Source organism: Rosa chinensis, unplaced genomic scaffold (genome assembly GCF_002994745.2).
Source record: "Rosa chinensis cultivar Old Blush unplaced genomic scaffold, RchiOBHm-V2 RchiOBHmChr0c16, whole genome shotgun sequence".
NCBI lineage: Eukaryota > Viridiplantae > Streptophyta > Magnoliopsida > Rosales > Rosaceae > Rosa > Rosa chinensis.
The window spans coordinates 77,130-149,218 of NW_020126829.1; the positions used below are offsets into that span (position 1 = coordinate 77,130).

At 40.6% G+C, this 72,089-nt stretch overlaps 3 protein-coding genes and 1 pseudogene across 3 annotated transcripts; 2 read left to right on the top strand and 2 right to left on the bottom strand.

Annotated features, from left to right (window-relative positions):
- Positions 1–6,026: 6,026 nt before the first annotated feature.
- Positions 6,027–12,350, bottom strand: LOC112181253 (annotated as a pseudogene).
- Positions 12,351–19,946: 7,596 nt separating this feature from the next.
- On the top strand, positions 19,947–20,389 carry LOC112181251 (protein JASON-like). The gene is made up of 2 exons (XM_024319676.2): positions 19,947–20,174; positions 20,260–20,389. The coding sequence occupies exons 1-2, from the start codon at positions 20,061–20,063 to the stop codon at positions 20,368–20,370; spliced, it is 225 nt and encodes a 74-aa protein (XP_024175444.1). The 5' UTR covers positions 19,947–20,060; the 3' UTR covers positions 20,371–20,389.
- Positions 20,390–29,869: 9,480 nt separating this feature from the next.
- LOC112181259 lies at positions 29,870–30,695 on the top strand. Its single transcript, XM_040512297.1, has 3 exons — positions 29,870–30,193; positions 30,310–30,523; positions 30,602–30,695. Exons 1-2 carry the CDS (start codon positions 29,885–29,887, stop codon positions 30,520–30,522), a joined length of 522 nt encoding a protein of 173 aa, XP_040368231.1. The 5' UTR covers positions 29,870–29,884; the 3' UTR covers position 30,523; positions 30,602–30,695.
- Positions 30,696–40,672: 9,977 nt separating this feature from the next.
- LOC112181262 (probable leucine-rich repeat receptor-like protein kinase At1g35710) lies at positions 40,673–44,918 on the bottom strand. The gene is made up of 2 exons (XM_024319684.2): positions 41,412–44,918; positions 40,673–41,270 (listed from the first exon to the last, which is right to left on the bottom strand). Exons 1-2 carry the CDS (start codon positions 44,767–44,769, stop codon positions 40,915–40,917), a joined length of 3,714 nt encoding a protein of 1,237 aa, XP_024175452.1. The 5' UTR covers positions 44,770–44,918; the 3' UTR covers positions 40,673–40,914.
- Between the last annotated feature and the right edge of the window lie 27,171 nt (positions 44,919–72,089).

Below are 72,089 nucleotides of genomic sequence, written 5' to 3' on the forward strand. Positions count from 1 at the left end.
AATTAGTATATGTATTCACCAAAAAACTAGAAACCAGAGGAAATGCAAGAGTCTTTCAATTTTGGTGTAGGATTTAGTTGTTAAACTTCTCTCTTTTTTTTCAGCCGCTTTAGTAATGAGAACTTGCCAACTTATTAATCGTTATGGTACCGAACAGCTCAGAAAGGCAAGTCCAGGTCCTGGCTGTTGATAGTTCTTTTGCCACAAAATGCATGGTGGGTCGTGAGTCGTGACTCCGAATTAGTGCTGGTGCAGGCCAAGGCCATTGTAACTAAGGAAACCACTTGCACTGCTAATTGACTTGAATAAGGAGACCAAAGTCGATGGTCAAGCAAATCCTTCAAAAGCAATTCTCCATTTTCCGATAGAGAAGTCAGTAGCTCCCCTGGATGCCTTCCCATCATACACCGGAGGACCACACCGCCCACCGACAACAAACGCTGGAGTCCGGCACTGGCTCGGGCATCGGGAATCCAGATGTTTGTGATCGATGGATACAATCTGACAAGGAGGTTGGCTTGGGTAAACCGATGAAGCAGAAGAATCAAGAAAGTTTCTCTAACCCTTAGAAGATTGCATTTGCAACTTCTTGATGATAAGCTAATAACCCAAACAACATAATGATGACCATTGCTCCTTTCTTCTCTTTTTGAGAATGACTACCATTGCTCCTAAACCCCCAGTTCACGAATCAAAATATTAGTCCATATAGTATCCCTACGCTCTCTTCGAAAAAGAAAAAAAGAAAAAATATAGCAAAGGAATATAATTTTTGGAGAACAATCTTTACGCTCTGGATTCTCTATAATTTAGCATTGCACAATTTCTTTATTTCAGTGGCCAATTGTTCAATTAAGTCCAAACTTATCTCTACATCCTTCTATTTGAAATCCATACCGACTAAGCAAAGCGAGTTCAATGTACCCATGCCAGATGGGCATGTATCTGCTTCAGCCTATCATTCTGCAAAAGAAGAAGAGATAAATGAAAAACTGTCTTCTCAAAGACAAAATCAGTTTCATCCACAACTATTTTAGAAGAAATGCAACTTGTGCTTCCATTAATTTCACTCGAAATATATATATATATATATATATATATTTTTTATCAGAAATAAAAGAATGCATAGATTGTGATTTTGTGCTCACGATCCTTGCACATAGGGATAATTAGGTGGTGTAGTACTAGTGCATGACCGGCCATTATACAATTACATGATCGAAAGATGCAGCTAGAAACTCCTATAAAACCCCACCCCAATCCCAATCCCAATCCCAAATCCAAATTCATATACTGATCCATCGTTTCATCTGTGTATTGCATGCGTAGAGAACGATGGCACAAAAGACTTGCAAGCCTAATATGGCTTTTGTCGTCACTGCTCTGGCTTTGGTCTTCAGTCTGACGTCTGCTCCGGCTGTGGTCTTCAGTCTGACGTCATCATATACACTCTACCAAGGTCACGTACCGAGTACTCTAGCTTTTTTTTTTTTTTTTGTTGAAATTTAAAATAGAGGATTAGGCGATATTAGCCCCTCGTTAGCGGTCATTGCGCAAGGCGCCTACCCTCCCTATAGTAGAGAGGGGACCACTACACCCGGGAACCCACCATTTTTTTTTTTTAATGGCTGTTCTTTGAGAAAAAGATGGCTTCTGCTTATTTCTGAGAATAAGTGGCTGAAAAGCAAAGCTGCTGAGTGTTTGGTAAACTGGCTTTTTAGAAGTGCTGTCAGTGGCAAAAGCAGTGACAAAGTGTTTGGTAAACTAATCTGGCTTGTGCTTTTTATTTGTGGAATGACCAAATTGGACATTATAGATTATTTTGCATTAATTATTTGGTAAATGATTAATATTTGTATAAATTTCATTAGAGCAATCCTGGCCGTCCATTTCCTCCTCCATTTGATCAGGGTCGTCCATTGTTAATTGCACCAATATATATATATATATATATGAGCCTTCATCAATGGGAACACCAGAAGGATCGAGAGAGGGAGAGAACCAGAGTTCTCTGGCCCGAGACGCACCGCGACCCGGCTGGCTCTCCACCGTCAGGTCACCTCCTGCCGGCGCTCATACACCATCGTCTTCGTCTCGCCGTCGCCAGCAGCCCTCTGTCCTTAGATCGTCCATGCATTGAACGGAGACGGAGAATCGACGACGAGAAGCCCCGAACTTTCTCCGGCCACCACTGCAACTTCCGGCGACCGATTAGGCTGAATTTGGTATGGAAACCCACCTTCTCGTCATGCTTAACTCCCCAGTATGATTAGTTTTCCGATTTAATCAACTTTTGACGAATTTGTTTCTGGGTTGCAGAGGGAGATGGGAGATGGGAGATCGAGCAGAGGGAGATGGGAGATGGGATCGAGCAGAGGGAGATGGGAGTGGGAGAGAGATCAGAGGGAGATGGGAGATGGGATCGAGAGACTGATAGAGGGTGGGTGGCAGATGGCTGTAATTGTTTCAGCCAACGGAGGATACAAAACGGGATTTTCAAAAATTCATTAATAAACAGTATTACCGCTACAATACCAACCGAGCTTCTGGCTTTTAAAAGCTGGGGGGAGCCAGCTTCTGCTTTTAGACAGAAGCTGGGAAGACAGAAGCTGGGGCAGCTTTTTTTAAAGCCTGAGAATAAGCTCAGTTACCAAACGCATGATGCTCTTGTGCTTATAAGCAGGGGAGAAAAAAGCCCCCCCAAACATAGCCAATATAGAATCGGGACCCGTAGGGCAACTTGTTTTAGATTTACAATCAACAACGTTATTTCTGTAGTAATAACGCTAGAGCAGATTACTACTTCTTTCAACAGGTCAGATTAATCTTCCGAACTTTGGGCATAGGCAGAGCAGTGACGACAAAAGCCATATGCAAGTCTTTTGTGACATCGTTCTCTACGCAAGCAATACACAGATGAACAAAGATTATTTACAAACACAAGCTCTTAAAATTGGGCCACAAGTGCTGGCCTATTAGTCATGAGCCTGTTATTTTTTGCTTAAACAAATGTGTACCGAAACAGAAAGATAGAGCCATAAACCGCGGGTGTCCAAAACAATTTCATTCTAATTAAATTACTACTAACATTATTCTCATGTGTGTTTTAATTAAACTATAAAATTATTATATTTAAAAGAAAATTAAGAGTATAAATATCAGTTCAAAAAAAAAAAAAAACATTTTATTGATAGAACAAAAAAAAATTTGAGGTACGTGCTTCGCAAGTTTTTTAGCTTCTTCACAACAAAGGCATGATAGTGTTGTACTCAACTGCTAGTGCCGTATGGCGAGGTTCGTGTACATTTCATACCAATACAAACCAACACATTATCAACCAATTCCACAGTTTCCAAATGCGAAAAGCTTAATGATACAGTAAAAGGCTTCTAATGGATCTGCAATCTTAAAATGCTAGTCTTAAGGGCGAGTTTGGCCCCAAGGTGATTAATTTAAAATCAGCTTTAGCTGTGCTGTGAGAATAATCAGCTGTGAAATTAAGTAGCTGGGTGTTTGGTAAATTGTGCTTTTAAAAGTGCTGTGAGTACAAAAGCAGTGTTTAAGTGTTTGGTAAACTTTAGTATAAAAGTGCTGTGAGTTTAGAAAATGACCAAAAAGGACATAATATTAAAATGGTGTTACTTATATATATATTTTTAGAAATAATAACATTTATTGTGTTTATAAGTTATACTCTACTCATTCATTTATCGTGACTTTATGAAGTTCTGGGAAATTTTCGGAAAATTTTTCAAATACCCGGACCATTTATCATGACTTTCCGAAGTTCTGGAGTTTTGAAAATTTATTTAAGGAAATAGAAATCAAGTGGCGCAATCTCAGCCGTCAATTTCCTCCACCATCCAATCTGGTCCGTTGATTTGGATTTAAAAGGAAAGGAAACAGACCAGATTGGGCCACAAAGCTCGAGAGAGGGAGCTTGTTCTGACCCGAATGGAGGTCGTCGACCCCGAAGAGAAGCCAGACCGGAACTTTCACCTCCGCCCACCCCACGACGGCGCACGGGCACCATCTTCTTCGTCTCCTTGTACCCATCACGTCTATGGTCTTTGATCGTCCATGCACCGGACGACGAAGAAGAATCGATGGTGAGAAGGTCCGACTGCTCCGGCGAGTGTCAGCGAATTTTGGCGACTCCAGCCACCGATTGGCTTGCATGTGGTATGAAACCTCATCTTCTCGTCATGGTCTACATGCCTGTGTGATTAGTTTCAGAATTCGATTAGGTTCTGATGATTTTCGTTTTTGGGAATTCTCGGCTCCGTCGCGGTTCCTCGACTCCGGCGACTTTTCCGGCTCTTCTCAGCTTAGTCCTGGCTTCGTTGCATCTGTAGAAGAAAGCTGACCATGATTGGAGTTGGAAGTCACGAACTTGCTGGGTTGTAGGCATTGAATCCTCTGTCCATCTTCAAACCAGTTTCGGCAGTGTTGGGAAACTGAGTTCGGGGCTGGAATATGGATGAGGGCAATATAGGTAAATGATCTCAACTTCTGAAATCTCTTAATCTAAAGCATCACTTTTGCAACTTGTGGATTATAACATTGGGAAGTGGGAGATTGAATTATAATCCATAATCTCTTGTTTTACCAAACACCTCATCCAGCTTAAATTACTGAATAAGCAGCTTAAACTGCTTAGACCTCGGGGCCAAACTGGGCCTTAGTAATCTTCCAATCATAGACCTAGTGATTTCTCTGTGATTGTTAATTTGTCATTACCTGTTTGCGCCTCATGTCTATTATAATTGTTTCAGTGTGAAGCTTGCTACTTCATTTTTTTGGTTTGACGAACCCAACAGGCCTAGATTTATTTATTTATTGAAAGAGGCCCTAGATTTTCTATCAAGACTGAAAGATTCCACAGTCTACACTTACAGAAAGTTTTCTAGTGGGTTTGCAGTCCTAAACACAAACTGAAAGCCAGAGCTAGTCCTAACTTCTAACGTACCTTTTATTTGGCTATATATGTATTCATGATATATAGTATTTCAACGACACACTGGCGTAGCAAGAGGGTAGCCTATAATGTAATCATGATCTGTATAAACAAACTCACATAACTTGATAACCTTCTACATTTCTATGTTAGTCTAACAACAGATCCTTTCCTTCTCATTTCTCTGTAAATCAAGGTTCTAGCACTTATATCAAACATACTATCATTCAAACAAAAACATGCATATTGCATTCCCACTACCCTTAATTCTCATTTAGCACACGAGAATGATTGAATGAATCTCTAAAAAAAAAAAATCAAAATAATAAAAAGAAAGTTCAGTATATAGCTGATACTTATACAAAAAAGAAAAGGAAACAACAGAAAAATATTCCAACCAACCTGGTCTTGCATTTCGTACGGAATGAGGCATCACCACTGTTATCCTCAAATTTGAAATCATCAATTCGTTTTGTTTTATGGACTTCAGTAAGAAGGAAATTGAGCACTACGTTACCAGTCTCTCTAAATGCAAGTGCCTGAACACAACTTCTGGACTTTTAGTTAATAATGGATAAGCATAATCTTCTTCTAGGCAATATTTCAACACTAGTTCTTTTCCGCCACAGCATCCTCTTGCATCACCCACATATCAAACTTTTCATAAGCACTTTGCCAAATATCAAATCTCTTATGAAAGGCAAGGGATTCATCTTATTCTGAAATAAAGCAAATATCTCTGTCCCTCAAAACTTACCAAATATTTCACTGGACATATCAATCGACACCATGAAACAGTCCTCACTAGATTGAGACCAATGTAAATATGTAATACACCATTGACTAGAGCATGTGTAAGTAATTGTTCGAGCACATAAATGTAAGAAACACAAAAATGCAAAAGGCATAGTGAGCATCCAGACTAACTTATAGTTTATTGTGCATTAGTGACTCTGTACACCCTACATTTTCAATACCACAAGACATGATCAGCCTCCAAATAAACTAATAGTCTACACTGAAACTATACAATCTGTTTTAGTTCTATTACAGAAAGACTATATCTTTATTATACCTTACATTGTTCGAGGTAGAGTAAGAAATAATACTTACTGATTTATTCACTGGAAAAGTAGAATGTAGAAAGTATAGGACATGCAAAACTCTTTCAACTGTGAAGTAGGATTTGGTTGTTAAGATCCCATTTTATTTCAGTCACTTCTAGTTTCGAAACCTGCCAACTTGTTAATAGTTATCATGTCTAACGGCTCAGAGAGGCAATTCTGGATCCTGGCTGATGACAATTCTTTTGCCACAAACTGCATAGTGGGCCGTGAACTGGGATCGGTGCTGGTGCAGGCCAAGGCCATTGTTACATTGGAAACCACTCCCTCTGCTAACCCACTTGATGGAGACCCCAGTCGTTGGTCTAGCAAATCCTTCAAAAGAAATCCTCTGTTTTCTGATTGAGAAGCCAGTAGCTCCCCTGGATGCCTTCCCATCATGATTTCTAATGCCACCACCCCAAAGCTATACATCACACTTATCTGTCACTCGCATTGTGAATGCGAGCTCTTCATGCACATTACAATACCAAAATCAACCAAGATTCTTCCATCATATATATACACAGATAGAACAACAATGCTAAATTAACAAAGTTCTTTTTATTACTATTGTGTCGGTAGAAACGTCTGTATAGTTGAAATACATATAAGTTTACTAAATGAATGATTACCTGGAGCCATGTAACCATAAGACCCCGCTACAGAGTCCAGTTTGAGGAATCCGAGCTCAATAGTCTTGCTGTGCCAAAGTCTGATAGCCATGGCACGATATCCCGCTGTAGTAATATGTTGTTCAGAGTTATGTCCCGGTGAACAATGAGCTCGGAGCAGTCATTGTGCAAGTGAGAAATTGCATGTGCTACATCTTGCACAATTTTCACCCGGGTGTCCCAGCCAAGTATCTCTGATTCACCCTCCAACCCATACAATACCCCAAACTACCTCTCTCTGCATATTCATACACCAAGTACGAGCACCCCCATCCAGGAACAGGACCCATAAAGTTTTATTACATTTCTGTGCCTCACTTCTGTCAAACATATTATCTCATTCTCGAAACTCTGGCGAATCAATTCTAGAATGTTGTCACTAGAATCTACTGACATATTCATTTTCTTAACTGCCACGACTTTGCCTCTGTCCAACACAGCCTTGTAGACACTAACAAATCCTCCTCTTCCAATGAGGTACTTCTCATCAAAGTTCTCAGTGGCGGTGATGATTTCAGAAAATGTAAATTTTTCTTCTCTTCCCTTTATTGTTGAATCAAAACTTTCAGCCAGCTCAGGACTATCGCTTTCCCCCAGCTTTGATCTCTTGCAGAAATTAAGGGTCACAGAAATTATGGTCACAATCATCAATAGACCACAAATGGGAACAAGGACACCAAGAAGAATTTTCTTATTGGACTTTTTGGGATCTGAAGTGCATGGAGTTAGTCCCTCTGTTTCTCCACACAAACCACCATTTCCAACAAAAGCATTATCTGGAAGTTTCTTTTGGAAAATGCCGCCGGTTGGGATTGGACCTGTCAAGTTGTTGTAAGAAAAATCAATGCCGATAAGACTAACCATTCTGGAAAATGTTGATGGGAAATTCCCGGAGAGTTGGTTATGCGAGACATTAAGGCTATGTTTGGGGGGGCTTTTTAGCTCCCCTGCTTATAAGCACAAGAGGACTATGCGTTTGGTTAGCTGACTTATGCTCAGCTTATTCTAAAAGCCACTGCGGCTTCTCTCAAAAAGGAGAAGCTGCCTGACCCCAGCTTTCAAAAGCCAGAAGCCAGCAGCTTACTGTAGCGGTACTTACTGTAGCTAAATGAATGTTTCAAAATGACAGATTCTATCCTCCCTTGGGAGAGGCAATTACGGATTGCCATCAAGCCTTCGAGATGAGATCAGAGGCCGCACAGCATTTTCATCTCTATCCCATCTCCACTTTCCCTCTAACGCCGCCGGGCTCTTATCACAGACGCCGCCTCACTCTTCCTCTGACGCTGCCTCCCTCTCCCTCTGACGCCGCCTCAGCCTCTCATCACGAAAACCCCAAGCACAGAGCAATCGAGCCAAACACCATCACATCATGACCTGAACCCACATCCTCCCCCAATTTCAGATCGGGAAGCCAGCTTTTCTTCATCCTCTCTTCACTACAGAACGCATCCTGGTGAGGAAAAGCTAGTTTGTCTCTCTTGATTTTCGATCTCCCAAATCAATTTTTCTTTCAGCTTGGTTGAATAAAATTTCAAAAACCTGTTTGGGTTATAGTATTCATTTCAATTTCAAGATTGTGTGTGTGATTTACAAACTTGGGTTTGATTTCATGGTTAATAACCGAAAATGATTAATTATACCCCTTTTCTTATTTGGTTCTATGGTTGGGTAATAATAATGAGCTTAGTGTTTGCATTTTTCTTCTGAATACATAATCCAAGCTAGACAATTTTTCTTCTATTTGGTGCAAGTATTAATAGTAAATTGTTGATATGCATGTAGGTTTCCCAGCACAGGAAGCTAGCTAGCAGGTAGCAGAAAAAGAGATCAGATCATAAAAGTGGTGCAGGTCTCATATCATAAAAGTGGTGCAATAACTTGAGGTACTGTTTCTTTAATCCTTGAGGAGATGAATGCTTCTAATATATGTGGTTAATTAGAGAGAGATTGATACTTCTTGATTTGTTAAAGAGTTGTATTATGATATCTTTTTTTTGGTCTGAATAATACTTCATTAAACAAAGCAAAGAGAACAAACAAAAGGAACCCAGAAAACATCTTAAACAAAACAAATTGATTTGTTATATGACTGGAGGGTTAATCTCATGCATATGCACATTAGCTAGTTGCAATAGCTTATTATTAAAAGCAAATTCAAGAGATTCCTTATTCAAAGGTTTGCTAATGTATGAGCTGAGATTGAGCAATATTTTCCTTCTCTGGCTAAGCTCCTATTGATCTTATCAGCTTGTCTAGTTTAATTAGGAGAACACATGGAATTAAGGCAATACCGTCTATGTCTATATGTTACTTTTGTTAATGAACTCAAGGTTGTTTATGATCTTTCAACCGCATATATTTATTTTATTTTTATTTTTAAATAGCTGGGTCAGCCTAACCGTAAGCATATTTCTCGTAGGTGCTCAAATGGTGATGAAGAAGAAGACAAGGAAGTTGGTTGGAAATACCTTCATGGTGATGTTTTCAGACAACCTTCAAACATACCATTGTTTTGTGCCGTCTTGTTCAAGATCCAAAGACACCGATCTGGAAAACCTCGGAAAGGATGTTATTCATCATTCTTGAATTATTGATATGGATTTTGAAATACCAAAGTTTTGTACAGATACTTGATTAGATTCAAGCAGATCCTATTTTTTTCATTAGTCCATTTGATCAGAGAGAACTAATCTGCATTTTTTGATATGGTTGTTTGGTTGTTCTCTGGTGACTTCTCTTTGCACTTGATTTGGTTGGATGACAAAATTTTCGCAGTTGGTTTGTTTGCTAATTTGTTTAGGCTCTTTATATTTGTAACATATTTGCTTACTTGATGCGAATCAAAAACCAATTGTTGTTAATGTTACTAATATATTTGTATAAGTTATTTTTAAAATTGTCCAATATTAATCATACATGGTCACCATGATTTATAAAAATTGAAAGTTAACAAAAATTAATAAGGACATAATAAAGATTAAAAATAATAACAAGAGCATTTGAAGAACTTTGTATTACCAAACAATCAAAGCAAAATAATCTCTCATGTCCAATTTGGTCATTCCACAAAAAAAAAGCACAAGCCAGTTTGATATACCAAACACTTTGTCACTGCTACTGCCACTAACAGCTCTTATAAAAAGCCAGTTTACCAAACACTCAGCAGCTTTGCTTTTCAGCCACTTATTCTCAGAAATAAGCAGAAGCCAGCTTTTCTGAAAAGCCCAGCCATACCAAACATAGCCTAAGAATCTCCAGCATTATAAGCTTGGCAAGGTTTAATGGTAGTGATCCCGAGAATGTATTGCTGCTTAGGTCCAACAAGTACTGCAGGTGTAGATTACCAATCTCCTCTGGTATTCCACCTGATAATTTGTTGTGGCTTATGTTCAAGCTTGTTAACCTCTCAAACGTTCTAGGGTCGACTGGTAATACCCCTGTAAAATTATTATCAGACAAATCAAGAAACTCAAGCCTTGTCAATTTGCCAAGAAACCGAGGGATAACTCCTGTCAAGTAGTTCCTGCTGAGACTGAGATTGAACAACAAGCTTAGAATCCCAATGGCAACTGGAAATTCCCCACTGAATTCATTAGAACCTAGGTTTAGCTTCTGCAATTGCCTTAACTGCCCAAGCTCAGGTGGGATTTGACCAGAAATTTTATTTCCGTCCGTTTGCATATCCGTGATGTTTTTGTATTCTCCCCATCGTGGTGAGAGTTCACCAAAAAATTTGTTCTGCCTAAGATAAATTAATTCAAGACTGGGATGGACACCAAATGCATTGGTAATGTTTCCGGTGAATTGGTTTTCATCAAGCCGGACTCTAGACAAAGCTGAACAATTTCTCAACCACTCAGGCAATGTCCCTGTGAAATTGTTATGATTCACTACAAAAGTTTCCAGAACAAATCCACTACACAGTTCTTGCGGTAATTCTCCATAGAATTTGTTCCTTGAAAGTCTTACGGTAGTCAAGTTAGGAATGTGTCTGCAAAATCACTGGGAATGGTTCCAGTTAAATTATTGCTGGACACAGAAAAGAATTGGAGGGTATTGAGGAGAGAAATGGTGTTTGGCGATTCCCCATCAAGTTGGTTGCTAGAGAGATCCAATTTTGTCAAAACTTGCAAGTTTCCTATGTCTGAGGGAATTGATCCAGAGAAGTTATTGCTGTGCAGATCGAGGATATCAAGTCTTTTCGACAGGCCAAGTTCTGCTGGAAGGTTCCCACTGAGTCTATTGTTTTGGAGTTGCAAAGAGGTCATTTCAGTCCAATTGGAGACCAGAGAAGGCAAGATTGGCCCAGTAAATAGATTATCAGATAACCCCAACTCCACCAAGCTTTTGAGATTGAACAAGGACAGAGGCAGTTCCCCACTGAATTTATTCACAGCCAAGGCCAAATAAGAGATCGAGGTTTGTACAAAGACCAAGGTCAGAAGGGATTGAAGAGTTCAAGGAATTCTCGCGAAGGTCAAGGTGCTGAAGCTCCCTGAGTTGGCCTACAGAGGATGGGATTTTGCTTTCAAGGGAATTGTTAAACAGGTCAACCCGTTGCAGACCAGATATGAAGCCAATATCTTCAGGAATTGTACCTCTGAAGTTGTTTTGTGACAAATGAAGGTGTTTAAGCTTGGGAAAGTTATATAGCATTGGCCCTTGGAATAGGTTATTGGTGAGATTGAGATATTCAAGCGTAACCATGTTGGTAACTACCAGTTTCGGTATCTGGCCAGTCGGGAGTGTATTCCATGCACCGTCAGTGCATGGGTACTTGCAATATGAATGGATGTAATTTTTATATATTAAAATATATAAAGGAGTGGATTATATGAGTGGCTGTTATTTTTTTAGATATTAAAATAACTGATAGTGCACTTGCACTGTCGGTGCATACAATCCTCTCCACTGGCGAGTCAAACGATTTCCAGACAAATCTAGGAAGGTCAAGTTCCTACATTCAGATATAAATTCTGGGAATTCAGAATCCAAATTGTTCAGAGAAAGATCCAGGTATGTTAACAAAGGAAAGCCTAAAAATTTAGACCAGTTAGGAGAGTCTAACTAGTTCCTTCCAAGAAGCAAATATTGTACCTTTTTGAGACTATCCAGCTGATAGGGAATGGTACCATTGAGATTGTTGTTGTAGAGACTTAGAAACTGAAGCTCCGTTAATTTGCCCATTTCCGCCGGAACTTCCTGTCCAAACAGATTGTTGCCCAAATCCAAGACTGTTAGCTTGCCAAGATTACCAATGGAAGATGGTATAGACCCTGTGAAACTGTTACCATTGAGGTTGAAAAGAAAGAGATCGAGAAACTTGTTGAAATTGAACTGAGTTAGTGTTGCAGTTATGTGAAAGTTTGAGAGGTCAATTTCGGAGACTGCTTTGGTGTTGGGGTAGCAGACAATCGCAGTCCAGTTGTAGAGGTTATTTATGTTTGTGAGGGACCATGAATTGAGAAAAGGTAGTGTATAATCAAAGCTGTTCTTCCAGCTTATGAGAGCTTCAGCCTGTGCTCTTGGTGATGAGGTGGCCTTCAATGGAAGCAAAGAGATTAAGAATATATGAAGGACAAGAAGAAGAGGAGGCTTCTGAACTCCTTTCATGGTTTTGATCAGCTTTAGTGTTATTTCTCTCAGATCAATGAAGAAGTAACAAGTCTGGTTAGTATTCTAAATGTTGGATGAGATTACTAACATTAGCATAGCATACAGAATATGCAAAGAAGAAATGTGGATGGTTACTTTGAAAGTTCAGGTAATTAATTATTGTAATTCGTATAGAATATGACTCGGACTCAAGTTTTGTTCTCCAGTATAAATCAATTCCTTTTGGATGACTTAGAATCATCAACATTGGATTTTTCCTCTGGACTCTTGGAAGATGACTATGGTTGTTGTAAATTGTAATCAAGTTTGTTTCTTTTCTTTCAACATGCTAGCTAAGTAGTCTTCGGTCTTCCTGATAAGAGCATATTTATGCGATGTTAATAACATTAATCTCCATACTTTCTTTGTTAGTTTATTGTTATTTACTTTGTTTATTTGTTTTATAGGTATCTTGGAGTAAAGAAGAAGAAAAGAAGTAAAAGAGGGATTGAAAGGCAAAATCGGCAAATCTGCCCGTGCAGATCAGTCAATTTCGACAGATCACTTAGACCAGCTCACAACGATCCAGAGGATGATATTTCTATTGATAGAAAGCCTCAGATGTCTAGTTTCCGAATCTTTATATGGCTCGTCAATATCATTTTTCTAAAGGAAGTTATGGCCGATTTAGTACAAAAAGGTCAGGCTATGCGTGAATATGAGGTTGGAAGGGAATTTATGTTTCGAGGCCCAAATCACACTGAGAAGCCTGAGGACGAGTTTGTGCTTCATATTTCAACTTGATATGGACAAATGACGTGATGTGAATGGTTGGAATGAGTCATTAAGTTCAAGAGCCAATAGGAAAACTCCACCTAAGCATGCTAATCCTAATTCTTTTAGGTTTGGATTTCCTACACAATAAGAAAGATGAGGCAACCTCTAAGCATATAAAAAGGAGATCAATCTGCAACAGCTCTCTCTCTCTCTCTCTCTCTCTTCCTCCCTTTTTCATTATTTTTGTGTTCTTGATTCCCATTATGTGTAACTAAATTTCCAGTAGTTAGGGGGCAGTTGAAGCTCCTAGACGTACATGATCCATAACATGCTTTGACATTCAATTTATTTTCCAATTAATAAAGTGGAGGTTTTGTTTACCGATTTCTCATTGATGAAATCTATATTTGTATGCTTTGGAGGCCTACTTAGTATGCATGCTAGGGTTCTAATACTTTGATTGTTTGATGTGTGGATCAATAGTTGGATTCCTCAAATTGTCTAGAGAAGTAATTGATAGTTTTCACTAGCAAGTAAACAAAACCCTAGGTTTAGCAAGGCTCTAAGTTTAGGTGAAGTAGTGATTGCTCAAATTCTTTTCAAACTTAATGATCTCTGCATGTTTAATCTAATAAACGTACCTTTAGGTTACATTGCTTGAGAATAGTCTAGGTGTAGAGCCCTTCCTGCCTAACGTACAAAGTAAGAAAGGGTAATAGGTTGTGTTCAAGCGTACCGAGCCAATCTAAGCGTCTTCAACTAAGTTAATTGGAAGTAAATTGGACAAAGTGTGTTGTGTGTGATTGTTGGGGGTGGATACTTCTTTCCAAGCTAGTTTCATCATCTTGATCTCAACCATTCTCAAATCAGCTTTTCTTTATTTTACGTTCTGTTATCTGTTTTCCCGTATTTATTTAATATAGTAAACGAACTCCGAAATTCACCAAATTTTTTGTGTGGACGCTTTGTGTGTCTAGTACGTCTCTGTAAATTTTCGTATTTTTCTGGGTTGTTTTGGTTAGATTCTTAGTTTGTTTTTCGACTGCTGTTCAGTAGGAACTGCAGTCACGTTTTGTGACTTTTGTTGAAGCCTTTAGTTTAACTTAATCCTCTGCGGGAGACCCTTATTTCCCTATATTACAATTGACATATTTGCAGGAGAATAAAGAAAATCAATAGCTTTAAATTTAGCTATCACTTCCTATCATATGCTTAGTGAGGTGTGTGACGTGGTTTCTTCGTGATTGTTATTACCTGTTGGTTCCTTATGTATATTATAATTGTTTCTGTCTGAAGCTTGCTATTTTATATTTTTGGTTTGATGAACTAATTAATAGGCCTAGAGTTTCTACGAAGACTGAAAATTTCCAGAGTTTCCACATACGGGAAAAACCTAATGGTACAGTATAAGGATTCTAATGGGTCTGCAATCTTAAAAACAAACTGAATATGGAAATTAAGCCACCGCTAGTCCTATAATTAATATAATATGTATTCACAATAGTATTTCACCAAGACATTGGCATAGCTAGAGGGTAGCATATATATGATATAATCACGGTATGCGTGAACAACATCACATAACTTGAACAAGTTCTAACCTTCTATGTCAGTTTGACAACATATCATTCCCCTCCTGTGTCTCTAAATTTGCAGTTCTAGCTGGACTACTAATTTTCCTGTATGACAACAAATTACCATTTTACAGATAAATCAAGCATACAATAATCTGAATATAAAAACATGCATATTGCATTCCCAGTACTCCCCTTAATTCTCATCAGAACATGAGAAGAATGAAACTTAGAATAAATTCAAACGAAAAAGAAATATCACAATATAAGCTGGTCTTGCATAATTTAAAGAGAAAATAAAAAAGAAACAAGAAAAGAATAGAACAGAAAAATATTCCAACAAACCTGGTCTTGCATTTCGTACGAAATGGAGTAAGACGTGACCGTCCATGAAATGAGGCATCACCACTGGTTCCCTCAAATTTGAAAATCATTAACTCGTTTTGTTTAGGAACTCCAGTATGGATATTCAGCAGTACTTCACCACTCTCTCAAATCCCAAGCATATATCTTTGAACACAACTTCTGGACTTTTAGTTAATAATTTATAACCATACTCTTCTTCTAGGCACTATGTCAAAACACAAGCACTTTTGTCATATATTAGATCTCTCCAAAGGCAAGGGATTCCTCATATTTTGAAATAAAACAAATATCTGTATCCCTCAAATCTCCAAGTATCTTTATCTCGCCAAATATTTCACCGGACGTACATATCAATCGACACAGTAAACGTCCTCACATGATTGAGACCAATGTAGCACACTATTGACTAGAGCATGTGTATCAGAGAGCGTCGTCCTTTTGGTTGTTTGATTGGATGATTTTGCACTTTTGCGGTGGTTGAGGATTACAGAGCGCCTTGATTTGCATACTGCTCTGCATTTGGGTAAAGATTTGACGGGCAACCTTCTGTATGATATTGGTTGTATTGATCCATTTTCCGGTGACATTTTGCTTTAATGTTTCGATGCAAGAGTTGGGGCTTTTGGAGTTGCTGCTGGTTCCGAAGCGATGAAAGGTCGGGACTCGGGAGGGTTGAATGAAAATAGGAAATAGTAATGGCCTAATGGGAGAAGCCAGGACTCTGTTTTGGACTTTTGGGGCAAAATGTATTAATTAAAAAAAAAAAAAAGTTAACAAATCATCAGATCCATTCTTCCAACTCAAAGTCGGATCTACGCATCGAACTGACTTTCCAATCATTTTTTTTTTTTTGGTTTAACCCTCGTAAGAACGAGGTTATTTATTGAAGAAGATAAAAAAAAGGGGTACAAACACCAAAACCTCTCATACAAAAAGTGAAACCCAAACTATCGAAAACGAAAATTAGGAAGTCCAAACCTATCTCTATTATAAAGTGAATGAACAAAATCCGGGAGCGTGTCCCACCAAGTCATACCAGAAGATGATGTGCCAAAACCTACAAGGACATCGGCTACTTGATTTCCTTCCCGATAAATATGTGAGCTTTACCATCATTAAAATTGCAAAAAAGGGAGCTTTATAATATCCAGAACAACATGACGTAACAAAGATAGCCACTAAACTAACTATATATGGGCCAAAGAATCGTCGAGTCCAAATGCCGACGTACCAACTGAATCACCCTCGAGAAGGAAATACATGAGCTGTAGCCATCTCCACCCATTGATTAGTGAATGCACGTCATTGGGTGACCCTTATGAGTCCCAGTTAAAAATCGTCATCACAATAAGCAATTGTGATATGACGTGATGAGAAAAACACAGTGACCACGTGGGTCGAACTTGTTCTCAGTGGAAAACTAAAAAAAAACAAAAAGACAAAAGTAAAAGACATGCCCAAACAAGCAAAATTATTTTTAGGCATGTCTTGGGTAGGGTAGCCAGACGGTTATCAGGTCTGCTAATAAGTGTTAACCGTAGCATGCAACGAGTATTGTAACAATCTGGCTTGGATAATACAACTCAAGTGTAATTTTCTGTTGCACAATTTCGATGAAGATGGTAAAAATTATTAGGTTCTGCTTATGAATTGAAATTGCTATGACCGTACGTAGTGATATCCCTAGTACAGTATATATCTATACGATCTTACTAGAAAGAAAGTTACTTGCGATTCTCATGTCCAAACCTATGAGCATGTTGCAATCAACGAATCCACGGATCTTTTATTTGATAGTCAAGAGTGTCAGACTGTCAGGAAGAGGAGGGGAAAACCTTGAAAGAATCAAGCCAATCCAAGACTTCGTCCGAAGATGGTTCCATCACTTCTAGCTCAGGGTCATACCCTCCTAATCATGGGTACTAGAATTGCAGGGACAATGACGATGAAGATGAACCATTAGACTATGATGAGGACAGCGATCTCGATGATGATGATGATCTTGAGGATGACACTGATGATGATGGTGAACTAGAGTATGAAGATGAAATTGTAGACTCGAAGAGAGGGACGCAAGTAATGAATGAGGATGCTGATGGTGCAATGCTGAAAAAGCCAACTGGGTTAAACTACAGTGCTCGTCATGATAGGAGTGGTTATGTTCATGCTGTGCTCAGTGGCGGATTCAGGATCCGAGACTTGTGTAGGCTAATTAGAAGTACACTAATTTTTTTTATTTTGGTGGATCCAGGATTCACCATTAGAATCACACACACACACACACACACAACACAACTACAACTAATTATACATTACTATTAGTTACTAACTTGCAGCAGACTTTAATGTCTAATGGATTTAATATGTGCCTCCTTAACATATATATAATTCTAATGGGTTTGTGAAAGGAACACTCATTGTTTAAATAAGACAGACTAAAGAATATAAAGTTAGTAACAGTAACTAGATGGAAAGGGCATCAACACTCAACAACAGTCTCGATATTGTGCATATACCCAGACACTATCACCAAAACTCTAAAATAAAGATTCTCCAATCTGCAACACAAAATGCATATCTTTAAATAAAAAATAATCACAATAGATAAAAAAAAAACATATCGTTTGCTCTAAGACTTTTTTCTCTCAAAACCCTAGGAGGCGCGAGTAAGCTTCCGGCAAGAGTATATGCCCGGTCCGACGGCACGCCCTTGCGTAAGTCCAGTCGAAGAGTAGGAGTGTGGTGGCTTCCCTGTCAGGCTTGCAGGGAGGCCTTGTCAAGGATTGGCGGCGGAGTTTAGGTGGAAAGCAGGTGGCGCTGATGTTGCTCCACCCTAGATCAAAGCGTGGACAGTGGTCACTTGGTAGGAACGAGTGGGTGGCGGCGAGATATGGTGCAGATGGACTTGGATCGGATCGGTTTGCTTCGATCTAGTTTGGTTTGTTTGGAGTAATCCAGTCGAGTGGGGTGGTTTGGAGGAGCAGTGATGCTTGTTGGTGTGATGGGGAGGATGGAGGGATGGAGGCCCAGCCTGCGTGCGGCGGGTATTCCTCCGATGATCTGCCGGTAGAGGTGGTTTGTGCAAGATGGTGGCGGGCTGATACGTACAGTCTGCATCGTAGGCTTGGCCCTGATCTTGGGCTTAGGCTTTGGTCCAGAAATGTCTTTATTTTATTTATTTTAAGTTTTATTGCTTTTTATTTTTAATAAGATATGACTTTATGCCAGCAATAAATCCCTGTCAGTTTATGGTAGGGCGCAGTGGGCTTGGTCCAGGTATGCACTCTCAGTGTGCCTTGTCTTGCCTAGTGAGGCGGCGAGTCGTTTATTTGATCAAATGGACGCAACCTCCTAGTGGCAGGATGAAATGAAGTGTCACCGGATTTGTTTCCGTGCGGCAACATAGTAGGAAAATTGTGCTATTTGTAATAATGTTTCTTCGTGATAGAGTAATCTTTTCGTTATGTCACTGCTTTGTCAAAGCAAATAGAGTAGTCGGTTGTGCACTATTTGCTAGTTGGTGCTTGTTAGAATACATAGATTTAGTAGAGACTCGTGGTATTATTTCAGGTTGTTCTCCTGACACTTATTGTAATATGGGGTTTAGGCTTTTTGTCAAAGCAAATAGAGTAGTTGGTTGTGCACTCTTTACTAGTTGGTGCTTGTTAGAATACATAAATTTAGTGGGGACTCGTGGTATTATTTCAGGTTGTTCTCCTGACACTTATTGTAATATGGGGTTCATGCTTTATGTCCCCCCCCTATGTATTCTGCAATTTCATTAATCAAAGCTTGAGGGTAGCCGCACCAGTCCCTTTTCAAAAAAAAAAAAAAATAATAATAAAAAAACATAATCAGAACATAATTGATCAAAGGAGAGAGTGAGAGACCCAAAACCGATAGCTGCAAGCAAAACCAATAGTAAGCAGTACACAGACAAACCCAAAACCGATAGCCCCTAAACAAACCCAACAATCCCAATCCTCAACTTATACACAAAACTCAAAAGCCTAACTCACAATTACATGGAGGGTCAAAACTCCTCCAGAAACCCAGGCAATACTCCAGTCTTTCGAATTAACTCTGCAAGAAGCCAAGAATTTCTGAAAATCTGCAATGTCAGTTGAAATGGGAAGCTCAAGTGAAATGGAATCAACCAGAGGGCAACTAATGTAATATGCCTAATACCCAGAATCAAAACATAACTGGTCAAGTGACTCAAGTCGGCAATAATCAACTCAATACCTAGAATGGCAGAATCACAACAGCAAGTCAGCACTTCACGGCGATTTTCGAAGGCAGTTTATGGGAGTATTCAATAGTTCAACTCACTTTAACTAATCAAGCAGTGCCAGCCATTGACCTAGACTACTTGAGAGTTGAGAGTTGAGATTTGAGAAGTGAGCTACTGTGGTTGGCTGCTTGGGGGAGTATGTGACTTTTACATATATTTTTTTCTTCTTCTTTAGGTATGGGCTGAAGGTAGATATATATACTTAGTGGTTTTTGGCCTAAAATATTGTCTAGGCTTGAGCCCATATAGCCTACCACTTAGTTCCGCCCCTGGCTGTGCTTAACCCAGTTGAAAATCTCACAATGGAAAACTATCAAAGCCAAAAAGACAACAGTAATGAAGCCTCAGAAGGAGAATTTCACCCTGGATGATGAACGCCAGATTTCATTTAGTTCAGAGCCAAATATTAAGGAAGTATCATCGAGTTTCAAGTCACGTAAGAGGCAATCTGGTTAGGCCAGGAATTATAACCAAGATATGGCAATTGATGCTAGCCTGTCAAATTGGTTGGGTTCATCAGAAGCTACACTTGTTAACAAGACTAGCACAATATCTCTGGACACATCTATGCCTGAGAAAAGCATGTCCTATGGATTACCACACTCAGTAACAAGCCACGAAGATAGACCAATTTTAGGTGCATTAATAGTTGAAGAGCTGAGACAGTTTTCAGCTTCATCTTCACCGCGGAAGTCACCCAGTAGAAGCCCCGATGAGATGGCCATAATTGGGACTGTTGGGAGCTACTGGAATGATCACACTGGTCCTGCCAAGGGTTCTAGCGCCTCCTCTTACAAAGGAATACCAAACACGACCAGCAAGTACAGAGAGGTACGCGTGATTTAAGATTTGTGAGACACTCACTCTTCCAAATTAGATCTTGGTGGGTTCTGATGAAAGCTTTATGGGTTTACAGGATAGAAGAGTCAACTGGCACTCTACCCCATTTGAGACACGGCTGGAAAGAGCTTTGAATAGAGGTGCTGCAGATGCTTACTCTTCTTCTCGTACGCCTCATGGTTTGTGAGATTGTTTTGTGATTGTTGTTCACTGCAGCAAAATTAGTCTTTTATGGCGCACATTTGACGTGCGTGGTAAAAGACTGTCATTTACAACGCACATCTCATGTGTGCCGTCAGAATGTCTTTAATCGGGTCATTCACGGCATGCATCTTATGAGTATAGTAAATGAGTTATTTAAATAGTCTTTTACGACTTACTTTTCAAGCATGTCGTAAATGAGTTTTTTAACTAGTCTTTTAAGACATACTTTTCTAGCATGTCGTAAATGAATTAAATTTTTTTTTTGTTGAAGGAATATCGATTTAGTGTGCCTTATCAAACTAGGAGTAGCAATAGGAGAGAAGGTTCTAGATTTCCCAATCCTACACGGATTGGTATTCCTTGTAACATTAGAACTAGCACTTTGTAATCCCTATATATAGGGCTCCTGTTCTCAATAATAATATATACATCTCTCATCAATCCCTCTCAAATACATTATACTTAAACACGTTATCAGCACGACTCTAAGCCGCAAAGCAAAAACCAAAAACAAAACCCGAATTCCTCTTCATCAAAACTGCCGCAGCACCTAGCCAATTGCTAGCCCGCCTGCCCTGCGCACACCTGCGCCCGCTGCTGCCCCGCGCGCACCCCTGCGCCCGCTGCTGCCCCGCGCGCGCCCGTGCGCCTACTGCTGCCCCGCGCACACCTGCGCACCCTGCTTCCCTGCGCACACCTGCGCACGCTGCTGCCCCGCCTACGCACCCGTGCACCTGCAGCCCTACACCACTGCTGCTGCTCCTGCAGTTTGCCTCCGCTGCTCCTGCACCACTACTACCACCGCAGCCCCTGCTGCCCCGCATTCGCTGCACGCCTCTACTAGGATTGCTTCGCTCCATCACGCCTGCATCGACACGCGCGTGATCCAAATACAAGTAAGTATTCAAAAGAGTAAGTTTTGAAGTTCCTATAATTCAGAATTTATATTTCTTATTCTTTTCTCGGGGACTTGAAAACCTCCCTTCTTCTACATCCCACCTTTCTTATAACGTGGGTTCGATCATTGAAAAGCGGAATCGTGGGGATTCACGCAATTAACGAACTAAGAGCGTTCGTAAGACTTCGGACTAAGAGCGTCCGCAAGCATCTATTTATGACCTTATAAACATCATTATTTCGGTCTAATCCAATTTTCTTGGAAATCGATTTCTTGGTAGCATAGCTCGGAAATCTTAATATTTAGTTGTCGTGGAAGTTTTTAACTCCGAAACTAATATATTTCTTCTTCTTATTTCAGGATGTCGAAACTTGACTTTCCTGCACTTACCTCAACTGGCTCGGAATATCATAGTTGGGCCACGGATGTTGAGCACCATCTCACTTCAAAAGGGATCCTACCCTTAATTCAAGCTCCTAATCCTACTCTCATATTTGAGCGTACGGCTACGAATAATGCCACCGCCCTCATCTTAATGAGGCGCCACATGGATAAATCACTCCGATTGGAGTACATGGCAATCAAGGATGCTAGAGAATTATGGGTTGCGCTAGAAGAGCGATTTGGTAATATCAAGGATACCCTCCTCCCTGACTTGAAAGTTCAATGGGGCAATCTACGATTCGCCGACTTCAAGTCTGTAGCTGAATATAATTCAGAAGTTCTACGCCTCAAAACCATGTTGGGGTTCTGTGGACAACCCGTCACAGAGCAAGAACTAATTGAGAAAACTCTCTCCACCTTCCCCGTCTCAGCAATTTTACTCTCAAAGCAATATCGAACGGAATTTGATACTAGACGGATCACGAGATTTCATCAGCTCATTACTGTGATGTCTGTAGCTGAAAAACATGATAACATCCTCGTGAGAAATTATAATTCAAGGCCTATCGGAACTAAGAGCGTTCAGGAGGCGAATTATAATCATGCACCCAAAGGAGGGCGCAAGGAGCGGAACCCTAACAATAAGGGACATAACGGACGTTTTGGTCCATATAACCGCCCTACAAAGGAAGGAAACCGCCACAATGGAGCAGGAACACGTGGCAACAAAAGCCAACGTGGGAGAGGGGGACACAAGGCCGCCGGCCATAGGGGTGGCGCCAATGTCCAACACGGACGCCAATCTCGTCCTCATGCACAAGATGCATCTCAATTCAAGGGAGGAAATCGTAATGATGCATGCCATAGATGTGGATCTATTGAACATTGGTTCAAGCAATGCAATGCAAGCAAACAATTGGCTGCACATTACAAGGCATATAGAGAATTTCGAGAACATGAGACCTATCTTGCCGAAGATGTAGAAGAAGAAGGTGATGATGCACACGCCAATCTCACCATAGCGGACTTCAAATCTGACAAAGAATTGCACAAGGATGCTGCAGATTTTGATTAGTATAGTCCTTTACTTTTCCAAGAATCATGTAATGGCAATTATGCCTTAAATCAATAAAATGACTTATTGTATTAACTTTTTCCCTCTAGGCGTACTCAAGAGTACTTGTGATGTCTAGGCAAGGTTTGATCCGAGAGAACGGTTTTAAAAGTGAGCAACGCTCCACCAAAATCTTGCCTTACCTTACCTGGTCACAACCAAATTGAAATTACCGAACGGATTAAGTGGCTACGATTTGTCTACTATTTGATTTTATATTGGATTAGATTTTAGTCAAGAAACTTTGATGTAATCATTGGCTATCATTAATAAAGTGTCGACGTATTTTATTCAAATGTCTTGGACATAATATTCTAAATTCGAACTTTATTTTTTTCCAGTATGTTTCCCGGAGAGCTCGAATGCCTCGTGGACAGTGCCACTACACATACCATCCTTCGAAATAGACAGCTATTCCTATGGATGGCGCCTACTCGATCTTCTGTGACTACGATGGCTGGACCATCTCAACTGATTCATGGTCGAGGACCAGCTCAATTTATGTTGCCTAATGGCACTACTTTGAATGTCACCGAAGCTCTTTATGCTCCTAGGGCAGGAAGAACCCTATTGAGCTTCAAAGATATAAGAGCCAATGGTTTTCATGTGGAAACACATTGTGAGAATGGACAAGAGTTCCTTTGCATCACCTCTAATGACTACGGACATAAACGAGTATTAGAGAAACTTATGTGTCGCTCTAGTGGGTTGTATGCAACCACTATTCGAGTCATTGAATCCAACCATGTCATGAGAGATGATTTATGGGATTCCGACACGTATAGGCTTTGGCACGACCGTTTGGGACACCCAGGTCGTGACATGATGATCCGTATATTAAAGACTTCACACGGACATCCCTTTTTCAGAACGAAAGGAAGTAAAACTCGAAATTTGGATCAAGGAAGAGCACCTGCGCCTCACGGCGCCTTTCCCCCTCAAGTCCGGCCATCCCCGGTCGGCGCCGCCGTCCCCCTGCGGCCCAAGGGTGGCTTTGACGCCACCCCTGCTCCCTTGACTCCCATTTTTACTTCTACGGTCCATTGTGACTTCATGGCTCAACCAAAATCCTCATTGGTTGTTTCCAAAGCCCATCATTCGTTCTGCAAAGCCTGCTCTTTAGCAAAGTTAGGATCGAGACCATCCTATGCAAAGGACACCAAAGAAAATATACCATTCTTGCAAAGAATCCAAGGTGATATTTGTGGACCTATTCAACCACCATGCGGACCATTTAGATATTTTATGGTGTTGGTTGATGCATCGACACGCTGGTCACATGTCATGCTATTGTCCACAAGGAACGCTGCATTTGCTAAACTCCTAGCACAAATAATTAAGTTACGGGCTCACCATCCTGATCATCCCATTAAGTCTATAAGATTAGACAATGCTGGGGAGTTTACATCAAAGACTTTTGATGATTATTGCATGTCCATTGGGATTGATGTTGAACATCCTGTTCCTCATGTTCATACCCAAAATGGTCTCGCAGAAGCCACCATTAAACGACTACAAATGGTTGCTCGAGCATTGGTGATGCGCACCAATCTCCCTATTTCTGCTTGGGGCTATGCAATATTGCATGCAGCTGTGCTTATTCGTCTGAGGCCCACTGCCACTCAACCCTCCTCTGCGTCCCAGATGGTTACTCAGTATGAGCCTGATGTCTCACACTTACGCATATTTGGGTGTGCAGTCTATGTGCCTATTGCGCCGCCACAGCGCACCAAAATGGGTCCTCAAAGACGATTAGGCCTTTATGTTGGATATGATTCTCCAACGATTATCCGCTACATAGAACCCTTGACAGGCGATCTCTTTACCGCTAGATTTGCGGATTGTCACTTCGATGAGACAGTCTTCCGGTCGTTAGGGGGAGATAGGAACATAAATGTTCAACAGGAACGACAGGAATTGTCGTGGTCTGTCCCCACTATGTCTCATCTTGATCCCCGAACCGCACAGTCAGAAATTGAAGTGCGGAGAATTCTCGATCTTCAGAACGTAGCAGATTCGATGCCTGATGCGTTTTCTGATATCGCTAAAGTGACAAGATCACACATACCTGCTGCAAACGTGCCTGCAAGGATTGATGTCCCTAAAAGTAGAGGACATGACGCCAACTCAAGAATGCATGAGCATGGCGCCAACGTCCCATCTCTCAATGATGGTGACGTTATGGCTAGGCCCACGGCTCCCGCCAAGAAACGCGGGAGGCCCATAGGTTCGATGGATTCTCGCCCAAGAAAGAAAGCGAGTTCGGCACAAAATAATCCATTAATCATCGATGTAAATAATCCATCTCATGAGAATATTCCGGATTATGGTTATGTCCAAGAGACATCATTGGGGGACGCTCCAATGTCAGAACCAACTCCAGAGAATAGAGAGATCTCCATAAATTACACTAGTGTACATGAGATGATGGATAGAAATTCTATGGCGATTGATGATGCATTTGCATATCATATTGCAAAAGGAATTATAGAATATGATGATATCGAACCTCGCTCTGTTGAAGAATGTCAACGAAGAGCGGATTGGCCTAAATGGAAAGATGCGATCCAGGTTGAATTGGATTCACTAACAAAGAGACAGGTATTTGGGCCTGTAACGCAGACACCCCCAAATGTAAAGCCTGTTGGCCATAAATGGGTCTTTGTTAGAAAGCGTAATGAGAAAAATGAGGTTGTTAGATACAAAGCCCGCCTTGTGGCGCAAGGTTTCTCACAACGCCCTGGAATTGACTACGAGGAGACATATTCTCCCGTAATGGACGTTATAACGTTCCGCTACCTTGTCAGTTTGGTAGTTTCCGAAAAACTTGACATGCAGCTTATGGATGTGGTTACAGCATATCTCTATGGGGATCTAGATTCAGAGATATATATGAAGGTTCCAAATGGACTTCAATTACCCAAATCAAGTGGCTCTAAACCACGGAGCGCGTTTTCAATAAGATTAAAACGCTCACTATATGGATTAAAACAATCCGGACGGATGTGGTATAACCGTCTAAGTGACTACTTGATTGGGAAGGGATATATTAACAATGAAATATGCCCATGCGTGTTCATTAAAAGAACAAGTTCCGGATTTGCAATCGTAGCAGTTTATGTCGATGACATGAACCTAATTGGAACTCTAGATGAGTTGAAGGAAACTGCTAAATACTTGAAATCCGAATTTGAGATGAAAGATCTTGGGAAAACACGGTTTTGTCTCGGTTTAGAACTTGAGCACCGTAGTGATGGAATCTTGATCCATTAGTCTGCATATACTCAGAAAATCCTAAGGCGCTTTAATGAAGATAAAGCAAAGCATACGAGTACTCCCATGATCGGCCGTAGTCTTGAGCCCGGAAAAGATCCGTTTCGTCCAAGGGATGAGGACGAAGAACCATTAGAGGCCGAGGTGCCCTATTTGAGTGCAATAGGCGCATTATTGTACTTAGCTCAATGCACAAGACCGGATATCTCATTCGCAGTGAACTTGTTAGCTCGACATAGCTCTGCGCCAACACGCCGCCATTGGATTGGTATAAAGACAATCTTTCGATACCTAAGAGGTACGATTGATATGGGCCTATTCTATCCCTACAGAGAGAAAAGGAATGACGGAAAATTGGGATTGGACCCCAAAAGGCAAAACGCCCCCGTCCATGGAATGGCCGCCGGCCATATTGCCGCGCCGCCACCGCTCATGGTGGCCGGCGTTCTCCTATCTCCCTCCATCAAAACGACAATGATGTCTTGATGGGTTTTGCTGATGCAGGGTACCTCTCTGACCCTCACAAAGGCCGCTCCCAAACTGGTTATGTCTTTACCATGGGAAGCACTGCGATATCTTGGAGGTCTACAAAACAGACCCTTGTTGCTACTTCCTCAAATCATGCAGAGATTATTGCTCTACATGAAGCTGTACGTGAATGTGTATGGCTAAGGTCTGTAATTCAACACATTCAAGGAAGTTGTGGTTTGAAGTCTACCACAAATGAACCTACATGCATTTATGAGGATAATGCAGCTTGTATTGAACAAATGAAGTTAGGTTTCATCAAGGGCGACAACACCAAGCATATATCGCCTAAGTTCTTTTATAATCAGCAACAACAATCACTTCTAAAGATTGAAGTGAATCAAATCCGATCAGAGGATAATGTAGCGGACTTATTCACTAAGTCGTTACCTAAATCCACCTTCGAGAAACATGTGAAGAGCATCGGATTGAGAAAGTTATCCGAACTCCCACGATTATAGCAATCAGGGGGAGATATCGACATCAGGGGGAGTTATGATGTCTACATGTTCGATCTCGAAGAGTGAAGGACGTGTTGTGCTCTTTTTGTCCTTCGACCAGGGTTATTTTTATCCCACAGGGTTTTTGTTACCTGACAAGGTTTTTAACGAGGCAACGGATGAAGCGTCACCACCAAGTTTGAAGCGGCACAAGGGGGAGTGTTGAAGGAATATCGATTTAGTGTGCCTTATCAAACTAGGAGTAGCAATAGGAGAGAAGGTTCTAGATTTCCCAATCCTACACGGATTGGTATTCCTTGTAACATTAGAACTAGCACTTTGTAATCCCTATATATAGGGCTCATATTCTCAATAATAATATATACATCTCTCATCAATCCCTCTCAAATACATTATACTTAAACATTTTTCAATTTTTTTCATAGAAGTATATTACATTTTCTTATTAAAAAAATAAACAAAAACCAAAAAGGGGTCTGATTTCAACCACTCTTTCTTTACGTTACGTTATTATTTCAATCTGAATCTTTCCTTACCAACCTTTGCTTTCTTCTTCAAATTTGAGCTGCCTCTCTCTCAAGGTTTGAGAGCTCTCTCTCTCTCTCTCTCTCTCTCAAGAAAGAAGGCACGAACCAGAAGAAGCAGAAAGGAAGAAGCAGAAGCACCTCTCTCTCTCTCTCGAAACAGAAGAAGAAGGCGCGAACCAGTCTCTCTCTCTCTCTCTCTCTCTGTTTTTCTCTCTCGGTAATTTCATCGAACACCTTCTCTGCATCTTCGATTTCCTGCTTTAAATTCTCAGTAGCTCTTCTCTCTTGCATTTTGTTGATTCACCTTTTCGTTTCAGCTCCTTTTGAATTTCTTGTTGATTCTGCGGTTCGATTAGTGTTTGATTGTGTGGAATGGTTGTAGAACTAAGTGAGGGCCAAGTTATCGCTTCGAGTTTTGGTTTTCGCTTTCTGTTATGTAGTTTTGGTTTTCGGTTCGATTAGTGTTTGATTGTGTGGAAATTTAAATTGAAAATTCATTTTCAAGTTGAAGTTGTTTTTGAGTGTGATGAAATTCATGTATTAGGAGTAGTTAGTTCATCAATGGGGAGTAGTTAGTTCAAGTTGAAGTTGTTTTTGAGAGTTTCAGCATTTCTGGGTTCATAAGGAAACAACTCCCGTTGGGATTAACCTATAATTTCACAGCAGTAATTTGAATATTTCAATTTAGCTCTTGAACATTGCATTATATTGACAGCATGTTATATGTTTGATATAGATTATTTTTTATTTCGAATTGCAGAACATTGCAGGCATACATTTGGATCCTTGATATTCCAAAATACTTCAATCTTTCTTTCTAAAAGGTAATCAATTTTGTTCAGGACTCTAGTAGTTTGTTTTTCTGATACACTTAATCTCGATAAAGAGGTGGTTCTGAGAACTTCGTGGAGTAAGCTGAATAAGGCGCGTTTCCTAATTTATATCGTTATTGTTAATGGTGGATCACTAATTGAGTAACTAAATTTGTTTACAACATTTGAGTCACCAAATGTACGTATACAACAGTTCATGGCTTACTCTTAAACCTCATTTTAATATTTGCATCTGTAAATCATTTGGTTAGCAAAATTGTGGAACAGCTCTGGTGACTCTAGCATTGTTGATATTTTTTATTTGTAGTTTTGGAGAAAACTAATATATATAAACTGTGATGGGATATTGAGAAGTAGACAAATAACATGCTTAATTTCCTTTTTCAGGTATTCTTTATGTTTAATTTTTGTATGATCTTTTTGGAAGTAGGTGAGGACTAATGCTCGAATTGTGGAAGGGGATCCAGGTAAAGTAATTTGCAAGGTATAATCTTTTCTCTGTGACTCACATCTTTGTTATTTTTGTCTGTCAATCTGTTTCTCATCCATATAATTTTTCCTGGAAAAGGTACTATTTCCCTTCTTATAATTGGAACCCTGAACTTCACTGGATTCAGAAAATATAAACTAAAACATATCTATCTTGAATTGGCAGAAGCTGGAGAACAGTCATTGATCTAGCTAGTGGAACTCACGATATGTTTATAACTGTTGTTCAGTATTTAACTATTCTCTGTCTTGTCTTTGTGTAGCATTTTGGTTCTGGAGCTTTGAAAGTTCCAGAATTGGAAAATTTATATATCAAGATTAACAATTATACATTCTATTGATCACAAACATGCAACAGATAAACTACTTACTCGATCTTTCTCTTCGTTCAAGAATATTTCTAGTGGAACACCTTTCACAATTGTTGGATATATTTCTTCTAAGCAGTGTTTTTGAAAAACAGATCGAATTATATATACAAGCTAAGGACAATACATTATATACACAAGCTAAGGACATTAGTCATATACTTCTCTTAATATCCCAGACTCAGAATTACATTCACATTTCAGTTAGAATACTGTTAAGTGTGTGGCGTTTCATAAATTTGCTTATTCTTTCCTAATGCCTTAATTTTAGATCATTTATAAAGTATAATTTTTTTTTATTTGTGGTTGAATTGCCTTAATTTCAGATCATTTATATATGAGTCTAGTTATACTTAATTTCCCACTGCTCTTTCTTTAACTATTGATAGTCTGATGCATTGGATTATTATGTGAAATTTTACTTTCCCGCTGCTCTGTAATTTCTTTAACTAAGGGGTCTGGTTTTTTTATATATTTATGTTCTGATTATTCTCAGTTAGTTTTGTGTATGTCCAGACTTCAAAAAAAAGTGTCAAGAAAGGAAAAAAACAAAAAAAGAGTATAGAAGCAACCGTTATTGCTATTAACAGGGAAGAAAGGAAGCCAGGAATAAGAATTTCGGATGGAGTTTCTAATAATTCACATAGGGAATCACATACTCCCTACACTTAATAGTCCAATTAGGTGTGAAAATGAGACAACCTCAGATTATTCGAAGAGACCTCCAAGGGGAAAAGCAAAGGGGGATAAAGATTTTAAGAACAAAGGTCGGGTTGAAGTTCAGTTCAATGTCAGAGGTCAACCTGATGGAGAATATGCAGCAGGGTTCTCCTCCTTCCTTGGAGTCACAGCAAGAGAGTTCGTACCATTGACAACTGAGTGGAAAAACCTCACTGATCTGTACAAAAGACAAATTTGGGAACATATCACGGTAAAATATTTTCTTATAATTTGGACTTGTTTATCTTAATTGATCTTTCTCTTCACTAGTCCTATTAGTAATGGAGCATTGGGAACTCTAATATATTGTTCAATTGTATTTTGTAGCGAAAATATATTGTTCCAGAAATTTGCAAAAGGAATGTGTTCTGTAAAATGATGAAGCTGTGGCGAGATTACAGATCATTGACAATGAAAGAAGTGATGCAGCAAGCTGAATCGGTAGGCTTACCACGTGCTGCTACCCTCCTCAAACCTGATAATATAGATTCAATGGAAGTGGCTGGATTTTGTAAAATCCAGAACGACAGAAGCATTTAGGGTAAGTTAATTTTCTGCAAAACATGTTATATTTGCTTTTATGTGAAAACATTAATATTATCACCTTGGTTTTTGATAGGAAAAGTGTGAAAGATTCAGGTTGATGCGACAAGGCAGAACCTTATTGCATAGAACAAGTAGAAAAAGTTTTGCATGTCTTGAAGAAGAGCTGGTACCAAACAATTTTATCATTACACTTGATGTCTTAATATTACAAGAAAGCTGATATATGTACTTGTCTTTCTATAGAAGCAACAAAGTGAGACACCGGATGCAATATCAAGGTCCGCTATTTGGCTTCGTGCCTATGAAGTGAAGAAAAAAGCAAGTGAGGAAGTTGAGGATCCGGAAATACAGAAATAGTGGTAACAACTAAATCTTGTATAATTTCTTGTTCATGTCATTCATCTTATAATGCAGGTTTCAGATTTCTATGCTTTACTTTCATACTAAACTTTAGTTAGAATTGAACATTATTTTCAGTTCAGTCAACTCATACTTGCAATAACTTTCATCAATAGCATTGATGGATTCAATTATGTATTTTCCAGAAACTAGTACGAAAGTACAAGGAAGAAGAAGAAGTAACACTACCATGTTCGATAAAAGCTGATGCTGTTGCAAAGGCACTTGGTCCGCGAGGACGAGTTAGAGGGCTTGGGTTTGTTGCACTCCCTTCAAAAGTGGATGGTCAGACACACGTTGCTAATAAGGTCACTATGCTAGAGAACGCTCTTGCTGCTCAAACACAACAGGTGGACCGATTGACAGAGTTAGTGCAAGGTCTCGCTGCAGATTTGATATCTTGGGCAGGAATCGTAATGGTTGTCACTGCTTGTCTTTGTAGGCTATATGATGTACAACTTCTTTATGGGACATGGTTGGCATGTGGCATCGTATCAAGCTATCATCAGCCCCTTCAAGTACTCATGTAATCAATCGGAAGACAATTCTAATCTAGCTAGCATGTTCTATATTTGAAAACCAGTTTAACTATACCAGAGTACCAAACGTTGCCTGTTCATCGTGTCCGTTTTTGTTTTGTTTTTTTTTTTTTTTTGTGAACTAGACCTTGCTATGAGTTGTTTGTGAGATAGTTGCTTGGGGTTGTAATATTTATATGAAATATACTCCGCTTGTACCTACACTTCCTGGATCGGTATTAGTCCTGAAAACAGTGTCATTTACTGCATGATCTGCACAGAAAAGTCTATAAGACTATTGATGGGAGAAGAAACAAATTATTCATTGTGAACTAGACCTTGCTATGAGTTGTTTGTGAGATAGTTGCTTGGGTATTGTAATATTTATATGAAATATACTCTGCTTGTACCTACACTTCCTGGATCAGTATTAGTCCTGAAAACAATGTCATTTACTACATGATCTGCCCAAAAAAGTCCGTAAGTGTTTGAGGACAAGCATAAATTAACAGAGAGAGAGGAGAGAGTAATGACTGATTCATATATATTTATTCATCTCACAATGGAGGGTTTATATAGAAATACAAACCTAGTGTGAATGCTCTAAGAGAAACTCAAAATGATAACAATCTCTCTTGGTTGATTGAGGGCTGCAGCTCCACATGGTGGCTGCAATGATCACAGCTTGCCATGCTTGTTGCCCTTTGGCATAAAGCTTGTCACACAAGTCTCTATACCTACATTATACACTCAAGTACCTATTGTATACATGATATAGACATTTATACTATGACTCATGTTGTACATGTGAATCATATATACTACAACACTCCCCCTTGGATATTTCATGTCAATAGTATTGTCTAGGTCGTGCGCCTCGAAATTGCCTCGTTAAAAACCTTGCCAAGTAATAAAACCCTGTGGGACAAAACAACCTTGGTCGAAGGAGAAAAAGAGCACAACACGCATGAGTGTGGAGTAGTAATATCACAGCTGTGGAGATAAGTGGAGTCTTCTTATCAGCCTCATAAGTAGATAATATGTCTACGAGAGGGATGCAAATAGAGTTGCTGCAACAAAACCTTGCCCGGAAAACCCAGTGGGAAAAACCCGTGGTCGAAGGGAAAAGATGAGCAAAAGCATATATGTTGAATCAAAACATCTTCAGGATGTAGTATAAGTGGGGCGACCATGCTAAAGATGTGCCTCGTTAAAACCTTGCCAGGTAACAAAACCCAGTGGGACAAAATAACCCTGGACGAAGGACAAAAAGAGTACACGATGGTCAAGTGGGTATGCTTCTGGATACTCCCCCTGATTTCAACATCTCCTTTGTGTCTCCCAAACGTGGTGCTTCTCTCGTTGCTTTATTTAAAAACCTTGCCGAGTAAATAATCTCGGTCGAAAGGGAAAAAGAGCACAACACACTATTCACGTTTCGAGACCATATATGTAGACATCTCCCCCTCTTATTGATTTTTGAGGAGAGTCTGTTATTGCTGATTTTATGTTTGATGTTGTCGCTTTCCATGCAGCCTTGCTTCATTTGTTTCAAAATAAGCAGCATTATCTTAAATGCTTATAGGCTCATCTGTGGTAGACTTCAAACCACAATTGTTCGAACATGCGTAACTATGGATCCAGTCCATATACATTCACGAACTACTTCGTGAAGAGCAATAATCTCTGCAATGTTCGAAGATATAGCGACTAAGGTCTATTCTGTAGACCTTCAAGATATCGCGGTCTTACCCATGGTGAACACTTCACCAGTCTGGGGAGGCCTTTGTATGGGTCAACAGATACCCAATATCAGCAAAACCTTCCAAAAACACTTATGTCATTTTGGGGTAGAGATAGAAAACGCAGGCCAGCGTTTGGCGGCGTTTCTAGTGTGTGATGGGTCTGATTCCATCATCTCTTTGTACGGATAGAATAAGCCCATATCGATCGTACATTTCAAGTACCGAAAGATATCTTTTACACCAATCCAATGGTATCGCGTTGGCGCAGAGCTATACCTTTAGCTAACAAGTTTATGTTTTAAAATGAGATCTCCAGTCTTGTGCATTGAGCTAAGTACAATAATGCGCTTATTCGCACTTCTGCCTCTAGCACATCTTCGTCTGATCATCCTTCAGACGGAGAGGATCCTTTTTAGGATCAAGACTACGAATGATTATGGGGTGCTTGAAGGTTTGACCTTTGTCAAAATGCCTAAGCATTTATCAACACGATGCTCAAGTTCCAAACTGAGGCATAATCGTGTTTCCCCAAAATCCTTTATCTCAAACTCGGATTTCAAGTGTTCAGCGGTTTCCCTTAACTCTTTAAGGGCTTCTAATGAAGATCATGTCCAGCATGACAACCGCGATAGAATCCGAAACTTGTTATGGAAACGCGCGGGCATATCCCTTCCCAATCAAGTAGTCACATTTAGTGAGCGTTTCAACTCTATTGCAAACGCGCTCCGTGGTCTAGAGCCACTTGATTTGGGTAACTAAAGTTTCACTATGAACTTTCATGTATATTCTGTATCTAGATCCCCATAGAGATACGTAGTGACCACATTTATAAGCTGCATGTTCAGTTATTTGGAAACTACCAAACTGACAGGGTAGTGGAGTGCAATGACATCCATTACGAGAGAATATGTCTCTTCGTAGTCAATACCAGGGTGTTTTTGTGAGAAGCCTTGCGCCATAAGGCGAGATTGCCATATCTTTTTCTCAACACACTTTCTAACGAGGACCCATTATTCAATAGGTTTTATGTAAGGAGGTGTTGGCATCACTGGCTCAAAAAACCTTCCTCTTCGTTAGAGAATCTTACTTAACCTGGATCGCATTTTTCCATTTAGGCCAAATTTCTCTACGTTGGTATTCATGCTTCAACGGAGCGTGGTTCGATATCATCGATCTCAACAAACTCATGTGCATCAAAATGCGCAAATACATCATTAATTATGATGGAGTTTCTATTCCACGTCTTATGTACACTAGTGTAATTTTCATAGAGCTCTATATTCTCAGAAATAGGTTTTGACGTTGAGGCGTCCCCCAACGATAACCATAATCCGGAAGATACTCATAAGACGGATGTTTGAGTGTCGATGATCCAAGGATTGTGCCAAAGTATCCTTCGAATCCACAGGCTTCCCACGCATCTTAGCTGGGGCCATGGCCTGTAACACCAGAGTGCCACTTTCTATGGCGTTGGCGCCTTGCCTACCTCTGTGTAGGGTGGTGCTACGTCCTCTTATAGGGACGTCCTTCCTTGCAGGCATTTTTGCAGAAAATGTGTGTGATCTCGTCACTTTTAATAGGGATCGAGATGAGACATAGTGGGGACAGACCACGACAATTCCTGTCGTTCCTGCTGAACATTCGAGTTCTTATCTCCCCTAACGATGGGAAGACTGTCTCATCAAAGTGACATCCGTAAATCAAACGGGAAAGAGATCGCCTTGCAAGGGCATTAAGTGGCGGACGATTGTTGGAGTCTCAAATCCAACTAAGTTGCTCACTTATTTGTAAGGACCTACCATAGGCGCTGTGGCAGCGCAATTGGCACATAAATGGCTCACTCGAATGTGCGTAAGTACAAAATATTTGTACCCAGTCACTAGCTATAACGCAGATATACATTGAGTGGCGGTAGGTCGTAGAGAAATTAGCATAGTTGTATGCGATATTGCATCACCCCAAGCGGATATAAGAAGATTGGTGCGCATCACCAATGTCTGAACTACCATTGTAGTTATGTCCGCGAGACCTTTTGGGCATGTATATGGGAATGTGATGTCTAACATCAGTCCCTTTGCAATAACCATCGAAAATTTTCGATGTAAACTCTCTAGCATAGTCAAATCTATTTGACTGAAGGATGAATCTAGGGGGTGAGCCCATTGTCATATGATTTGTGCTAGGAGTATAGCATACGTAGCTTTTACAGGTGGATAATGGCACAACACGTGATCAGTGTGTTTGCGTGTCAACCAACATCATGAGATATTTAAACGTCCGCAAGTTGGTTGAATAAGTCCACAAATATCACCTTGGATTCTTTGCAAGGATTCTTTGCAAGAATGGTATATTTTATTTAGTGTCCTTTGCATAGGATGGTCTCGATCCTATCTTTTGCTAAAAAGCAAGCTTTGCAAAACGAAGTAACTCTTTGGACCAATCTTTGGTTCGTACTTTTTTCGTTTTTGAGGAATGGATGTCCGTGAAGTCTTTAATATACGGAACATCATATCATGACCTGGATATCCCAAACGGTCTTGCCAAAGCCTATATGTGTCAGAATCCCATAAGTCATCTCTTATGACATGGTTTGATTCAATGACCGAATAGTGGTTGCATGCAACCCACTAGAGCGACACATAAGTTTCTCTAATACTCGTTTATGTCCGTAGTCATTAGAGGCGATGCAAAGGAACTCTTGTCCATTCTTACAATGTGTTTTCATATGAAAACCATTGGCTCTTATATCTTTCAAGTAATAAAGTTCGGAAATTAACACATGTCCATGACATTGAATAATAATGCGACACTTTATTAATATGGAAAATAGTCAATGATTACATCAAAGTTTCCAAAGTTTATTCCAAAATACAATCAAATTTATACAAATTGTAATTGCTCAATCCGTTTGGTAATTCCAATGAAATATGACCAGGGAAGTAGAGAGATGTTGGTGGAGCGAGGCTCGCTTAAATACCATGATCTCAATTACTTTCCTAGACATCATACTTCATTTGGGTACACCACATGAGAAAGTCAATACAATTGTCATTTATTGACTAAGGCACATTTGCCGTTTTATTGGAAAATAGAAAAGGACTATTCTAGTCAAAGTCTGCGGCATCCTCGTGCTCTTTATTTGCAGCCTTGAAGTCCTTAGTGGTGAGAGTGTTATCTTCACCATCTATATTTTCAGCAAGATTGATATTTTCATCTTCAGCATGATTGGTTTCTTGCTCTCTCAATTGCATATACCCCTTGTAGCTTGCAACTAGTTGGGTACTTGCATGGCATTAATTGCTTGAACCAATGCTCAATTGATCCACACCGATGACACCTGTCATTGTGGTTACCTCCCTTTATTTGAGGTGTAGGTTGTCCACGTTGTGGATATTCCCTAGGAGGGTTGCTGTTACTACCACGTCTCATGGTGCGACCTCCACGGCCCATATTGTTACTGTTTCCACCTCTCCCACGTGTGGAATTGCCACCACGTGTGTCCGCTCTAAAGTTGCGGTTTCCTTTTTTATTAGGGCGGTTATATGGACCCATATTGTTAGGGTACCGCTCCATGCGCCCTCTTTTGGGTGCATTATAATTCGCCTCACGAACGCTCTTGGTTCCAATGGGCTTTGAATTATATTTCTTTACAAGGATGTTGTCGTGCTTTTCAGCTACCGACAAAATATTAATAAGCTCATTAAACCTTGTAATTCGTCCAGCATTAACTTCGGTGCGATATTGCTTTGATATCACAATTGCTGAGACGGGGATGGTGGAGAGAGTCTTCTCAATTAGTTCTTCTTCTGTGAGGGGTTTTGCACAGAACCTCAACATGGCTTTGAGGCGAAGAGCTTCAGAGTTGTATTCAGCAACAGACTTGAAGTCAGAGAAGCGTATATTGTTCCACTGAACCTTCAAGTCAGGCAGGAGGGAATCTTGGATATTTCCAAAGCGCTCTTCTAGCGCTACCCATAAATCTCTTGCATCTTTGATCGACATGTACTCTAATCTTAGAGATTTATCCATGTGGCGTCGCATCAAGATTATTGCTTGAGCATGCTTTGTGGGTGTTCGTTGGAACACAAGGCCCTGGTCAGGTGCCTGGATTATGGGCAATATCCCTTTTGCAGTGAGATGGTTCTCAACGTCGGTTACCCAGCCATGGTATTCCGAGCCTGTTGAGTCAAGCATTGGAAAATCGAGTCTAGGTTCATTCGACATCCTGAAAAGTAAGAAGAGAAAATATATTAGTTTCGGAGTTTAAACTTCCACGAAAACTAAAATAATAAGATTTCCGAGCTATGCTACCAAGAAATTTATTTCCAATAATATTTGGATTAGACCAAAACAATGATGTTTGCGGACGCTCTTAGTCCGAACATTATGAACACTCTTAGTTCATAGATTACGAACGCTCTTAGTTCGTTTAGCGTGAATCCCCACGATTCCGCTTTTAATTCATAAATAGATGCTTGCGGACGCTCTTAGTCCGAACATAATGAACACTCTTAGTTCATAGATTACGAACGCTCTTAGTTCGTTTAGCGTGAATTTCTATAATTCCGCCTTTTTACCACAAGTTCCCGAGAAAAAGAAAGAGAGGAAAAAGGAGTAAAAACTCAAAAAACGGGAACTTTTAGTAAATAATACCTTGAAATAGTGTTGTCGGAAATGTCCCAAAAGTTGTCGAAAAATTGTCCGGAAAGTCGCCGGAAAATTGTCGAAAAAGTGTCCGGAAAGTCGCCGGAAAAGTGTCCAGAAAGTCGTCGGAAAAGTGTCCGGAAAGTTGCCGGAAAAGTGTCCGGAAAGTTGCCGGAAAAGTGTTCGGAAAGTCGCCGGAAAAGTGTCCGGAAAGTCGCCGGAAAGTTGCTCGACAGATCTGTCGACAGCTGCTCGGCAGCTGCTGCGCAGCTGCTTGGCAGGTGCTAGGCAGGTGCTAGGCAGGTGTCTCGGCAGCTGCTCGGCAGCTTCTCGGCAGGGGCTCGGCAGCAGCTTGGCAGGCCTTCGGCAGGCCTTCGGCAGCTGCTCGGCAGCTTCTCGGCAGGGGCTCGGCAGAAGCTCGGCAGGCCTTCGGCAGATGCTGCGCAGGTGTCTCGGCAGCTGCTCGGCAGCTTCTCGGCAGGGGCTAGGCAGCAGCTCGGCAGGCCTTCGGCAGATGCTGCGCAGGTGTCTCGGCAGCTTCTGCGCAGCTACTCGGCAGGACTCGGCAGCGGTTCGGCAGCGGTTCAGATCTTCCGGCAGCCGGTTCGGGCGGTTTCCGGCTGGTTCTGGCGGGTCTGAAACCGGTTCTGGGCTTCTTAGATCAAGGGCTTTGATATGAGCTAGGGTTTGGGGGGTTTTTTGTAGGTTTGGAAAAATGACTTTGATTGCTTGATGAACTTCCTCTACTCTTATCAATTTTGATTCTAAAATCTAGAGCAACATCGTGCTGATAACGTGTTTGAGGACAAGCATAAATTAACAGAGAGAGAGGAGAGAGTAATGACTGATTCATATATATTTATTCATCTCACAATGGAGGGTTTATATAGAAATACAAACCTAGTGTGAATGCTCTAAGAGAAACTCAAAATGATAACAATCTCTCTTGGTTGATTGAGGGCTGCAGCTCCACATGGTGGCTGCAATGATCACAGCTTGCCATGCTTGTTGCCCTTTGGCATAAAGCTTGTCACACAAGTCTCTATACCTACATTATACACTCAAGTACCTATTGTATACATGATATAGACATTTATACTATGACTCATGTTGTACATGTGAATCATATATACTACAACAATAAGACAATTGATAAGAGAAGAAACAAATTATTCATTGTAAGTTCCAGTGCCCAACCAAGCCAAAAATGAAATGGCGTTATTATTCATCTTCAGCTCGCCACAATGTAGCCATTACTTTTCTATGAAGATGAAATTGTAGAATCAATAGAGGGATTTCTATACTCAAGTAATTGTCGAGTAAATGGGTTGAACCACAATGCTCACAATAGTAGTGCTTGTGCCCTTGAATCAGATAATGAAATTCTGTCAAAGCCAAAGGGATATCACGAATTTCACACTTGAAACCCCAGATTTTTGTTTGGTTCTGAACCAAGTCTTAAGGAATTTAACATCAAGTTGAGTCAGAAATGAGATAAAACAATGGGGCTGTATGTTAGTTTAGGAAATTTCTTTTAAACAAAAGCAGAAATGAGATAGCTCAATTGTAGTCGCTCCATGTCCAGTTTCTGCTTTTACAAAGCCTTACAGTAAGTTGTAGCAAGACCCCTATTATGTCTGAATCTTAATCAAAAACTACTAAAACAATTTTGAATACCAGAAGGCATGATGGCTTGCAGACTAACTATAAAATAAGGACTCTGTTTTAGATCAAACACTCTGCAATACTATTCACTGGCAACACATTCAGCACATATGACTTACTTCTCCTCATGATTTTCACCTGACAGCTGTGGCACTGAATCCAGCTGTAGTAATATGTAGGTCAAAATTATCTTCCGGTGAACGATCTTGTGAGCCTATACCCTTACACCATTAAATATAGTACAAAATGAAATCCAGTGGCTACAACTCTTCTGCAGTGCTAACAAACTGACTACTGAGATTGTTGTTGAAGTGGTGAGCTTAATATGGCAAGGATTAGAATATTATACAAATTGAGTATAGTAACTAATCAAGTCAGAGCTAGTCCTAGAATTCACCCCTTCATAGTAGTATTGCAACTAGACAATAGAAGAGCCTAGCTAGAGGGTTAGCATGTACATGGCTATCTTGATCATGATCTGTGAACCAAACTGCTGAATATGAACAAGCAGCTAGTACCTAATAGTTGTGCATTCCTACCATTAATTCATAACATATTCAGTTGTTTTCCATTTAGGGGTTTCCACTTCTGCTTGTCCTGGACAGCAAGATTTCGATCAATACAGAGGTTTCTGTTACTCTGATGGATGAAGTTTAATCAACTATTCTGGAGATTTAACCATAACCAACTTATAGTCTATAGTGAAACTTACACCCTATATTTTCTTATGATGATAAGTCTCCAAAATAATTTATAGTTGCACAATTAATTTAGTTGTATACCAACAGAAAGACTATTTCTTTCTACCTTACACTGTTGGAGCGATAAATTTAGCATCAGACTGTAAATGCTTCCCTTTATTAATCAATAACTCGTAAATTTTTTTGGAGTAATAATGAAGTTTCCTTTTTTCATTCATCAGACTTTGTACATTGCTAAATTCATCTTCATAAACATCAGCAGATTAAAAGTTACAAATATGAAAAAACAGGATGAAAAAAAAAAAAAAAAACTGTAGACTACTCCATGTCACTTGTACTACCATAGAACTTGGGGCTACTCCATGTCTATTGCACTGATACAGCTCTAGGACAAATTCTCTGCTGTATAACCTCAATGTAGTATGATCCTTAATATGTCAAGAATTGAAAACAAAAATGAAAGCAACCCACAAGAAATTGTTATTGAAATTTATACCACAACGCATGATGAGCAGAATTAACTCAAGTTATAGTACAGGTGTACCAGTTACTTGAGTTTTACATCAACAGAAATACTACTTATTATACCATTGCTGGCACTAGAATAATACATTTATTCATCAAATAACCAGAAACTAGAGGAAATGCAAGACTATTTCAATTTTGGAGAAGGGATTTAGTAGTTAAACCTTTTTTATTTATTCCAGCAACTTCCTAGTTATGAAAATTTGCCAATTTATTGATGGTTACTGTACTGAACGGGTCAGAAAGGCTACTCCGGGTCCTGGCTGATGACAGTTCTTTTGCCACAAAATGCATGGTTGGTCGTGAATCCGGATTAGTGCTGGTGCAGGCCAAGGCCACTGTTAACAAGGAAACCAGTCGCACTGCTAATTGACTTGAAGGAGACCGAAGTCTTTGGTCTAGCAAATCCTTCAAAAGCATATCTCCATTTTCCGATAGAGAAGTCAGTAGCTCCCCTGGATGCCTTCCCATCATAATTTCTAATGCCACCACTCCAAAGCTGAATACATCACACTTATCTGTCACTTGCATTGTGAATGCGAGCTCTGCATGCTCATTAGAATAACAAAATCAGCAAACATTTTCCCATCATATACATATAGACAACAATAATATATGTTAATAGGCGAGTACAAACATCTGTATAAATGAAAAACAAGTTTATAAGTTTATTGAATGAGTGATACCTGGAGCCATGTAGCCATAAGACCCCGCTACAGCAGTCCAGTTTGAGGAATCTGAGCTCAATAGTCTTGCTGTTCCAAAGTCTGATAGCCATGGCACGAAATCCCGATTTAATAATATGTTGCTCAAAGTTATGTCGCGGTGAATGATTTGGTGAGAGCAGTCATTATGCAAGTGAGAAATAGCATCAGCTATTCCTTGCACAATTTCCACCCTTGTGCCCCAGCCAAGTACATCTGCTTCGCCCTCCACTCCATAAAATACCATTTTCAAACTGCCTCTCTCTGCATATTCATACACCAAGTACAAGCACCCCTTCCAGGAACAGAATCCATAAAGTTTTATTACATTTCTGTGCATCACTTCTGTCAAGGTTCTTATCTCATTTTCAAAACTCTTGCGATTCAATTCTGGAATGTCGTCACTAGAATCTACTGACATATTCAATTTCTTAACTGCAACGACTCTGCGTCTGTCCAACACAGCCTTGTAGACACTTCCAAAACCTCCTCTTCCAATGAGGTACTTTTCATCAAAGTTCTCGGTGGCAGTGATGATTTCAGAAAATGTCAGTTTACCATGTCTTCCCCAAATAATTGAATCAAAACTTTTAGACACCTTAGGATGATCGATTTTTCCGAGATTTGATTTCTTGCAGGTCTTAAGAACTACAGCAGATATGGTCACCAACAGCAATAAACCACAAATGGGAACAAGGACGCCAACAAGAATTTTCTTGTTGGACTTTTTGGGACCTGAAGTGCATGGAGTTAGTCCCTCTGTTTCACCACACAAACCACTATTTCCAATGAAAGCATTATTAGGAAGCTTCTTTTGGAAAATGCCACCAGTTGGGATTGGACCTGTCAAGTTATTGTAAGAAAAATCAATGCCGACAAGACTAGCCATTCTGGAAAATGTTGATGGTATATTCCTGGAGAGTTGGTTATGCGAGACATTTAGAATCTCCAACATTATAAGCTTGGCAAGGTTTAATGGTAGTGATCCCGAGAATGTATTGCTGCTTAGGTCCAACAAGTACTGCAGGTGTAGATTACCAATCTCCTCTGGTATTCCACCTGATAATTTGTTGTGGCTTATGTTCAAGCTTGTTAACCTCTGAAACGTTCCAGGGGCGACTGGTAATACCCCTGTAAAATTATTATCAGACAAATCAAGAAACTCAAGCCTTGTCAATTTGCCAAGAAACCGAGGGATAACTCCTGTCAAGTAGTTCCTGCTGAGACTGAGATAGAACAACAAGCTTAGATTCCCAATGGCAACTGGAAATTCCCCACTGAATTCATTAGAGCCTAGGTTTAGCTTCTGCAATTGTCTTAACTGCCCAAGCTCAGGTGGGATTTGACCAGAAATTCTATTTCCATCCATTTGCATATCCGTGATGTTTTTGCACTCTCCCCATTGTGGCGAGAGTTGACCAACGAACTTGTTGTGACTAAGATAAATTACTTCAAGATGGGGATGAACACCAAATGCATTGGTGATGTTTCCGGTGAATTGGTTTACTTCAACCCAGACTCCAATTAATGCAGAACAATTTCTCAAGCACTCAGGCAATGGCCCTGTGAAGTTGTTATTGTGCACAAAGAATCCCTGCAAAGAAAATCCACTACACAACTCGGGCGGCAATTCTCCAGAGAAACTGTTCCATGCCAAGTCAATATATATCATGTTAGGACTATACTTCCCGAAATCACTGGGAATGGTACCCCAAAACCTATTAGTGAAAACGGAAAACCACTCTAGTTTTCTGAGGTGAGAAATAGTTTTTGGCAACTCCCCTCCAAGTTGGTTTATGCTGACTTGAAAGTCAACCATGGAAGTCATGTTTCCAACCTCTGGGGGGATTGGGCCGCAAAGGCTGTTGTTGTAAAGGTCCAAACTTTGAAGATTTGTGAGGTTCCAGAATTTCATAGGAATCGGCCCTGTGAACTGGTTCAACGAAAGGTCCAACTCTATCAAAACTTTCAAGTTTCCTATCTCTGAGGGAATTGATCCAGAGAAATTGTTTTCGTACAGCTGGAGGATATCAAGTTTTGTCAACAGGCCAATTTCTGGTGGAATATTCCCATTGAAGCTATTGTTTCCTAAAGAAAGCTTCTGAAGATTTGTGAGGTTCCAGAATTTCATAGGAATCGGCCCTGAGAGCTGGTTTCCCCCAAGGTACAATTGTCTCAAAACATTCAAGTTTCCTATCTCTGAGGGAATTGATCCAGAGAAATTGTTTCTGCTCAGCCAGAGGAGATCAAGTTTTGTCAACAGGCCAATTTTTTCTGGAATTTTCCCACTGAGTTTATTCATAGCCAAGGACAAATAAGTTAGGTTGGTACAAAGACCAAGCTCAGAAGAGATTGAAGAGTTCAAGGAATTCCTTCCAAGGTCTAGGTGCTGAAGCTCCCTGAGTTGGCCTACAGAGGATGGGATTTTGCCTTCAAGGGAATTGTTATAAAGGCTAATAAATTGAAGATTAGATATCAAACCAATATCTTCCGGAATTGGACCACTAAAGTTGTTCGATTCCAAATAAAGGTGCTTAATGTTGGGAAAGTTATATGGGAATGGCCCTTGGAATCGGTTATCGGTGAGATTGAGAGATTCAAGCTTGACCAGGTTGGTAACTACCAATTTTGGTATTTGGCCAGTGAAAAGATTTCCAGACAAATCCAGGAAGGTCAAGTTCCTACATTCAGATATAAATTCTGGGAACTCTGAATCTAAATTATTCCCATAAAGATCAAGGTAGCTCAACAAAGGAAAGCCTGAAAATTTAGACCAGTCAGGAGTGTCTAAGTGGTTACCTCCAAGAAGCAAATATTGTACCTTTTTGAGATTGTCCAGCTGATAGGGAATGGTACCACTGAGATAGTTGTTGTTGAGACTTAGAAAATGAAGCTCCGTTAACTTGCCCATTTCCGCAGGCACTTCTCTTTCCAAGGTATTGTTTCCCAAATCCAAGGTTGTGAGCTTGGTGAGGTTGCCAATGGCAAATGGTATAGGCCCTGAGAAATTGTTACCACTGACGTTGAAATGGGTGAGATCGAAAAACTTGTTGAAGTTGAACTGTGCTAGTGCTGCGGTGATGTTGAAGTTTGCAAGGTGAATTTCGGAAACTGTTTTGGTATTTTGGTTGCAGACAATGGCAGACCAGTTGCACAGGTTGTTTAGGTTTGTGAGCGACCATGAATTCAGGGAAGGTGGTGAAGAAGTAAAGCTGTTCTTCCATTTTAGGAGAGCTTCAGCTTGTATTCTTTGTGATGACGTGGCCAGCAGTGGTAGCAAAAAGAGCAAGAATATATGAAGAAGGAGGAGATGCAGAGGAGTCTCCTGAACTGCTTTCATGATGTTGTGCTCGATCCAATAAAGCTGCACAGAAGGAGGAATCTACACCAGGAGAGGATCAATTTTGAAGCAAGAGGTTGATTTTTTAAGTTCTCTGAATAGTTTTGAAGAGACTTAAAACGACTTGGGAAACTCATTCAGCAAGTCAGTCCACTTGACCTGTAGTTTTTCTTTTGAATGCAATAGAAACTCCACCTATGAATGAGTGCCCCCCGTGTTTCATGTTTTAACCTTTTGATTTTTTTTAGACAGTGAGAGCTGAAATTCCAAACCGACAACTAATATCACTTTGTATCAAGGAAATTTTTGAACCAAGTTTTTGTGTTCCTTTTAACTTTCCAGATGTTATCCAAGTTTTTGTGTTCCTTTTAACTTTCCAGATGTTAAAGCAAGTCAAAAGTCTAAATAGAGTAGGGGCCGCCGCAGATGGCCAGGGGATACCAGAGCGGTCCACCTCAGTTTCCAGACCCTCCACAAATGCAGTTTTCTCAGAGACCAATGGGGCCTCCTGGTCAGATGATGAGGGGTCCACCGCCTCCGCCGCGGCCTGGAATGCAAGGTCCACCGCCTCGTCCTGGGATGCCTCCTCCACCTGGTGGTGTTCCTTTGTATGGACAGCCTCGTGGCATGCCGCCTCCACCCAACTCTCAGAACCAGCAACAAAATCAGCAGCAACAGTGATTTGGCATAAACAGGTTATGATCGGAGGGTTTCCAAGTGGTGTTGAATGCCGGACATTTTGAACCTAGATTCAGTTCTGTAAACGAGTTTGAGCATGTCTAAATAGAGTACTTTCGGCATTAAATGCAACTATGTAGCAGAACATTGAGCTAGTAATTTGTACAACCTGATGATGATGATGATGATCGATGATGATTAGAATTTGGTTTGTCCTTTACGTTTCAGTACTAAAAAAAAAAAAATGCAAGTCAAAAGTCTATTCTCTCTAGAAGTGTTCAAGTGGAGTTGCTATCTTGGAACAAACCTATGCCTGGTCATTTTAAACTTACTTTGATGGGTCAAAATCTGGAAATGGAAGCATTGGTGCTGGTGGTCTCATTAGAGACTCCTCTGGTAACTGGATTAGTGGCTTCATGTACAATATTGGGTTTGGAGAAGTTCTGCAAGCTGAAGCCTGGGGCTTGTTTTATGAGATGAAGCTTGCCTTGGACCTATCAATCACGCATTTGGAAATTGAATCTGATTCTGCTGTTTTGGTGAACCTTCTCAAGCAAGATGACATTGATTATCACCCTTTGGGAATCATCTTGATTAATTGCAAACATTTTCTGCAATATTTCAATTACTCTCAAGTCCAACATGTTCATAGAGAAAGAAATATGGCATGCTGATATTCATGCCAGGGCCAGTGTCTAGTTCTCCTGGAATTTGTCTTCTCCGAAGACTTCCTGCTATGGTTACCACTTCAAACCACCAAGCTCTGCTGGTATAGTTCTTGTCAAATGGTTTCCAGATAAATCAAGTTCCTGAAGCATAGTCAAATTGCTTAGATTCTGAGGGACCCCCCCATCAGATGATTATTGCTCAGGTGGAGACTGAACAACATGCCTAAGTTTCCCAATTGAGGGGGAACGTGTCCAGTCAAGTCATTAGAGTCAAGACTGAGCTTCTCCAAGTTGATCAACTTCCCAAGCTCAACCGGTATTTCACCAGATGTTTTATTTCTATCAGTCACTCAGTCAGTAAGCAAGTGAGATTTTTGTATTCTCCCCATTCTGGTGAGACATGACTGAGAAATTGATTGCTACTGAGAGAAACGTACTTAAGGCTGGGATGTGTACCAAATGCATTGGCAATGTTACCAGTGAATTTGTTCTGATCAAGCCACACTAGAACTAATGCTGAACAAAATCTCAAGCACTCGGGCAATGACCCTGTAAAGCTGTTATCATTCGCTGTGAAAAATTACAAAGCAAATCCACTACACAGTTCTTGTGGCAATTCTCTAGAGAATTTGTTACCCGAAGTTAAGATATTCCAAGTTAGGATTATACTTCCCAAAATCACTAGGAATACTTCCGGACAACTTATTATGGTACACAGAAAAGCCTTGGAGGTTTGTGAGGAGATAAATGGTCTCTGGCAACTCCCCTCAAATTGGTTTGTGTTGACATCAAAGACAGACAACGAAATCATGTTCCCAATCTCTGGTGGGATTAAGGTATGTCAAAACAGGAAAAACAGAGAATTTAGACCAATCAGCAGGCTCTAAGTAGTTACTTCCAAGAACCAAATATTGTACCTTTTCCAGATTGTCCAGCTGATATGGAATGGCACCGTTGAGATTGCTTCTGTAAAGACTAAAATACTCAACCCGCAATAGCTTCCCCATTTCCACAGGCACTTCCTGTGCAAAAAGATTGTTGCCCAAATCCCTAGTTGTGAGCTCGGTGGGGTTGCCAATGGCAGATGGTATATATTGCCCCTGTGAAATTGTTGCCATTGAGGTTGAAATGGGTGAGATTTAGAAACTGGGTGAGGTCCAATCCTGTTAGTGTTGCATTGAGGTTGAAATTTGAGAGGTCAATCTGGGAAACTGTTTTGGTTTGGTGTCACAGACAATGGAGGTCCAGTTGCAGAGGTTGTTTAAATTTATGAGGGACCATGAATTGAGAGAATGGGATGCAGAATCAAAGCTGTTCTTTCAGCTTATGAGAGCTTCAGCCTCTGCTCTTGGTGATGAGGTGGCTTTCAATGAAAGCAAGGAGATTAAGAAAATATGAAGGACAAGAAGAAGAGGACGCTTCTGACTTCTTTCCTGGTATATATTGACCAGTTTTGATGTTATATCTTTCAAATCAATTACGCAAGAGGTTTTATAAAGTTCTCTGACATGAAGGGATTACAAAAAATAGCATAGCATGCAGAATATGCAAAGAGGAACTATAGGCATACATGCTACGTACTGAAAATTCAGGAAATTTAATTATTGTAATGAATATAGAAATGAACGCTTTAGAGAGTCAAGTTTTGTTCTATAGTATAGTCAATTCTTTTGTTATGAGGAAGACTCTCGAGTCTTCGACATTTGGATTTTTCCTCTGGACTCTTGGAAGATGACTTGTATTTAAAAAAGTTTGTTTCTTCTTTCAACATAAATGCATGCTAGTCTATATTGGGATTTTAATCCCAAGAACGAATCAAGATTTAGGAATAAACACATCCCGTAGCAACCACAATAAAGCAGAACAAACAAATAAATATGAAAAATAGTTAACACAAGATTTAATGTGGTTCGACAAATAACTTGCTTACGTCCACCCAAGATATTTGTTATTTCACTTTGATAATAAAACTAGGCAAAAATCACCAGATTTTTATACAATTTGGGAAGCTAGGTAAGAAGTAAACGGGCCTTAGCTTCTTCCTATTCACATCAACTTTCTGCAGTTGATCCAAGCATCCATTGATCGAACATGTTCATGTGGTCCATGAGATTATTGCCGTCATGCATCTTCAGTGTCTACAGTTGCCGCTTTATCATAACTTGTTGGTTGTTGTAGAGAATTGGATAATTGTACTGTATTCATCTCACCATGAGGTTTATATAGGGTTACTTCATGTATACAAAAGGCAATACATAATAGCTATACTAATCAATCGCACATTACAAGTATGTCAATGGCATACATTACTAGTCTGTCAATCGCATACATTAAGCAATACATATTGCATGAATAGTCATTATTATTTACAACACTCCCCCTTGGATATTCCATGTCAATAGTGTTGTCTTTGCTATGCGCTTCTAAGTTGCCTCGTCAAAAAACTTGCCAAGTAAGAAAAACCCTGTGGGAAAAAACAACCTTGGTCGAAAGAGAAAAAGAGCACAACGCGCGTGAATGTGGAGTAGTCGACATCATTCCACACTCCCCCTTGTGCCGCTCAAACTCGATGATGACGTTTTGATCGTTGCCTCACTAAAAACCTTGCCAGGTAACAAAAACCCTGTGAGACAAAAATAACCCTGGTCGAAGGGCAAAAAGAGCACAATACGTCCTTCACTCTTCGAGATTGAACATGTAGACATCATACCTCCCCCTGATGTCAAGGTCTCCCCCTGATTTCTACAATTATATATATAGGAGTTCGGATAACTTTCTTAATCCGATGCTCTTCACATGTTTCTCGAAAGTGGATTTAGGTAATGACTTGGTAAACAAGTCCGCTACATTATCCTCTGAACGGATTTAATTCACTTCAATATTTAGAAGTGTTTGTTGTTGCTGATTGTAAAAGAACTTAGGCGATATATGCTTGGTGTTGTCGCCCTTGATGAAACCTAACTTCATTTGCTCAATACAAGCTGCATTATCTTCATAAATTCATGTAGGTCCATCTGTGGTAGACTTCAAACCACAAGTTCCTTGAATGTGTCTAACTACAGACCTTAGCTATATGCATTCTCGCACGGCTTCATGTAGAGCGATAATCTCTGCATGATTTGAGGAAGTAGCAACAAGGGTCTGCTTTGTAGACCTCCAAGATATCGCAATGCTTCCCATGGTAAAGACATAACCCATTTGGAAGCGACCTTTGTGAGGGTCAGAGAGATACCCTGCATCAGCAAAACTCATCAAGACATCGTTGTCATTTTGATGGAAGGGAGGAGGAGCACGGAAGGTGGCGTTTTGCCTTATGGAGTCCGATCCCACACTTCCGTTATTTCTTTTCTCTCTATAGAGATAGAACAAGCCCATATCAATCGTACCTCTCAAGTATCGAAAGATTGTCTTTATGCCAATCCAATGGTGGCATGTTGGCGTAGAACTATGTTGAGCTAACAAGTTCACTGCGAATGAGATGTCCGGTCTTGTGCATTGAGCTAAGTACAATAATGCGCCTATTGCACTTAGATAGGGCACTTCAGCCTCTAATAAGTCTTCGTCCTCATCCTTTGGACGAAACAGATCTTTTTCAGGCTCAAGACTACGACCGATCATGGGAGTACTCATAGGCTTTGCTTTATCTTCATTAAAGCGCCTTAATAATTTTTGAGTATATGCTGATTGATGGATCATAATCCCATCACTACGGTGCTCGAGTCCTGGTCTGAGGCAAAACCGTGTTTTCCCAAGATCTTTCATCTCAAATTCGGATTTCAAGTACTTAGCAGTTTCCTTTAACTCATCTAGAGTTCCAATTAGGTTCATGTCATCGACTTACACTGCTACAATTGCAAATCCGGAACTTGTCCCCTTTATAAACACGCATGGGCATATTTCATTGTTGACATATCCCTTCCCAATCAAGTAGTCAATTAGACGGTTATACCACATTCGTCCAGATTGTTTCAATCCATATAGTGAGCGTCTCAATCTTATTGAAAACTCGCTCCGTGGTTTAGAGCCATTTGACTTGGGTAATTGAAGTCCATCTAGAACCTTCATATATATCTCTGAATCTAGATCCCCATAGAGATATGCTGTAACCACATCCATAAGCTGTATGTCAAGTTTTTCAGAAACTACCAAACTGACAAGGTAGCAGAACGTTATAACGTCCATTACAGGAGAATATGTCTTCTCGTAGTCGATTCCAGGGTGTTGTGAGAAACCTTGCGCCACAAGGCGGGCTTTGTATCTAACAACCTCATTTTTCTCATTATGCTTTCTAACAAAGACCCATTTATGGCCAACAGACTTTATACTTGGGGGTGTCAGCGTTATAGGCCCAAATACCTATCTCTTTATTAGTGAATTCAATTCAACCTGGATCGCATCTTTCCATTTAGGCCAGTCTGCTCTTCGTTGACATTTCTCAAAGGAGCAAGGTTCGATATCATCGTGTTCTATAATTCCTTGAGCAATAGAATATGCAAACACATCATCAAGGATAATAGAATCTCGATTCAACGTCTCATGTACACTAGTGGAATTCATGGAGATCTCCCTATTCTCTGGAATTGGTTCTAACATTGGAGCGTCCCCCAATGATGTCTCTTGGACATAACCATAATCTAGAATATCTTCATGAGACGGGTTATTTATGTTGATGATTAATGGATCTTTTTGTGCCAAACTCGCTTTCTTTCTCGGGCGAGAAACTATCGAACCTTTGGGCCTCCCACGTTTCCTTGCTGGGAGTCCAGCCTGAGCCATATTGCCATCACTATTAGTGGTGGAGGCGCCATGCCCAATACCCCTAGGGGTGGCGCCATGTCCATGATTTTTAGGGACATCAATCCTTGCAGGCACGTTTGCAGCAGGTATATGTGATCTTGTCACTTTAACGATATCAGAAAACGCATCAGGCATAGAGTCTGCTACGTTCTGAAGATCGAGAATTCTCCGCACTTCAATTTCGAACTGTGCGGTTCGGGGATCAAGATGAGACAAAGTGGGGACAGACCACGACAATTCCTGTCGTTCCTGTTGAACATTATTGTTCCTATCTCCCCCTAACAGCGGGAAGACTGTCTCATCAAAGTGACAACCCGCAAATCTAGAGGTAAATAGATTGCCTGTCAAGGGTTCTAAATAGCGGATAATGGTTGGAGGAGAGTCATATCCAACATAAATGCCTAATCGTCTTTGAAGACTCATTTTGGTGCACTGTGGCGGCGCAATTGGCACATAAATTATACACCCAAATATGCGTAAGTGTGAAACATCAGGCTCATATCCAGTAACCATCTGGGACGCAGAAAAGGGTTGAGTGGCAGTAGGCCTCAGAAGAATGAGCACAGCTGCATGCAATATTGCATAGCCCCAAGCAGAAACAGGAAGATTGGTGCACATTACCAAAGCTCTAGCGACCATTTGAAGTCTTTTAATGGCAGCTTCTGCGAGACCATTTTGGGTGTGAACATGAGGAACAGAGTGTTCAATCTCAATCCCAATGGACATGCAATAGTCATCAAATATTTTTGATGTAAACTCTCCAGCATTGTCAAGACGAATTGATTTAATGGGATAATCAGGGTGGTGAGCCCTTAATTTAATAATTTGTGCTAGGAGTTTAGCAAATGCAGCATTTCTTGTGGATAATAGCATGACATGTGACCATCATGTCGATGCATCAACCAACACCATAAAATATCTAAATGGTCCGCAAGTTGGTTGAATAGGTCCACAAATATCACCTTGGATTCTTTGTAAGAATGAAATATTTTCTTTAGCGTCCTTTGCATAGGATGGTATCGATCCTAATTTTGCTAAAGAGCAGGCTTTGCAAAACGAAAGATGGGCTATAGAAGCAACCAGGGAAGTATTCGGTTGAGCCACGAAGTCACAATTGACTTTAGAAGTAGAAAAAGGAACCAATGAGGTATTGGTGGCGTCAATACCACTTTTGGGCCGCAGGGGGTAGGCGGCGCCAGCCCTACCTTGGATTGAATTTTGGTTCTGACTTTTTTTTCGTTTTGAAAAATGGATGTCCGTGTGAAGTCTTTAATATACGGATCATCATATCACGACCTGGGTGTCCAAAACGGTCATGCCAAAGCCTATATGTGTCAGAATCCCATAAGTCATCTCTCATGACATGGTTGGATTCAATAATTCGAATAGTGGTTGCATACAACCCACTAGATCGACACATAAGTTTCTCTAATACTCGTTTATGTCCATAGTCATTAGAGGTGATGCAAAGGAACTCTTGTCCATTCTCACAATGTGTTTCCACATGAAAACCATTGGCTCTTATATCTTTAAAACTCAATAGGGTCCTTCCAGCCCTAGGAGCATATAAAGCTTCGGTGACATTAATACATGTGCCATTTGGCAACATAAATTGAGCTGGTCCTCGACCATGAATCAATTGTGATGGTCCAGCCATCGTAGTCACAGAAGATCGACTAGGCATCATCCATAGAAATAGTTGCCTATGTCGCAATATAGTATGTGTGGTGCCACTATCAACAAGGCATTCCAACTCTCCAGGAAAAATACTAAACAATAATAAAGTTCGGATTTAAAACATGTTCATGACATTGAATAATAATGCGATACTTTATTACTAAAGATAGCCAATGATTACATCAAAGGTCCCAAAAAGTCTAATCCAAAATAAAATCAAACTAAGACACATTGTAGTCACTCTATCCGTTTGGTAACTCTAATCAAATATGACCAGGAAAGTAGAGAGAGATGTTGGTGGAGCGAGGCTCTCTTAAGTACCATTAATCTCAATGACTTTCCTAGACATCATATTTCATTGGGTGCACCACATAAGAAAGAGTTTAATACAATTGTCATTTATTGACTAAGACATATTGCCATTACAAAAATTCTTGGAAAATAAAATGACTAATTTAATCAAAGTCTGCGGCATCCTTGTGCACTTCATCGTCAGCTTTGAAGTCCTCTATGCTGAGATGGATGTCTCCACCATTTTCTTCTTCTTCTTCTTCTTCTGCAATGTACACTTCTTGCTCCCTCAGGTCCCTGTATGCCCTGTATCTTGAAGCTAGTTGCTCGCTTGCCTTGCATTGCTTGAACCAATGCTCACTTGATCTACATCAATGACACATGTCATTATGGTTGCCTCCCTTTAACTGAGGTGCACGTTGTGGGCGTTCCCTAGGAGGGTTGGTGCCACCACCACGAGCCATGGCACCTCTACCACAAGCCATGGCGCCACCACCACGACCAGGGATACCACGACCACCTCTCCCACGTGTGGCATTACCACCACGTGTATCTGCACCAAACCTGTAGTTTCCTTCCTTGTTAGGGCAGTTATATGGACCCATACGTCCCTCATATCCCTTATTCTTAGGGTTCCGCTCTTTGCGCCCTCTTTTGGGTGCATTATAATTCACCTCATGAACGCTTTTAGTTCCAATGGGCCTTAAATTATAATTCCTCACGAGTATGTTATCATGCTTCTCAGCTACAGATATGAGATTGATAAGATGATGAAACCTCGTGATCCATCCAACATTGACTTCAGTGCGGTATTGCTTTGATACCACAATGGCTAAAACGAGGAAGGTGGAGAGAGTTTTCTCAATTAGCTCTTGCTCTGTGACAGGTTGTCCACAAAACCTCAACATGCGAAGAGCTTCTGAATTATATTCAACAACAGACTTGAAATCAGCAAAGCGCAGATTGTTCCATTGAACCTTCAAGTCAGGGAGGAGGGAATCTTGGACATTGCCAGAGCGCTCTTCTAGCTCTACCCATAGCTCTCTTGCATCCTTGATTGACATATACTCCAATCTGAGTGCCTTGTCCATATGGCGTCGCATCATGATAACTGCTTGAGCATGCTTTGTAGGTGTTCGCACGAACACACGATCCGGGTTAGGTGCCTGGATTATGGGTAATATTCCCTTTGAAGTGAGGTGGTTCTCAACATCGGTTACCCAACTGTGGTAATCCAAGCCTGTTGAGTCAAGCATGGGAAAGTCGAGTCTAGGTTCATTCGACATCCTGAAAATAAGAAGAGAAGATATATTAGTTTTGGAGGTAAACTTCCACGAAAACTAAAATAATAAGATTTCTGAGCTATGCTACCAAGAAAACAATTTCCAAGAATCTCTTTCAAATTAGACCAAACAATAATGTTTTAATATGGTCACAATTTGATGCTTACGGACGCTCTTAGTCCGAGCATTATGAACACTCTTAGTTCATACGAACACTTTTAGTCCATTAAGCGTGAATCCCCACAATTCCGCATTATTAAATAATCGAACCCATGTTCGTATATTGAAAATCCTGCAAAAAATAAAGGAATTTAAAAGACAAGAAAGCAGGAACTTTAATCTTTAAAACTTTCTTGTTGAAATTCGGAGCAGATTCACTTCTGAACATCCACTTCGAATGGTGTATAGATCTCAAAAAGACTCCAATAGGGCTTAAATTTTGAGGTAGATAGTAGAGGCAGAGACGAACAACTTTGATGAAGGAAGTATTTTTATCTGAGGTCCCGATCAAGACGTTTCGGGGCGTACAAACAGGCTGATCTGCACAGGAACGAGCGTGCTGCTGTGTTGCAGTGGCAGCAGGTGTGCGACGATGCTGCAGGGGCAGTAGGAGGCACACAGGTGCTCAAGGGCTACAGGAGCAGTGCACAGTATGGCTAGCAAGGGCTAGGAGTTTGCGGCAGTTTTTGGTGAAAGAAATTTCGTGTGTTAGGGTTTTTTTTCTGGCTAGGGTTTGGGTTAGAGTATCGTGCTGATAACGTGTTGTAGAGAATTGGATAATTGTATTGTATTCATCTCACCATAAGGTTTATATAGGGTTACATCATGTATACAAAAGGCAATACATATTAGCTATACTAATCAATCGCACATTACAAGTATGTCAATCGCATACATTACGAGTCTGTCAATCGCATACATTAAGCAATACCTATTGCATGAATAGTCATTATCATTTACAACATTGGTCAGACTCTATGCAAGATAGGGTTTTTCCAACTCCTCCCATTGAGCCGGCAGAGAATATCTTCATCCGTAACATATTGTTGATAATGTCATCAGCCGTACCGTGCTAACACAGTGTGACTCCAGCTCCTCTCACTTATCATCTTCTATTCCTTCTAGCTTTCCATCCTTGCTTACTAAAGCTCTAACTAAGCCTTGTTGGGTAAGAAATCCTTTTCTCTCCTCTGCCAAAGAGTAATGCTGCATTTGCCATCAGTTGTTGAATTGTAAAACTCTTTGGTGCCCTGAATCTCAAACAAATTAACTACCACAACTTTGAATTAAAGTTTTGATACCACTTGTTAGGATTTTAGCCCCACAAGAAAATCGAGTTTAGGAATGGATACACCCCACAACAATCATAATGTAAGATCTCGAAGATTTAGTTTCCTATTTTAAAAAGGAAATATAATTTCGAGCAAATTTAATTTGAATTCCTACTACTATTTAGTTTATTTTAGACTCTATAACTTTCAAATATTATTTATTTATTTTTTTCCAATTTTATCTTTGAGCAATTAGGATTAAATTAGAGGTCATTACGAGTTCATTCCAAATTTCGGAGGATTTTTCAGACATTCAAGTTATTTTTAATCATTTTTGAAAGTTAGCGTTATCCGATTTTTTATATTTTTTAAATAGAACATGATGTGACTCAATCTGGATCGTGGATTTCAAACAGTGCTAGATCTGTACCGTTGATCGTGTTAGATATATCACTGGATCAGTTTGGAACGGATCAGATCAGTCGACCTGATACCCGAGTCGGTGACCCATTTTGCAACGACGGTGACCTTGTCCATTCTTTGTCGTCCGTCCACCTACCAACGTAGCATTGATGCCGTTAGCTTTGTATTGACAGAGCAAAATGAGGTCTGGTACTTTTTGCTCTGAACAACCATCGATGGCGGTAGGACGAAGCCCGGAAGACTCTCGAGTTCTTTGATGAATTCTTGTATTCCGGCCACTTCTCAGCGAGGGACGGGCATAAATGACTCCATCTCGATGTTGCTGACATGTCTGTGGAGTTGGTTTTCAAAGATGGGTTTCTAGTGAGGGAGAATCGAACCTCTAAAGCTTCACCGGTTTTCCAACGAATTTTTTTATTTCGGCCATGCTACCGCGACACATGAGTGTTGGAGGCTTCGTCTTGATGTTGCCAGTTGAAAAATAAGACTCTCTAGAGAACAAGAAGCTTTTGAGGATGAATTCTCACACACATTCATTCAATATACAGAGACATATTTATACAACCTTATACAACCCTAATTCTGGACTAATAAGGAAAGTAATCAAACCACAATTACAATCCTAATTCTATACAATTAGTATAATTTGAGGATGAATTCTCACACAGATTCATTCAATATACAGAGGCATATTTATACAACCTTATACAACCCTAATTCTGAACTAATAAGGAAAGTAATCAAACCACAATTACAATCCTGATTCTATACAATTATGGCACGTTTACTTACTTGGAATGGAAAATAATAATGAATCGGAGACAAATGGAATGGGAGAAGAAATGAATTGGTATTGATTCCGGAGGAATGATTCCTAAACCCATCTCCCCCCTTCGTAATCGAATTCCTGAGTATTCAGGAATCGATTCCTGATAAGGAGGCTAGGTGAGACCTACATCTATTCCGATTTCTTCATGTGTTAGTAAACGCAGGAATTCTTTTACCCGGAATCATTCCGATTCCTTTATGTGTTAGTAAACGCAGGAATGTTTTTACCCCGTAATCATTCCCTTTTCCTTCCAAGTAAGTAAATGCGCCCTTAGTATAATTCTATTCCTAATAGTAATCCTAAAATATCCGTGACTCACAACACTCCCCCTCAAGTTGGAACATACACATCTCGGATGCCCAACTTGTCTAGTGAGTCATGAAATACTTTGACTGAAACACCCTTAGTTAGAACATCTGCTAACTGCTCCTCAGTTGGTACGAATGGGAAGGCAATCAGGTTTGCATCCAACTTCTCCTTGATAAAGTGTCGGTCAACTTCCACATGCTTCGTATGATCATGCTGCACTGGGTTATGTGAAATTTCAATAGCTGCTTTGTTATCACAAAACAACTTCATAGCTCTTTTTGGCTTGAACCCCAAATCACGCAATAAATTACGTAACCATAACAACTCACACACTCCATGTGCCATATCTCTATACTCGGCTTCAGCACTCGACCTTGCCACCACCTTTTGTTTTTTACTCTTCCAAGTGACAAGGTTCCCTCCGACAAATGTAAAGTAACCCGAGGTTAATCTCCTATTAGTAATACAACCAGCTCAATCAGCATCAGTATAACCAGTCACCTCCAGGCAGTGATGTTTTGAGAACATAAGGCCCTTCCCAGGAGCTCTCTTTAGATACCGCAGGATTCGCACGACTGCATCCATGTGGTCTTCACTAGGTTATGCATGAATTGGCTCACCACACTCACTGTATAAGCTAAATCAGGTCTAGTGTGACCCAAATAGATTAATCTGCCAATTAACCTTTGATACCTCACCCTATCAGTCGGGACTTGATCAAGGTACTCTGCTAACCGGTGATTCTGTTCAATTGGTGTATCAGCTGACCTGCAATCTAACATACCCATTTCTGACAGCAAGTCTAGAGCATATTTTCTTTGGCACAAGAAGATGCTGCTGCTTTCCCTAGCTACCTCTATCCCAAGGAAATATCTCAAGTCACCAAGGTCGTTCATCTCAAACTCTGAAGCTAATTGCTGCTGCAACCTCCTAATTTCCTCTCGATCATCACCCGTGATCACCATATCATCAACATAGATGATTAATGCCGTTACTTTACCCTTCTGATGCTTAAGGAAGAGAGTATGATCCAAATTGCTTTGTTTGTAACCAAATTGCTTCATTGCTTGAGTAAAGCGCCCAAACCATGCATGGGGGGATTGTTTGAAACCATATAGTGACTTCTTCAACCTACACACAACATTCATCTTATCAGCGGTCTCATTCTCGGGAGGTTCAGCTTTAAGAGAAAGGTTTAATTGTATGTGGATCCTAATAGGTCAACAATCTTAAACACAAACTGAAGATGGAAATTAAAGTTGTTGCTAGAATAGTAGCGCACATTTCTCGTCTATACATAAAATCAAACTTATAATCATTATATTCGAACAAAGACCAATACCTACGGAAATTTGCTGCATGCTTCCCTCGTTGGACATGCAGGAGGAGGTGAGCATCGTCGTTTTGGATGGTTTTGCTGAGGATGAGGATTAAACAGCACAATGATTTGCATACTGCTCTGCATTTGACTAAAGATTTGACGGGCGTCTGAGATCTGTTGCACTGATTGATTTTCCAGTGACATTTTGCTTTGATGTTTAAATGGAGGAGCTGGGGGTTTTAGTTTGCTACTGGTTTTGAAGTGATGAAAGGTCGCAATAGGCAGGGAGAGGGTTGAATGAAATAGTAATGGGAGAAAACAGGACTTTGTTTTGGGGCAATGTCTTTTCTAAGAAGGGTAGCCAGACCGTTGTCACGAAAGCCAATAATAATTTGACACGTAGGTGAGTACGTAACGGCCATTACGACAAATGCCTCCTGATTTGAATTTTAAAAAACTGAAACATAGGTTTTAAAACAAAGCTTGTGAGGCGAGGCTGCTGCTGGTGAGGTGCGGGCAGCATGGGTGGGTCGTGATCTTTGCAATCGGTTACTCAAACTTGGGCCTAATGGGCTTTGGGTCTGTGCTTTGACCCTTGACCTAGTTTATTTTTCTACTTTGTTTTATTGTTATTTACTTTTAGTAAGACATGGTCCTTGACCCAATTTATGTAAAGTGCAGTTTATTACGTCACCCCTTCATGTTGAGTTACTAGCCATCAAGCATGGCATGCATATGTTTCAACAATTGGGAGCGACAAAGGTAGAAATTGAAAGTGATTGTCTTGTTGCTATACAATTTGTTACTGATCAGGTTGGTGACCACTCGCTACTAAGTAACCTAGTATATGATATCAAGGATTTATGTAAGTCCTTTCATTTCATTGAATTGCTTCATGTAAATAGGCAAGCAAATTCTATTGTTCATAGGTTGGCTAGCCTTGGTTTTGAATCTTCTATTCAGACTGAGTGGTTCACTTCTGTTCCGACTACTATTTCGGATGCCCTATTGTATGATCTAAATCATATTTGATGAATAAAATTCATTATTTTCTTTATAAAAAAAAGACGTGGCTCTATGCCCGTAATAAGTCCCTACCACTTTTGGGTAGGGGGATGTGGGTTTTGTCTTGGTATGCACACTTAGTGTGCCTTGTCTGTCCTAACAAGGTGACGAGCTATTCACTTGATGAAATGGACGCAACCTTCTAGTGGCAGGATGAAATTGAGTGTCGCCAGATTTATTTCCGTGAAGCAACATAGTGGGAAAGCTGTGTTATTTGTAATGATACTTCTTCGTAATAAAGTTATCTTTCCTGTATGGCACCGCTATGTCAAAGAAAATGGAGCAACCATTCGTGCACTCTTTGCTAATTGGTAGTTGTTAGAACTTAGAATACATAGATTTTGTTAGAACTTATAATACATAGTTGTTATTATTTCAGGATGTTTTCTTTATGCATATTGTAATATGGGGTTCAAGCTTTACGTCCCTCCTTTGGATTCTGCAATTTCATTAATCAAGACTTGAGGCAGTCGCATCAGCCCTTTTTAAAAAAAACAAAAAACAAAGCTTGTATAGTTGGCCAGCTGATTGTCCCTTAGTGCTTTTATTTTTTTATTTTAGTTTTGACCATTTACCCTAATTCTAGGTACTTTTTCCCCCCTCACACCGTCCACTTATTTTTATTTCCACATACCCATAAAGACTCTAATAAGGTATTCCCTAATACCCAATTAAGTTTTTTTATTTTTTTGAAACTATTGTGCCTCACCCTTTTGTTACATAGAGAGAGAGAGAGAGAGAGAGAGAGAGAGAGAGAGAGAGAGAGAGTGGAAGAGAGAGAAGCCATAGGTGACTTCACCAGAGTCTTGTGACTGGCCGCGGGAATCTGGTCACCAATCACCAGCCGCAGGACTTCTCTGAAAACCTCGCTAGAAGTCTCTAAATAGGTCGTTGGAAATCTCATAGGTCACCAGAGAGGTTTATTGACCTTCTCATAAACATTTATTACCCCAAATATACATTTATTGCAGGGCAATAAAATTTTATGAAACCTCGCCGAAGGTCTCCAAAGAGGTCGTCGGAAATCTCATAGGTCGCTGGAGAGATTTATTACCCCCCATAAATAAATTTTTATTTTCCCCCAATGAAAACTTTTTATTGGGGTTTATTGCCCTCCAATAAAGGTTTATTGGGGGGCAATAAAAATTTATTGGGGAGAAGGGGAATTAATTTATCTAAAATTAGACAAATAAAACTTTGATTGAAGAAGAAGATGAAGAGATTACATAAATTTAAAATCTTTTATTGGGGGAGGGGGGGGGGGGGCAATAAACGTTTATTGGAGGGCAATAATTGTTTTATTACAGCTGAAGGACAAACCTTGCACTTTCCCATTTTGAGAAACTCAAAATGATTGAATTGCCTTTGCAATGTTGAGCTTGAGGAAAATTTATTTGCAACTGTAGTATATCCATACTCAGATTCTTCTCTTTGGTACAACGGTGACTAAGGCCCAAACTAGTGGGTGATGAATTAAAACATTTGGTACCCATCATAGAAGTTTTGTTACCCAAGCTATTTGCATATTTGGGCTTGGTTTAACCAATTAACCACAAACTGGCACACATGCATGATTAATTCTAGGTAGACTCTGCTAACATAATTGCAACATCCAGAGCACCCGAAGCCTGAGCCTAGGTTGGGTCGACCTTTTCTAGAAAATTTAAATTCTTCTCCCTCAACCTCTCAAACATTTTCGCGCTGAAGTCCCTTCCAGACTCCACCTCCTCCATCGACGTCTCCTCCTCACAACCCTTATCACAGAAATCCAGAAACCCGATGGTAGAGTGGGTCAGAATCACGTTGAAGGCGTCGAAACCCAATGGAAATTAATTTTCAAGAAACGGCGACCGGAAACTGGTGGTGGTGTTCGGAAAAGGCTTCACAGATGATAGAGTACCAATCAAATTCCATGTTCTGAGTACTAGATTGGAGCTATCCTTCTTCGTGCCGGCCATCGTCGAGCACAGAGATCCAACAGAGCGATGTCGTATGTCCGACTCCGACGAGGAGAGAGGGAAGGGCGGGGGTGGGGAGGGAGGGAGAGAGAGAGAGAGAGAGAGAGAGAGAGAGAGAGAGAGAGAGAGAGAGAGAGAGAGAGAGAGAGAGAGTTTCAGATCGAAGAGGTATGACCGTATCCGTATGAGAGAGAGGAGAAATAGATCGATGGCATGATGTAGTTTATTAATTTGGTTTAGGGTAATTGTTATTTAACGCTTGAATTGGATAGCTGGAAAGTAAAAACTTTTAATGGTGTAAGTGGGAAAGCCTTAGCCTGATTCTATATACAGCGTCAGTGCCCTTTTTTTTTGAATGGAAAGTCTTCAGTTCAACTCTTCATAATTACATGATAGATGTATTAAAATGAATCAAAACCATATAAATAAAACGAATTATGATGTAACAAGCAAGAGGGAGTAAGCTCCAATAAAAAAAATTAAAACCTCTTATTTGTTCAAGGAAATCTTAATTTGTGTTTAGCCCAAACTCTAGGTTACTTGACTTAGTGGTAATAGGATTTAATTAGAAGGATCTAGAATCCTAATCAATGTAGAATTACTTTCCTTGTATGATTGAGATTCTATGCATTGTAATCCTCTATATAAAGAGGCCCCTATTATTAATGAGAATACACAACGAATTTCTCTCAATTTCTGATTCCCTAAAACACGTTATCAGCACGAGCCCTAACCCTGAAATCCTAAATTCGTAGCCTTCAAATCCCAGAAACCACCGCCGCCCACCTTGAAGATCTCAACTCCAGGAGTCCAGAACCGGCCGCCCCATCCCCAAAACCGGCCGGCAAACCACCGAACCGGCCACTGGAAGTTGCAAAAGTCCTTCTGCCCAGTTCAAAGCCTTCCTCACCACCACCTGCCGCCATACTCGGCCACCTGCAGCATCTCCACCCTAGAAACCCGGAACCGGAAACTTCACCACCGGAACCGGCCAAAATTCAACCGAACCGGCCACTGGCATCAAGCACATCTGAACCGGCAGAAAAGAACAAAAAAAAAAGGGAAGAGAAAGAAACCTGTGCAGCCCAAGCCTAGCCCACGTGCAGCAAGCCCCAGCGAAGCCCAAGTGAAACAGCCGAGCCGCAGAATCCCCTGCCACGTAAGCATGCACGCAGGCGTCCAGTCAGCTGCCATGTCATCAACCAGATCTGCCACGTCAGCGCCGCACTGCCACGTCAGCACCCCGGTCAACGGTCAGTCAACGCCGGTCAACACTTTTCCCGCAACTTTCTGGCCACTTTTCCGGCCACTTTCCGAGGACTTTTCCGACCAACCTCCGGCCACTTTTCCGACAGCTATAGTGACTTTTCCGGCGACATTCCGACATCTACAATAACTTCTGGCGACATTCCGGCAGCTACAGTAACTTTCCCTGCGACACTTTTCAGTCAAGATTTCCGGCAATTTTTCAAGGTAAACTTTTCTAAAAGTTCCCGTTTTTTTGAAGTTTTTCAATTTCTTCTTCTTTTCTCGGGGACTTCCAACATCCCTTCTTCTACCCCCCTTTCTCTACCTAAGGGAGACCAAAAGCCGAACTGTAGGGGTTCGTGCTCACTCCAAGGTTGGAGCTTGTAGAGTCCTCCAAACTTCGAGTTTGTTGAGAAGAAAACGATCGACCACATACATCGTTGTTTCGATCTAATCCAAAACCCCTCTTGGAATCGGATTTTCTTGGAAGCGAATACGCTCAGAAAATTCCTAATTTCTTGGAAGCGACTACGCTCAGAAATTTAATAAGTTTTTCGTGGTAGCCTTTTTTCGCTCCGAAACTAACCCTAATCTTGTGTTGTTTTTAAGGATGAGTTACCTGAACAAGTTGAACTTTGTTCCACTCGAGACAACTGGCGCAGGATACCATAGGTGGGTCCGAGATGTGCGCCAACATCTTAAGGCTGATGGACTTCTGGAAGCCATCCAAGAGCCTAGTCAGAACGTGCTCTTCATTGAGCAAGCTGCTGCTTTTGAAGCAAAACAAGCTAAAGCCATAATTCTCATGACAAGGCACATGAATGACGCGCTCCAAAATGAATACCTCAAAGAGGAAGACCCAAGAAAGCTATGGGTAGAACTTGAGCAGCGATTTGGCAACGTTCGTGACTCCCTGCTTCCTGATTTAGAAGTGTGATGGCATAGCCTCCGCTTTTGTGATTTCAAGTCTGTGCTTGATTATAACTCGGAAGCTCTTCGTATCAAGTCTCTGATGGAGTTTTGTGGCCAAGCCATAACTGATATGATGTTGATTGAAAAGACTCTCTCTACCTTCCCCGTCTCTGCACTGATGATTTCAAAGAATTATCGGATTGATGTAAATGCAGGACGTATCAGAAGGTTTCATGAGCTCATTGGCGCCATGAACGTAGCTGAAAAGCACGATAATATCCTTGTGAAGAACTATAATGCTAGACCCGTGGGAACTAAGCATATTCCAGAGTCTAACCATAGTCGCGCCCCCAATGGAGGACGCAAGGAGCGAAACCCTAAGAGTAGGGACAATTCTGGACATTCTGGTCCATATGTTCGCCCTAAAGAGGAAGGAAATCACCGAGAGAGGCGTGCACGGAACCGTGGAGGTCAACGTGTGAAGAGAGAGAGAGGCGGAGCCTCCGACCATGGTGGTAACGCCACCAAGAGGATAGGTCGTCCAAATCGCGCCCCAATGGTGCCTTGATCAAGGGAGCCTGACCATAATGATGTTTGTTTTCGATGTGGATCAACTGAACATTGGGCCAAAACATGTACCACACACCCAGAATGTTGCAAACGCATACAAGACGTATCGTGAAGCAAGGGAAGCAAATTACATGGAACAAGAAGATCAAGATGGCGATCTAGATCTAAGGGTGGAAGACTACAAGGATCAAGACCCAGAAACTGGCGATTTTGATTAAGTCTTTTTATTTTCCAAGAGATGTAGGCGATTGCCATATTACTTTTTATTGGATTAGATTTTCTTTGATCATAGGAACAATGATGTACTCCGTTGGCTTATGAATAAAATTTCGAGTTCTTTTCATTATGACTAATTTTGATTCTGAGCATATTACTTTGTGACTACGATGGTTGGGCCATCAATATTAATTCAAGGACATGGAATAGCCCAAGTTCCACTTGCCAAATGGCACATTGATTACAGTTGTCACAGAAACTCTCTACGCTCTTAGGGAAAATCGTACCCTATGAATAGCCAACGAATTCCATGCAACAATGCATGTAGAGAACGGAAATGAGTTCCTTTGCATCACCTCTAATGATTGCGAACAAAGACGCATCTTAGAGAAGTTTATGTGTCTCTCTAGCTATTAATCCAATAAAGTTATGAGAGCAGATCTCTTGGATTTAGACACATATTGGCTTTGTCACGATAGGATTGATCATCCTAGTCATGATATGATGATCCGTCTACAAAAGACTTCACATGGACATCATTTCCCTCGAGCGAAACGAAGCATGAATCAAAAGTTGATTTCCGGACTAAGTGTGACTGACACAGCTGCCTAGGGCACTGCCTCCGTCCACCAATAGCCTAGGGCTGGCGCAGTCCCTATCCATGACGCCATGGATGGCGTCCATCATGGTGATGGTGCCCCAGGTGATATTGTAATCACCCACTTGCTTCACATAGCGTTTCAGACGCTCAGGCCTAACCAAAATACTTAATGGTTGCTTCTAAGACCTCTCGCTTGTTTTACAAAGCCCGTTCCTTAGGGAAATTAGGACTGAGATCGTCCTACACAAAGGATATGCAAATACTCATTCTGTTCTTACCAAGAATCCGTAGGGATTTCGTGGATTGATTCAACCAACTTGCGGATGCTTAAATATTTCATGATGTTGGTTGACACGCAAACACGCTGGTTACGTGTTATGCCATTGTCCACCTATAAATGCTGCTTACGCTACACTCCTAGCACATATCATATGACAACAGGCTCACTCCCCAGATCATCCTATTTAGTCACTTGGATTTGACTATGCTAGAGAGTTTACATCGAAATACTTTTGATGGATATTGCAATGGGCTTGATGTTGGACATCACATTTCCATATACACACCCAATTGGTCTCGCGGAAACGACTACGATGGTAGTCCGAACATTGGTAATGCGCACCAATCTTCTTACATCCGCTTGGGGTGATGCGATATTGCATGCAGCTATGCTAATTCGTCTACGACCTACCGCCACTCAATGTACCTCTACGTTACAGCTAGTGACTGGGTACACGTCTTTTGTACTTACGCACATTTGAGTGAGCCATTTATGTGCCAATTGCACGGCCACAACGCTCTATGATGGGTCCTTACCGACGAATGGGCAACTACGTTGGATTTGAGACTCCAACAATCGTCCACCACTTAATGCCCTTGCAAGGCGATCTCTTTAGCGCTAGATTTGCGGGTTGTCAATTTGATGAGACAGTCTTCCCGTCGTTCGGGGGAGATAAGAACACAGATGTTCAACAGGAACGACAGGAATTGTCGTGGCCTGTCCCCACTATGTCTCATCTCGATCCCTATTACAGTGACGAGATCACACAAATATGCTGCAAACATGCCTGCAAGGAAGGACGTCCCTACGAGAGGACGTAGCACCACCCTACACGGAGGTAGGCATGGCGCCAACGCCAAAGAGAGTGGCACTCTGGCGTTGGCCATAGCCCCAGCTAGGATGCATGGGAGGCCCGTAGGTTCGAAGGATACTTTGGCACATTCCAATCCTTTGATCATCAAGACTCAAAATCCCTCTCATGAGTATCTTCCGAGTTATGGTTATCGTTGGGGGACGCCTCAACGTCAGAACCTATTCCTGAGAATATAGAGCTCTATGAAACTTACACTAGTGTACATGAGAAGTGGGATAGAAACTCCATCATAATTGATGATATAGTTGCGTATTTCGTTGCGCATGAGTTTGTTGAGTCAGATGATATCGAACCACGCTCCGTTGATGAATGAATGCCAACGTAGAGAGATTTGGCATAAATGGAAAGATGCGATCCAGGTTAAGATGGATTCTCTAATGAAGAGGAAGGTTTTCGAGCTAGTGATGCCAACACCTCCTAACATAAAACCTGTTGACTAATGGGTCTTCGTTAGAAAGCGTAGTGAGAAAAAGAGATGGTAATCTCGCCTTATGGCGCAAGGCTTCTCACAAAACGCCCTGGAATCGACTACGATGAGACATATTCTCTCGTAATGGATGTCATTGAACTCCACTACCCTGTCAGTTTGGTAGTTTCCGAATAACTGAACATGCAGCTTACAAATGTGGTCACTACGTATCTCTATAGGGATCTAGATACGGAATATACATGAAGGTTCATGGCGAACTTCATTTACCCAAGTCAAGAGGTTCTAGACCACGGAGCGCGTTTACAATAAGGTTGAAATGCTCACTAAAGTGACTACTTGATTGGGAAGGGATATGCCCACGCGTTTCTATGACAAGTTTCGGATTCTATCGCGGTTCATGTTGGACATGATCTTCATTAGAAGCACTTAGAGAGTTAAGGGAAACCGCTGAACACTTGAAATCCGAGTTTGAGATGAAGGATTTTGGGAGAACACGATTATGTCTCGGTTTGGAACTTGAGCATCGTGTCGATAGATGCTTAGGCATTTTGACAAGGTCAAGCCTTCAAGCACTCCCATGATCGTCCGTAGTCTTGATCCTGAAAAGGATCATATTCATTCGAAGGATGATAATGAATATGTGTTAGAGGCAGGAGTGCCTTATTTGAGTACAATAGGCGCATTATTGTACTTAGCTAAATGCACAAGACCGGACATCTCGTTTACAATGAACTTGTTAGCTAGATATAGCTCTGCGCCAACGCGACGCCATTGGATTGGTGTAAAAGATATCTTTCGATACTTGAGATGTATGAGTGATATGGGCTTGTTCTATCCCTACAAAGAGATGATGGATTCAGACCCATCACACACCAGGTACGCCGCCAACACTGGCCTGCGTCCACTATCCCCATCCCAAAACGACATGTGTTTTGGAAGGTTTTGCTGATGTTGGGTATCTCTCTGACCCACACAAAGGTCATTCCCAATCCGGTTAAGTGTTCACTATGGGAAAAGACCGTGATATCTTGGAGGTCTACAGAGCAGACCCTAATCGCTATATCTTCGAACAATGTAGAGATTGTTGCTCTTCACAAAGTGATTCGTGAATGTATATGGATTGGATCCATAGTTACACATGTTCGAACAATTGTGGTTTGAAGTCTACCACATATGAGCCTACGAGCATTTAAGATAATGCTACTTGTTTTGAATAAAGAAGCAAAGGCTACATCAAAAGCGACAACACCAAGCATAATCAGTAACAACAGGCTCTCCTCGAGATCAAAGTGAACTAGGTTCAATCTGAGGACAGTGTGGCAAGCTTGCTTACTAAGTCATTGCCTAAATTCCACTTTTGAGGAACATGTTGGTAGCATCGTTTAAGGAAGTCATCCGAACTCCCATGACCGTTGTTATCAGGGGGAGATGCAGACATTAGGGGGAGATGTTTACGTGCATGGTCTCGAAGCGTGAAGGGTGTATTGTGCTCTTTTTCCCCTTCGACCAAGGTTATTTTTGTCCCACTGGGTTTTTGTTACTCGGCAAGGTTTTTAATGAGGCAACGAGAGAAGCACCGCGTTTGGGCAACATAAGGGGGAGTGTTCAAGGAAATCTTAATTTGTGTTTAGCCCAAACTCTAGGTTACTTGACCTAGTGGTAATAGGATTTAATTAGAAGGATCTAGAATCCTAATCAATGTAGAATTACTTTCTTTGTATGATTGAGATTCTATGCATTGTAATCCTCTATATAAAGAGGCCCCTATTATCAATGAGAATACACAGCGAATTTCTCTCAATTTATGATTCCCTAAAACATTATTTTATTTTACCTAAAAAGGCAAAGACGACTCATTATTTAAGTCTTTAATGGTGCGTTTGGATGAGAAAATTATAAAATCCGTAGAAATTTATAAATGATGGAATCTTTAACTCCATCAATCTAAAATTCCATTAATTGCAATTTCTATTGTTTGGGAAAGTTTAAAACAAATGAAAAGATAAAATAGAAAAAAACTCTTGTTTTGGAAATAAAAATTGAATACTGCAAAGGAATTCGTAAATGACACCTATTTTGGTGGAAATTGAAGTGAGGAATTTAAATAACGAATTCCTTCGTTTTTTTCCACAGAGAAATTTAAAATTACCAATCTGGTAATGCCAAACAATGGAATTAGCTTTTAGGAATTATGAAATCTTCACTTTCAATTAAATTCCATAATTTTTTCCCTCATCCAAACACACTCTAAAGTTAGCTTAAGTAGTAAGGTGGAATTGAGAATTATATTAAATATTTAGAACTAGATTAAATCAGGAGTTTTATTTATTTATTTATTTAATCAAACCCAATCGGGCGTATATCATTCATCGAAAGCCAGAATGAGCCATTACATATCCTCTCTCAACCGTCACAGGGTATATAAAAAGTTTGTGGTGGTGCCACAACAATACATAGATTAGGTCTTCTCATTTAATAGTTCTATGCTCATTGAAAAAAGCAAGCCTATAAACTATGTTAACACTACAACATAGTAAATATGTAAAATAACTAAGACTCCTTGATGCTTACTAAAAACTAACAAGCATAGATCCCAAAATAAAAGGGAATTATTAGAAATAAAAAAAAACTAAATAATGACCCAATAAGCCCAAAAGAGCAAACGGGCCTTCAGGCAGTATTCAAGCCTAATAGACCAAGCCAACATGTGGGCCATTTCCAGCCACCCGGCTCAATTCTGCAGCTCCATCCACAGTCAAACTTGCGTCGGGCCACCAACACTTCCCGTCACCGACCACCAAACGGCAGTTGACTCCTGCCGTCTTGGTTCACCCAACACTAGCCTGCAAAGGATCTCTGCACAAGGATCCAAATCAAAACGTCCAAACGTGAAGAGCCAAGCTTGCAAGCCATTGAACCCAAACAACCGGTCTTCGATTTACTCCAACCAGCCACCAGATCCGGCTCGCCAACCCTGACGTCCACCAGACGCAGCTCCGTCCTGGCAAAGACCCCAGTCCGCCGCCGCAACTCAGCTCCACCCTTCGACTGAGAGGAAGGAAAAGCCACACCCCGTCCGATCCCAGTCACCGAGCCTGGGATACGCCTTAGAAGAAAACTACCCATCCGGCCACACTGATCCTACGCCAGCAAGGCCAATATCGAGGAGAAGCCGGACAGGCGAGGCGTCCTTTAGGGTTTTTCTCTCAGAGAGAGTTTTTAGGATTTCAGTTTTTTTTTTACAATTATGATTAAATCAGGAGTTTAATTTCTCTTTAATGTAACGAAAAAACGAGACAACCGATTATTTGCATGAAGACAAAGTTATATAAATTTATGACCCATCATATAAGAGGGTTGTTACAAAGAGCCACAACATAGTGAATTTCACTTCTCACATGTTCATTCCGGAATAATACTAGGATAAAAAGTAAGTTTAAAACTCTCACTTGGATCGGCACATCATTTAGAAATTGCACTAGGGAATGCCGCGTCCAAAACCGAATTAATAGCAAGGTAACTTTACAAAGATTTGATAAAAATTGGAAACAGCTTAATGCTTCCTCTCCAGCCACCACTCTGTATCGTCAACATGCAACAAGTATTGTAACAATCTGGCTTCGACAATTGTACTAGTACAGCTCAAGTTTAGTTCTCTGCTGTACAATTTCGATGAAGATGGAGAAAATGAACAGGTTCTGCTTATGAAATTGCTACGGACTATAGTAATATCCCCTCTATATGATCTTAAACAAAAATCATGGCAACAACCAAACTTTCTATATGTTCTAATATGGAATACCTTACTCTTATCAAACCTTACATTGTTGGAGCTAGAATTAGTATATCAGTATATGTATTCACCAAAAAACTAGAAACCAGAGGAAATGCAAGAATCTTTCAATTTTGGTGTAGGATTTAGTTGTTAAACTTCTCTCTTTAATTCAGCCGCTTTTAGTAATGAGAACTTGCCAACTTATTAATGGTTATGGTGCCGAACAGCTCAGAAAGGCAAGAGGTCCTGGCTGTTGATAGTTCTTTTGCCACAAAATGCATGGTGGGTCGTGAGTCGTGACTCCGAATTACTGCTGGTGCAGGCCAAGGCCATTGTAACTAAGGAATCCACTTGCACTGCTAATTGACTTGAATAAGGAGACCAAAGTCGATGGTCAAGCAAATCCTTCAAAAGCAATTCTCCATTTTCCGATAGAGAAGTCAGTAGCTCCCCTGGATGCCTTCCCATCATGCACCGGAGGACCACACCGCCCACCAACAACCAACGCTGGAGTCCGGCACTGGCTCGGGCAACGGGAATCCAGATGTTTGTGATCGATGGATACAATCTGACAAGGAGGTTGGCTTGGGTAAACCGATGAAGCAGAAGAAAGTTTCTCTAACTCTGAGAAGATTGCATTTGCAACTTCTTGATGATAAGCTAATAACCCAAACAACATAATGATGACCATTGCTCCTTTCTTTTCTTTTTGAGAATGATTACCATTGCTCCTAAACCCCCAGTTCACGAATCAAAATATTAGTCCATATAGTATCCCTACACTCTCTTCGAAAAAGAAAAAAAGAAAAAATATAGCAAAGGAATATAATTTTTGGAGAACAATCTTTACGCTCTGGATTCTCTATAATTTAGCATTGCACAATTTCTTTATTTCAGTGGCCAATTGTTCAATAAGTCCAAACTTATCTCTACATCCTTCTATTTGAAATCCAAACCGACTAAGCAGAGCGAGTTCAATGTACCCATGCCAAATGGGCATGTATCTGCTTCAGCCTATCACTCTGCAAACGAAGAAGAGATAAATGAAAAACTGTCTTCTCAAAGACAAAATCAGTTTCATCCACAACTATTTTAGAAGAAATGCAACTTGTGCTTCCATTAATTTCACTTGAAATAATTTTTTTTTATCAGAAATAAAAGAATGCATAGAATTGTGATTTTGTGCTCACGATCCTTGCACATAGGGATAATTAGGTGGTGTAGTGCTAGTGCATGACCGGCCATATATACAATTACATGATCGAAAGATGCAGCTAGAAACTCCTATAAAACCCCACCCCAATCCCAATCCCAATCCCAATCCCAAATCCAAATTCATCGATTCATCTGTGTGTTGCATTCATAGAGAACGATGGCACAAAAGACTTGCAAGCGCTATATGGCTTTTGTCGTCACTGTTCTGGCTTTGGTCTGCAGTCTGACGTCATCATATACACCCTGCCAAGGTCACCTACCGAGTACTCAAGCTTTACTAGTTGGGATACAATATAGAATCGGGACCCGTAGGGCAACTTGTTTTAGATTTATAATCAACAACGTTATTTCTGTAGTAATCAAAGCCGATTACTACTTCTTTCAACAGATCAGATTAATTTTACTAACTAGTTACCCTACGGGTCCCGATTCTATATTGTATCCCAAGTTCCGAACTAGTACAGCTTGAGTACTCGGTAGGGTGTATATGATGACGTCAGACTGAAGACCAAAGCCAGAGCAGTGACGACAAAAGCCATATAGCTTGCAAGTCTTTAGTGACATCGTTCCCTACGCAAGCAATACACAGACGAATAAAGATTATTTACAAACACAAGTGCTGGCCTATT

Bases quoted from the DNA above. Each gene is read 5' to 3' on its own strand.
- LOC112181251 (XM_024319676.2), top strand. From the start codon at position 20,061: ATGGCCATAATTGGGACTGTTGGGAGCTACTGGAATGATCACACTGGT. The intron at 20,175-20,259 runs GTACGCGTGATT...ATGGGTTTACAG, and splicing joins CGACCAGCAAGTACAGAGAG to GATAGAAGAGTCAACTGGCA.
- LOC112181262 (XM_024319684.2), bottom strand. From the start codon at position 44,769: ATGAAAGCAGTTCAGGAGACTCCTCTGCATCTCCTCCTTCTTCATATA. The intron at 41,271-41,411 runs GTATCACTCATT...ATGAGCATGCAG, and splicing joins TTATGGCTACATGGCTCCAG to AGCTCGCATTCACAATGCAA.
- LOC112181259 (XM_040512297.1), top strand. From the start codon at position 29,885: ATGGAGTTTCTAATAATTCACATAGGGAATCACATACTCCCTACACTT. The intron at 30,194-30,309 runs GTAAAATATTTT...TGTATTTTGTAG, and splicing joins AAATTTGGGAACATATCACG to CGAAAATATATTGTTCCAGA.